We start from the raw sequence: 72,089 nt of genomic DNA, 5'->3' as shown, positions 1-72,089 counted from the left end.
TTACTGGTCTCTAAGGCCCCTTTTAGCTTTAAATTTCTATAAATCACTTTATATGTACCAAGCTAAAGACCTTACCAGTAAAAGGAGCTTGGGGAAAGACCTGGAGAACAAGATGAGTTCACTCTCAATTTAAAAGCAAGCTCTATTTAGCTAACTAGTTTTATATTGTCTACAGTTACTTTAAATGGAATTTCTCTTTCTATCTCCTGCTGCTGAGCTTTGTAGGTCATGTATGGAAATGCTGATGATTTATGTGGATTTACTTTATATCATGCAACTTTGCTGAAGTTGTTAATTGTTTTGAGTAGTTTTTTAGTTGATTCTCTAGGATTTTCTAAGTATACCATCATATCATCTGCAAAGAGTGATCATTTTATTTCCTCCTTGCCTACTCTAATTCCTTTAATTCTTTTTTCTTATCTTATTGCTAAAGCTAACATTTCTAGTACAATATTAAATAATAGAGCTGATAATGGACATCCCTGTTTCACCCCTGATCTTATTGGAAATGCCTCCAACTTATCCCCATTACATATAATGTTTGCTGATGGTTTTAGGTAGATACTGCTTATTATTTTAAGGAAAGCTCCACTTACTCCTATGCTCTCTAGTGTAGTTAACTAGTTTTAATTTCATGAAAATGAAACTTACATGCTAACGGAATCTTATCTTTCCATTCAGACAAGAACATTGATCAGACTGGGAAGATTGATTCAGGCCTGTCTTTAGTCTCCTTAAAAATATTCCTTGAAAATTACAAGTGTCTAAGGATATAAGTCATGGAGAAAATGAGATGCAGTTATGGAAAGCTTATATTTCATATTTATAGCAAGAAAAGTGCAGTTAAAACTATTTCTCCATGTTAATAGTGAGAGATGAGCGACAGATACAAAATTAGCAGGCACCCTAAAATAATTTTTGTTGGTCTTTGGAAGATTTCTATGAGAAAAAATTTGACTTCCTTAGATGTTGTTTACATTGAAGCTTTTCCACAGAAACCAAAATATGATGGTGAACCTGGATTCTTGAGGAAGGAAGAAAGCAAGGAAAGAGGGAGGGAGAAAGGAGAGAAGGAGGGAAGATGAATAGGAGGAAGAAAAAGAGGAAAAGAGGAAGCAAAGAAGAATTTAGTATATGCCAGGAACTGTATAAATGTTGTTTCATTTGGTCCTCACAACAACCCTGAGGAGTTGATGCTATTATTATCCCCATTTTATAGTTAATGAAACTGAGGCAGGCAGACAGACATTATGTGATTTTCCTAGAGTCACATAGCTAATAGGTGTCTGAGGTTGGATTTGAATTAAGATCCTCCTGATTCCAAGCCCTTCACTCTTGGACCTGGATCATGTTCATACTTTTGATTTCCCACAAGTCTTGGTTACAGAGTGGTCATTCAATGAATATTTGTGGTTATATTAATGTTCTAATAAAGAACTTTGTGGTTAGCCTTATCTACAATAAAACCTCCCAACACTTTTTGCCAAGTGACCATTGAGGAGAAGAGAAGAGGGGAGGGGAGAGGTGAAATGAAGCAGATGGAGGGTTCAGATTGGAACCAGTTTCAAGGATCATGACCCCTGGTAGCATAGAAGAGAAGCAGTCATAAACTGAAGAGAAAATTTTCCTTGGAAGGGAGGACTCAAGTTTTGGAAAGCATTAGGGCTACAGAGCTCAGTAGAGCTCCTTGAATGCTGCAAAGGTGTATGCTTTAAACAGAACAGATCAGGGTGTTGGAGCTTATTACTCCTATTACTTGTATATAGGCATCTGGAGCCATAGGTCTCATATATAGGCACTTGAGGCCATCACCTCTCGAGTAAAATATCAACTCTTCTTTTAGGTATTCAAAACCTTGTATAATCTGATCTGAAAATACCTTTCCATCCTTATTATATATCACTTCCCTGCAGGTACTTCAAAGTTCAGCCAAACGGGCCTTCCTATTTTTCATATAAAAACACATCATCTCCCACCTCTTTGCTTTTGCATTTATTGTTCCTCATGCCTGAAATTCTGTTTCTTTTCACTCTAGCCTCTTAGAATCTCTAGTTTCATTCAAGACTCAGTTCAGATACCATCTTTTTACTAACTTTTCCTGACCAGAGCTCTATAGCTGCCAATGTCTTCTACCACCCCCCCATTACTTTACACCTATTCTATATCTATTTTTATATGCCAATGGCTGTATGCTTGTCTTCCTGAATGGAATGTAAACTCCTTGAAAGTAGGAACTATTTTGCTTTATTTTTATATCTCCAGCACCTAGCAGAATCTGGTCCATAGTAGATGCTTGATAAATTCTTCACTGATTAGTGATAACTAATGATGGAAAGAAGACAGCTGTTCAACTCTTATTTTTCATCTGCTTTCTCTAACAAAGAGAATCATCTGTGGATTTTAAAGGACAGAAAAAATTGCAAATAGTAAATTGATACCCCAAATAAGGAAGATGGCATTTGATAAGTTCATCTCCTCATGTCCTGATGAGTTACCTCCTATTGGAATATTGTATTAACAACAAACTAACATTTATACAGGACTTTGAGGCATGTGAAGCACTTAACTCACGTTCTTTCATTTGAATATGATAATTCTATGAGGTATGTGCTATTATTCCATTTTGAAGATGAGGTAACTGAGAGTCAGAAATATTAAGTGACCTCTCCAAGGTCATACAGCTAATAAGAATCTGAGACAGTATTCTAAGCCAACTCTTCTTTATTGCTAGTCCATTATTTCAATGAAGAAAGATCATTGTAATGCTGTGTTAAGAGAAGTATAATTTCTAGGACTAGGGGATTAAACATCTTGCTGTGCTCTTCTCTGATAAGACCACATTTTAGGAAAGTCATTGATTGATAAGGCAGAAAGTTACAGAGGATGGCAATTAGAATAGTGAAGGGGCTTGGGTTTATGCCATATGAGGATTATTTGAAGGAAGTGGGGATGTTTAGGTTAAATAAGAGAAGATATATGAGAAAACACATAGATATCTTTTAAATATTTGAAAAAAAATTTTCCTGCTTAGTTCCAGAGGGCAGCAGTGGGTAAAATTACAAAGCAATACATTTAGGCTTGATGCAAGGGAAAACTTCCTTGTAACTAGTGCTATCCAAAAGTGGAAGGGGCTGCCTATGTAAGTAACGGGTTCTCATTCAATGAAGAGTTTTTTATTTTATTTATTTATTTATTTTAATGAGGCAATTGGGGTTAAGTGACTTGCCCAGGGTCACACAGCTAGTAAGTGTTAAGTGTCTGAGGCTGGATTTGAACCCAGGTACTCCTAACTCCAGGGCCGGTGCTCTATCCACTGCACCACTTAGCTGCCCCCTTCAATGAAGATTTTAAAGTCTGGATGACTATATGCTGGCCAGGGTATAGGCAGATTCTTATTTAGGTACAGATTGGACCAGTTGATTCTGTAGTTTTTTTTTTTTAATAACTTTGAGATTCTTTGATTCTCTCTTTTGCTCCTTATAAAACATTTTAAAAGTTCTTCTGGAATGACATTCTGAAGTTCCTTTTAAATGCCTCTGACCCACATTTTCCAACTAAAACTGAATTCTGAATAAGGACATTTTTTATTTTTTTAACTTCCAGAAATAAATATCAATTAGGTAGAAACTAGTTGTTATCTAGATTTTTTCATCTTTCAAAAGTGTTTTCTTTTAAAAACTGAATAGATTAAAATTACAGTAGTTGAATCACTAGAAAATGGCAGAGTCTGACAAAGAACAGTGGAAAGGATGAATTCACCATAGTAATATTTGCAATGCTGCTGCAGGATAGAGAAAGTACCTGGAAAAAATGGGTTTTGGAAAGTCTTTTCCAGCTTAATCAAAACTGTTAGGGAAATCTATTGAATGAAATCCTTAAAAAAAAAATAAACTGCCTACAATTTGTCAGAGAATATAATAAAAGCACTTGGCAGTTTTATTTTTGGCAAATGTAACCGAATTTCTAGGCTTCTTGAATTATAATGACTAGGTACTAAAAAGTATTGTTTAAGATTTCCAAGAAAGAGAAAGGAACAAAATACCAAAATGGCAAAATAACTAATCCAGTTTTGTAAAAAAAGAAGTATAAATATTTGCCAGACTGAACTTTAAAAAAAATTCTATATATGCCATGTATGCTGCTTAGGGAGCTTGTAATTGTATTTTATGGTACAATTCAAGAAACCTGTGCTAAGCTAGTTCTGTGTGTTCAGACCCATAAGACATGTTTTATTTCTGATAAAACACAATATTTAGATGGGTGATAAGGTACTGATACTATATGAGACAATATTATATAACTCTTACATAATAAATATACTAAAAAGGCATAGAATAAAGTGATATGTGAACTCTGATGGAGTAATGCTGTACATTTAATTTATTCCTGGAAAACTACTCTATCCAGCTGATAGTCTGCAAATGATAAGGACAATAAGAGACATAGATTTGAGAGTTATCAGCATAGAGGGGTTGATTGAAGTCATTTGACTTTGGGCAGTTTACTTAACTTCACTAGGCCTCAGTTACCTCATGTGTAAAGGGAAGATTTGTTGAAGAAGATGACTTTCCTGCTCTAGCTCTTTATATATATATATATGTATATATGGAGAGAGAGAGACAGAGAGAGACAGAGAGACAGAGACAGAGACAGAGAGACAGAGAGATTGAGAGACAGAGACAGAGACAGAGAAGAGAATCAAAAACAGAACCTTGGAGGGCACCTACAGAAAAACCCTGGAAGAGGATAAGAAGTCAACAAAAGAGACAGAAGGAGGACTAGGAGAATGTGGAATCTCTGAAGCCAGTGGAAGAAAGAGTATCCTATGGAAGGAGTAGTTAACTATTCCATGAACTATTTTGGCCAAGAACACCCCAAAATGAGGTCACAAAGAGTCAGACATTACTGAAAGGACTGAACAACAAAATTTAAGGGACTTCACTTAATAATTAAAAGATTCTGGATTTAGAACTGAAAGATACCTCAGATGTCATCATATCTAACCTCTTCTTTTTTACCAATGAGGAAAATGAGGCCTTAGAAAAGTTAAGTGACTTACTCAGGATCTCTGAGGTGGGATTCAAACCCAGGCAGGTCTTCCTACCTTCAAGTCCAACATTCTATCTGCTATATCATACAGCTTCTCTTTTGGGGTGGGTTGTTGATGAATTTGCTGTTTGATCATTTGTGTCTAAATGAAATTCTTAATTAAAAAAAGAAGTGAGATATTTAACACTAAAAGCTGCTAACCAGATTCAATGGCTGGACATCAAAGGTCTACCATCATGTTCTCAGAGTCACAAAAAGGTTTTGTTATTTTCATTGCACACAGCAATTCTCATCAGAGTATAGTCATTTCCTTTTTTTGCAAAAAAATTTATTTCTTTTACTTTTCATTTAAAAAATCTATGGGGCACCTAGGTGGCACAGTGAATAAAACACCGGCCCTGGATTCAGGAGGGCCTGAGTTCAAATCCGTCCTCAGACACTTGACACTTACTATCTGTGTGACCCTGGGCAAATCACTTAACCATCCATCATTGCCCTGCAAAAAAAAAATATGTACGGAAAAATCTATGAAAATACTTGCTTTTTAGAGAAGCCAAGATGGTGGCAGAAAGGCACTGACTAGCTTGAGCTCTTCCCCAAACCCCTCCATATGCCTTTAAATAATGACATAACACAATTCCTAGAGAAGCAGGACCCACAAAAGGACAGGGTAAAATAATTTTCCAGCCAAAGAAAACTAAGAAGGTTGGCAGAAAAGGTCTATAGTACCTGGGTGAGAGTGGAGCACAGTCCAATGTAGGCCACACCAGCCCAGCCCCAGCCCCAGAAAACCAAGAGCAGGCCTTGGGAGCTATTGAAGCATCAGTGGCAGTGACTGCTTCCAGAACTCTCAGCCCACAGACAGTAATAGGGCATAGCAATTGGTAAGAAGGAGATTACAAGGGGTCTTTTTGCTAGCACTGAGGCAGGACTCTGTTGCTTTGCCCATTCTTGGATCTAGTCCTTAATTGCAGTCCCAGCATAAGGAGGAGCTCTAGTACAACAGAGCTTGAACCCACAGTGGAAAAGGGACACTCATCACAGTTCCAGAGCAGAAAAGAATAGTTGTGCTCTTTCACAGACCAGAACACAGGCCAGGAGAATAGTAAGCACACCTCTCTTTAGGTCATACCACCTTGGAAGAAGTATCTCTGAATACAGATGCACAAAACCCCTAAAGATTGGGATAGGGTGCCCTCCACCCTGAAAGCAGAGCCCTACTTTAACTAAGAGTTAAAAGTCAAGAAATAGTCTGGGAAAATGAGCAAACAACAGGAAAAAAATTGATCATAGAAGTTACTATGGGGAAAATGAAGATCAAAATATACCCTCAGAAGATAACAAAGTCAAAGCTCCTACATCCAAAGCCTCCAAGCAAAATATGAATTGGTGTCAGGCCATGGAAGAGCTCAAAAAGAATTTTGAAAAATTGGGAAGATAAATGAGAGAGATGCAAGAAAATCATGAAAAAAGTCAATAGCTTGGTAAAGGAGACACACAAACAAAAATACTGAAGAAAAAAAATTTTATAAACAGACTAGGGCAAATAGTAAAAGAGGTTAAAAAAAAAGCCAGTGAGGAGAAGAATGCCTTGGAAAGCAGGATTAGCCAAATGGAAAAGTAGGTACAGAAGCTCACTGAAGAAAATAATTCCTTAAAAATTAGAATTGAGCAAATGGAAGTTAATGGCATTATAAGAAATAAAAAAACAATAAAACCAAAAGAATGAAAATAATAGAAGACAATGCAAAATATCTAACTGGAAAAACAACTGACCTGGAAAACAGATCCAGGAGAGATAATTTAAAAATTATTGTACACCTAAAAGCCATGATAAAAAAGAGCCTAGACATAATCTTTCAAGGAACTATTAAGGAAAATTGACCTGATATTGTAGAACTGGGGGATAAAATAGAAATTGAAAGAATCCATCAATAGCCTCCTGAAAGAGATCCCAAAATGAAAACTCCCAGGAATATTATAGCCAAATTCCAGAGTTCTCAAGACAAGGAAAAAATATTGCAAGCAGCCAGAAAGAAACAATTCAAGTTCCATGGATCCACAATAAAGATAACACAAGATTTAGCAGCTTCTACATTAAAGTATTGGAGGGCTTGGAATATGATATTCTGAAGGGCAAGGGAATTGGGATTACAACCAAGAATCACATACTCAGCAAAACTGAATATAATCTTTCAGGGAAAAAATGGCCATTCAATGAAAGAGAGGACTTTCAGGCATTCTTGATGAAAAGACCAGAACTGAATGGAAAATTGGACTTCCAAATATAAGACTCAAGAGAAGCATAAAAAGGTAAACAGGAAAAGGAAATCATAAGGGATTCAATAAGGTCAAACTGTTTACACTCTTACATGAGAAGATGATACTTGTAATTCATAACAACTTTCTCATTATTAGGGCAGTTGGAAGGAGTATATATAGATAGAAAGCACACGTCTGAGTTAAACATGAAGGGATTATAATTAAAAAAATAAATTAAATGGTGAGAGAGGAATGCACTTGGAGAAAGGGAAAGTGAAAGGTATAGTGGGGTAAATTATCTCAATAAAGGAAGCAAGAAAAAGCTTTTTTAGGGAGGGGAAGATGGAGGAGGTGAGGGTGAGTGAGTGAACCTTACTCTCACCAAAATTGGCTCAAAGAAAGAATAACATTCACACTCCAGTGGGTATAGAAATCTTACCCCGCAGGAAAGTAGGAGGAGAAGGGGATAAAGAGAAGGGGGTGTGATAGAAGGGAGGTCAAATTGTGGAAGAGGTAGTCAGAAGCAAAACACTTTTGAGGAGGGACAGGGTGAAAGGAGAGAGAGAATAGAATAAACTGTGGTGAAGGAATAGGATGGAGGAAGATACAGTTGACAATAGTAACTGTGAAAAAAAATTGAAGCAAGTTTCTCTGATGAAGGCCTTATTTCTCAAACATATAGAAAAATGAGTCAAATTTATAAAAAAAAGAGTCATTTCCTAATTGATAAATGATAAAAAAATGAACAGTTTTCAGATGAAGTAATCAAAGCTATCTATAGCTATATGAAAAAAGTGCTTCTAAGTCACTATTTATTGGAGAAATGCAAATCAGAGTTATCACTTCATACCTAGATATTATGGGTTCAGTTCCAGATAATAGATTGGATAATAGAACATCAGAGGAAAATGACAAATATTGTAGGGTGTATGGGGAAAATGAGACATTAATACACAGTTCATGGAGTTATAAAGTGATTCAACTATTCTGTAGAACAATTTGGAACTATGGCCAAAGGGATATAAAACATGCATATTCTCTGACCTAGTAATGCCACTAATAGGTCTGCAGAAAGAGATAAAATAAAAAGAAAAGAACCTATAGATACAAAAATATTTATAGCAGCTCTTTTCTGGTGGTGAAGAATTGGAAATTGAGGGGATGTGTGAACAAGTTGTAACACATAATTATGATGGAATACCATTGTGCTATAAGAAACGATGAGCAGGATGCTCTCAGAAAAACCTGGGAAGACTTAAATGAGCTGATGCAAAGTGAAATATATTGTGTACAAATTAATAACTGTGAATGACTTAGCTATTCCCAGAAATACAGTAATCCAAGATAACTCTGAAGGACTTGTGATGAAAAATGCTATCCAACCCCAGAGAAAGAACTGATGGTATCTGAATACAGATTGAAGCATAATTTTTTTTTTAATTAAAAAAAATTTTTTTTTACTAAGGCAATTGGGGCTAAATGACTTGCCCAGGGTCACACAGCTAGTAAGTGTTAAGTGTCTGAGGCCAGATTTGAACTCAGGTACTCCTGAATCCAGGGCCAGTGCTCTATCCACTGCGCCATCTACTGCCCCGAAGCATAATTTTTAACTTCATCTTTTGGGTATTTTTTTAGCTATGTTTTCTTTCACAACATGACTAATACAGAAAAATTTTGAATAACTATATTGAATTGCTTGCCTTCTCAATTGGGTGAGAGGGGAAGGAAGGAAAAGAATTTGGAACTCAAAAGTTTTAAAAATGAATTTTAAAAACTGTTTTTGCATGTAATTGGGGAAAAAATAAAAAACTAAATTGAAAGTACTTGTTTTAGTTTCCATGTTATACAAATAACTTGGTATAGTTATATAATAAATATAAATATACAATAAAATAATATATACAGATATTAATTAAATTGTTATATACTTACCACAGTGAGTATTTTATTTAAAAGAGATATCACTTTAAATTTATTTTATCTTCAAATTGGTTATTTATCTCTCATGAAGAACTATTACTTCATCTCTAGTATGATCAGGTAAGATAAAAATGTAAGGTAATTCAATTCAGTTATTGATATTATCAAATATAATCTAAAAACTTTCAGATTACATTGATTTATTAAAAGTTGCAGTCTCAGGGGGAACCAGCTTATTATATTTATCAAAATGAATAACAATGAAAAATCTAAAATATATTATAGTACTTTTAGTTTTTTAAAAAGGATTTTATAACTTTAAATTTACATGACCGTTTCAGACAAAGCAATCAGTTTGATCATGTAACTCATCCATATAATAAAGATAGTGACAATGGAAAGTCTCCCAGCTAAAAATTGACTTCATTTGCAGATATTATATCAAATAACTTACATACTGGATTCTCTTTTGTGAATTCACTGTATGAGGTTTGCTTTTGTTTACTGTGATTTGAACTTTGGTTTCATTGGGGAAAAATAGATGTATTTATGCAAGAGTGTACTAAGAAATATCAGAAAATTTGGCCATTGTTTTTCTCATTCCCATCCCAACCTCACCCCAGCCCTACAATGGAACATGACCCATTAGTTTGAAAAATTCTGGGGGGTAGTTAGGTGGTGCAGTGGATAAAGCACCAGCCCTAGATTCAAAAAGACCTGAGTTCAAATTCCACCTCAGACACTTGACACTTACTAGCTGTGTGACCCTGGGCAAGTCACTTAACTTTCATTGCCTCACCAACCAAACAAACAAGCAAATAAATGAATGAATGAATAAATAAATGAATGGATAAATAGATCAATGAATGAATAAATAAATAAAGTAGAAAAAGAAAAAAAGAAAAATTCTGTCATAGTGTCACCTTTAAAAATAAAGGGAGCAATATATAAATATATTTAATTAGAATCCATTATATAATACAAACCTGTTTTATATATGCCTTAGCTGTGATTATTTTGTGATGACTGTAAAATGGACTAAGATAATGAGAAGGGAAAATATTAAAATTCATAAATTCCAAGGGAATTAAGAGAAATGAAATTTGAATCAAGGGGCCATTGAATTTGTTGATTGTGAGTCATTGTTGTTTGTCCTTCATTCTTTCTTTTTTTTTTTTTTTTGCGGGGCAATAGGGGTTAAGTGACTTGCCCAGGGTCAGACAGTTAGTAAGTGTCAAGTGTCTGAGGCCGGATTTGAGCTCAGGTACTCCTGAATCTAGGGCCGGTGCTTTATCCACTGCGCCACCTAGCTGCCCCCCTGTCCTTCATTCTTGAAGAGGACCATGACATTGGGAGGTGATATCATGACTTGCAGTGAATTGGATTTAAGTGAGGCAAGGCTGTGTACCTTGTAAGGTCACCAAGCTCATTTCATCTGGGTCCAGTGGCAAGATACATGTCAGAACAACTGGAGATTGGTTCAGATGTTTAAGGCAATTGGGGTTAAGTGACTTGTCCAGGGTAACATAGCTAGTAATTGTCTGAGGTGAGATTTAAACTCAGATCCTCCCAACTTCAGGGCCAGTGCTCTATCTTTTGCACCACCTAGCTGTCCCTATTGTGAGTCATTAATAATATTAAAGAGAACAATTTTAATATCATGGTAGGAAAGGAAGCTTAATAGATATAAAAAGAGGGTAGAACAGATATAGCATCATTAGCTACAAATTATTAAAAATTAAATTGCTTGGGGGTGGCTAGGTGGTGCAGTGGATAAAGCACCGGCCCTGGATTCAGGAGTACCTGAGTTCAAATCCGGCCTCAGACACTTAACACTTACTAGCTGTGTGACCCTGGGCAAGTCACTTAACCCCAATTGCCTCACTTAAAAAAAATTGCTCATTAAAACAATAAAAATTAAATGAATTAAATTTGCTCAATAAGTATATATTAACTGATTTATTATTATTATTGTTACTGTTGTTGTTGTTATTATTGTTATTATTTGTTTTTTGCAGGGCAATGAGGGTTAAGTGACTCGCCCAGTGTCACACAGCTAGTGTCAAGTGTCTGAGACTGGATTTGAACTCAGGTCCTCCTGAATCCAGGGCTGGTGCTTTATCCACTGTACCACCTAGCTGCCCCCTATTAACTGATTTAAACACAAAATATCACTTTTCATCCATCAAGATCCTTTGGTCATTATTGTTCATTGCTTCTTTTTTTTTAATATGGTCTTAGTGTGTGCACAATTCTGGTTCTGCTATTTTCTACTTTTTGTTATTTCATAAAAGTCATCCAAGATTTTTTTGTATTCTTCATATGTACAAGTCATAATTGAATTTTGGTATTTTAAAAAGTATTTTATTATCTTCCAGTTACATATAAAGATAGTTTTCAACATTTGTTTTCACAGGATTTTTAGTTCCAATTTTTTTTCTCCCATTCTTCCTTCCTTCCCTCCTCCCCAAGATGGAAAGCACACTGATATACGTTCTATATGTACAATCATATTAAACATATTTCTACATTAGTCATCTTGTGAAAGCAGAATTAGAGCGCAAGGGAAAAACCTCAAAAAAGAAGGAAAAAAACCCAGTCCAAAAGTAGAAACAGTATGGTTCAATCTGCATTCATAATTCACAGTTCTTTTTTTCTGGATGTTGAGAACATTTTCTATAATGAGTTCTTTGAAACTGTTTTGGATCATTGCACTGCTGAGAAGAGCCAAGTCTATTGCCATTGTTCATCACACAACGTTGCTGTAACTGTGTACAATATTCTCCTGGTTCTGCTTCTCTCAGTCAGCATCAGTTCATATAAGTCCTCCTAGGTTTCTCCAAACTCCTCTTGCTCATTGTTTCTTACAGCACAGTGGTTGAATTTTGGTATTCTGTTACATTATCCTTTTGTTGGACATTTATATTACTTCTAGATTTTCTTTTGAAACAGCATGTAATATGGCTGTTATGAAAATATTTGAGCAGTAGGTCTTTCTTTTTTCTTCCTTTCTCCCTCCCTCCTTTCCTTCCTTCCTTTCTTCTTTCCTTCCTTCCTTTACTACTTTTTCTGATTTTGATAATACTTTAAAAGTATAATTCCAACAATGAGATTATTGGATCAAAGGCTATGATCTTTTTTTTGGTAACTTTTACTATTTTGTTAGACTAATCTCCAAAATACTCTATAGATTTTCAGTTCCTCCAGTAATGAATGTACTTGTTCTTTATAACTGCTACAGCTTTGAATTTTGTTTCTTTTTTCCAATTTAATGAATTGACATGGTACCACAAAGATGTTTTCCTTGTAACCCTTTAATTGACAATGAGCTTAAGCCTTTTTTCAAGTGTTTGTGTTTCCTTTTTTTTCAAAGGCTGTCTATTCTTATACTTTAAGTATATCTTTCATGGACTGGAAGTTAACCTTGTGCATTTTAACTGTTCCCTATATATTTTAGGTGTTAAATATTTGGTATAAACAACTTTGTAAGAATATTTATGAGTTGGATAAAAATATGATAATAGGTGGATAGGGAAGGCTTTAAATTTTTTTTATGTACAGGCATACCTCAGAGATATTATGGGTTCAGTTCCAGATTGCCAAAATAAAGCAAATATTGCAATAAAGCAAGTCACATGAATTTTTGGTTACCTGGTATATATAAAAGTTATATTTACACTTTAATATAGTCTATTAAGCGTACAACAGTACTGTATCTAAAAACCACAATCCACATAATTTTAAAAATAAAATTTATTGTTAAAAATGCTAGTTATCATCTGAGCCTTCAGCAAGTTGTAATCTTTTTTCTGGTGGAGGGTCTTGACCTGATGTTGATGGCTACTGATTGATCAGGGTGGCTGTGGCAATTTCTTAAAATAAGATGAAAATGTAGTTTGCTGCATCAATTGACTTCACTTGAACACTTAGAGACCAGTATCGGCTTATCAATTAGCCTATTAAAAATATTGTTGTGTCTCAGGAAATAAATAGGGAGCTCTGAGGAAAGGGAGAGAGACAGAGAATAGCCTTTCAGTGGAACAATCAGAATACACACAGAATTTATCAATTAAGTTCATCAACTCATATGGGCATGGTTTGTGGCACCCCAAAACAACTAGAATAATTATATCAAAGATCACTGAGCATATATCACTATAACATATAATAATAATAATAATGATAATGATAATATCTGAAATATTGCAAGACTTACCAAAATGTCACCGAGAGACATGATGTGAACATGTGCTGTTGAAAAATGATGCCAATAGACTTGTGTATGACAAAATAAGGTATGCCTGTATTAGGAATTCCTTCATATATTTCTATGAAGAAATTGGGGAGGACTTATGGAAAAGAGGAAGAGGAAGGATGCTATAACTCTAGCCAGATCCTGGAGGAAGCAAGAGGGAATGAGACCAAGAGGTTGGGTAATGAGAGATTAGATTTGGTGAAGAATAGAACTATCTTATCTGATGAGAAGGTTTGAACAATAGCAGAGGGAAGCTGAGACAGTTCATGGAAGATGATTGACATCTTTTCAGCGAAACAGGAAGCTAGTTGATTTCTAATTTTTAGTGGGTCAAGTTCTATTTGGTGGTGGAAAAAGAGAAGAAATATTTTGAAACAGTCATTGTGAGGAATTAAAAGTTTAAATGAGTAAATTAAATGGATAGTTATGATCAGGAAAGAACCACTTGAGGTTTTGTACTACAAATTTATATATATATATATATATATATATATATATATATATATATATATATATATATATATATATATATATAATAACATTAAACATATTTCTGCATTAGTCCTGTTATAAGAGAAGAATCAGAGCAATGAGGAAAAACCTCAAAACAGAAAAACAACAGCACCAAAAGCAAAAGAAATAGTATGGTTCAATCAGCATCTATACTCCACAGTTCTTTTTTTATTCTAGATTTGGAGATCCCCTTCCATCATGAGTCCCCTAGAACTCTTCTGTATCATTGCATTGGTGAGAAGAATCTAGTCCATCACAGTAGATCAACACACAATGTTGATGATACTGTGTACAATGTTCTTCTGGGTCTGCTCATCTCACTCATCATCAGTTCATGGAAGTCCTTCTAGGTTTCTCTGAACTCCTCCTGCTCATCATTTCTTACAGCACAATAGAATTCTATTACATTCATATACCACAACTTGTTCAGCCATTCCCCAATTGATGGGCAACCCCTCAGTTTCCAATTTCTTGCCACCACAAAAAGAGCAGCTATAAGTATTTTTGTACATGTGGGTCCTTCTCCCTTTTTTATGATCTCTCTGGGGAAAATACCCAAAAGTGGTATTGCTGGGTCAAAGGGTATGCACAGCTTTATAGCCCTTTGGGCATAATTCCAGATTGCTCTCCAGAATGGTTGGATCAGATCACAGCTCCACCAACAATGCATTAGTGTTCCAATTTTCCCACAGCTTCTCCAACATTCATTGTTTTCCTTTTTTGTCATATTAGCCAATCTGATAGGTGTCAGGTGGTATCTCAGATTTGTTTTAATTTGCATCTCTCTAATCAATAGTGATTTAGAGCATTTTTTCCTATAGGAATAGATAGCTTTGATTTCTTCATCAGAAAACTGCCTGTTCATATTATTTGACCATTTCTCAATTGGGGAATGACTTGGATTCTTATAACTTTGATTTAGTTCCCTATATATTTTAGAAATGAGGCCTTTATCAGAAGTACTGGCCATAAAAATTGTTTCCTAGCTTTCTGCATCCCTTCTAATTTTGGATGTATTGCTTCTGTTTGTACTAAAACTTTAATTTAATGTAATCAAAATCATCCATTTTCCATTTCATAATATTCTCTATCTCTTGTTTGTTCATAAACTGTTCTCCTTTCCAAAGATCTGAAAGGCAGACTATTCCTTCGTCTCCTAATTTACCTATGGTATCACCTCTTACGTCTAAATCATGTATCCATTTTGACCTTATTTTAGTATAAGGTGTAAGATGTTGGTCTATGCCTAATTTCTGCCATGCTATCTTCCAGTTTTCCCAGCAGTTTTTGTCAAATACTGAATTCCTATCCCAGAACCTGGAGTCTTTGGGTTTATCAAACACTGCATTACTAATGTCATTTACTACTATGTCTCCTATGCGTAGCCTATTGCATTGATCCTCCACTCTATTTCTTAGCCAGTACCAGATAGTTTTGATGACTGCTGCTTTATAGTAAAGCTACAGATTTGGTACAGCTAACCCACCTTCCTGTGTACTTTTTAAAATTATTTTCCTTGATCTTCTTGACTTTTTGTTTTTCCAGATGAATTTTGTTATTATTTTTTCTAGCTCTATAAAATAATTTTTAGGTAGTCTGATTGGTATGGTGCTGAATAGGTAAATTAATTTAGGTAGAATTATCATTTTTACTATATTAGCTCTGCCTATCCATGAGCAATTGATATCTTTCCAATTATTTAGATCTGATTTGATTTGTGTGAAAAGTGTTTGGTAATTGTGTACATAGGGTTCTTGGGTTTGTCTTGGCAAGTAGACTCCCAAGTATTTTATATTATCTACTGTTACTTTAAATGGAATTTCTCTTTCTATCTCTTGCTGCTGGATTTTGTTGGTCATGTATAGAAATGCTGATGATTTATGTGGATTTATTTTATATCTTGCTACTTTGCTAAAGTTGTTAATTGTTTCAAGTAATTTTTGAGTTGATTCTCTAGGATTCTCTAAGTATACCATCATATCATCTGCAAATAATGAAAGTTTTGTTTACTCCTTGCCTATTCTAATTCCTTTACTTCCTTTTTCTTCTCTGATTGCTAATGCTAACATTTCTAGTACAATATTGAATAATAGAGGTGATAATGGATATCCCTGTTTCACCCCTGATCTTATTGGGAAGGCCTCTAACTTATCTCCATCACATATAATGCTTGCTGATGGTTTTAGGTAGATACTGCTTACTATTTTAAGGAAAGCTTCACCTATTCCTAAGCTCTTTAGTGTTTTTATTAGGAATGGGTGCTGTATTTTGTCAAAAGCTTTCTCTGCATCTATTGAGATAATCATGTGATTTTGGTTAGTTTTCTTATTGATGTGGTTGATTATGTTGATAGCTTTCCTAATGTTGAACCAGCCCTGCATTCCTGGTATAAATCCCACCTGGTCATAGTGTATTATCCTGGTGATCACTTGCTGTAATCTCCTTGCTAATATCTTATTTAAGATTTTAGCATCAATATTCATTAGGGAAATTGGTCTATAATTTTCTTTCTCTGGTTTTGCTCTGCCTGGTTTTGGTATCACCACGATATTTGTGTCATAAAACGAATTTGGTAGAACTCTTTCTTCACCTATTTTTCCAAATAATTTTTATAATGTTGGAATTAATTGTTCTTTAAATGTTTGGTAGAATGCACCTGCAAACCCATCTGGCCCTGGGATTTTTTCTTAGGGACTTTATTAATGGCTTGTTCAATTTCTTTTTCTAATATGGGCTTATTTAAGGATTTTATTTCCTCTTCAGTTAACCTGGGCTGTTTGTATTTTTGTAAATACTTATCCATTTCATTTAGATTGTAAAATTTATTGGCATACAGTTGGGCAAAATAATTCCTAATTATTGATTTAGTTTCTACTTCATTGGTGGTAACAGCTCCCCTTTCATTTTTGATACTGGTAATTTGGTTTTCTTCTTTCTTTTTTAATCAAATTAACCAATATTTTATCTATTTTATTGTTTTTTCATAAAACCAGATCTTAGTTTTATTAATTCTATAGTTTTCTTGCTTTCAATTTTATTAATTTCTCCTTTAATTTTCAGCATTCCTAGTTTAGTAACTAATTGGGGATTTCTAATTTGTTCTTTTTCTAGCTTTTTAAGTTGCATGCCCAATTAATTGGTTCATTATCACCTTTTCTTACCAATCTCAGAAAATTTGAATTTATATTTGTTTTTCTATAGTAAGTGTATTTAAAAAATTTAACCCTTGGTTTTATTCTTAGAACTACCAGCATTAATCAAAAAGGAGTAATTACGTGAATTTGCTCATATTTGAGATGTTAGAATCCCACTCAAGACATTTGAAAGTTTTTCTCCTTTAGGAAAAAAGGACATAGAACATATGATTAGGAAAATTTATCATTAAGCATACATTAACAAATAGGCTTGGGGCAGCTAGATGGCGCAGTGGATAAAGCACTGGCCGTGCATTGAGGGGGACCTGAGTTCAAATCCGGCCTCAGACACTTGACACTTACTAGTTGTATGACCCTGGGCAAGTCACTTAACCCCAATTGCCTCACCAAAAAAAGAAAAACAAAAAACAGACAAACAAAAAAGACAAATAGGCTTTAATAGTTTTAGTTATAGGCAGTCCCTGCCATTGATGAATTTATATCGAATCATATTTGTTTAGCCTTTATTTAACAGTAGTTCACATTTCTATAGCAATTTTAAGACCTACAAAGCATATTCCTCACAACAACCCTCTAAGGCAAAGTAAGTGTAATTGTTCCTATTTTAAGATGAGGAATTGGCTCTGAGAGATTGAAAGATTTACATACAATCAAACAGCTACAGGCAACTAGGTAACTCACTGGATAGAGAACTGGGCCTGGAGTCAAGAAGACCTGAGTTCAAATGTAGCCTCAAACATTTATTAGCTGTGTTACCCTGGGCAAGTCATTTAACCTTTGTTTGATTAATCTACTGGAGAAGGAGATGGCAACCTACTCCAGTATCATTGCCAAGAAAACCCCACAGACAGTATGGTCCACGGGACCATGAAGAAGAATTGGACAAAACTGAAAAACACATTGATCAATTTTAGGGCAGCTATATGCTGTCTAGATAGAATTCTGGTCTGAAATCAGGAAGACTCATTTTCCTGAGTTCAAATGTGGCTTCAAACACTTAATAGCTATGTGACACTGGAGAAGTCACTTAACCCTGTTTTCCTCATTTGTAAAATGAGCTGGAGAAGGAAATGGCAAATCACTTCAGTATTTCCTCCATGAAAACCCCAAAATGGGATCATGAAGAGTTAGACATGACTGAAAATGACTGAACAACAACAAATTGTATTGTGTCAAATCCAACTAGGACCCAACTTATTTCTTTTCCACCACACAATCTAGTGCCCTTTTCTCTACAGCATGAGATAACTGACAGGATAGTCAAAAAAAATGTAAACTAAACAAAATAACAGTTTTAGACAGCTGAATATACAAATACATTTTTTGTTTATTTTCTAAATTTGTTTTGGGTTTTGGATGTGATCAGAGTTTATAATATCCCCCCCCCCATTTTTTGGACATATGAAAATTGTATTGTTTTAGGTAGCTTGCACCTGTCAATGAACATTTCAATAAGTGTATTGCCTACTAACTTAGTTTTTGTTTCCAAGGTCACTGTAACCAGCTGTCTCCAACTAGCAAAAGATGAATTTACCAGTCAGGTAAAGATGAGGGTAGGTATTAAGTTTATTAATATGCAAGATATAATTATTTTTTTGCTGATAAATTTGTTTGAAAATCTAGAGATTTGCAGTGCCCTGACTTGTTTTGGTTTTCAGGAAAACAAAGTAAAAATAGATTAAAATGCTTGCATTTATGAAGTCAAAGTGAGCCACTAGGGATTTAAGGTAAAGAGTATTTCATCTTAGATGAGGCTATGAACAGTTTGTGAAACTCATAAATATATCATATAATACCACCTCAAAGTAACATTGCAACAATTTTCTTCTTGTGTCTTGATTACTATATATTTGGTTTAATACATTCTCCAGTTAGAGGATAACCAACCTTTAAAACGTTTTAAAAGAAGATGGATTATTACTACCTTGGAAATCAAAGAGGAGGACCCAGGACCATTCCCCAAGCTTGCAGGAGAGGTAAGCCACATGTCTATCTGCTTTTATCCCTAGGGGCCATTTAAAAATCTAGCAACTGGAAACAGAAAAAAATCCTGAAAGGTTTCTTAATAATGATTCCTTATTCAATTTAATGCCACAGAATTTTTAAAGTACCTACTATGTATAAAGTACCTACTATGTGTAAAGCACTGTGTTAGATGCCAGGATTCAAAGATCAAAACAAAACAAAACAAAAAACAAAACAAAACAAAACTATTACCTTTTCTTGGGGAGCTTGCATTCTGTGTTGTGTGAATATAAGTCAGAGTTGTGCTGGTAAATGTTTAACAACCTTCTCTCCAAAAACACTTTTAAGTTCAATCTTCATTCTTAACACTTTTTAAAATCTAGACAACCCACAAAACAATAAATCCAGCCTGCTTTGTATTTTTTTTGCCAATTTCTGAATTGTAAATGTTCATACTGAAAAATATAATGTTCTATTCTCTAAGCCAGTTCACCTGGGCTTCAGTACTCCCCTGTTAACAGGTACCCAAATAGGTAAATGCAATACACACACACACACACACACACACACAGTAATTTTACGGTGTACCAACTACAAAGAGGTATCAGGAAGGGCTTTGAAGGAAGGTAAGAATTCTAGAATAGAGACAAAAGTGAGGAAGGAGTCTCCTTGGATGGAGGATGGCTTGTGAAAAAGGATAGAGGCAAGCAATGGAATCTTGTGTCCTGGGAAAGGCTCATAAGCCTATTTGACTGGGACAGAGAGTAAACAAAGGGAGTAATGGTAAGGGACTAGAAAGGTAAGTGAGAGACAGATTGTGGGGGGCTTTAGGGCTAAAGCTTTTAAATTTTTTAAATTTTATATTTGAAGCACTGGGGAGCCACTGAAGATTTTTGATTAGCGGAGTACCATGGTCAGCTCTGTTTTAGGAATATCAAATCAATTTGGGAGCTGTGTAAAGGATGGATTGGAGAGAGGAGATAATGGAAGTAGAGAGACCAATTAAAGTCTTTTATTTAGGTCTGTTTATTTAAATTGCCTAGGTGAGAGGTGGTAGGAGTTTATGAGGAAGTGTAAGTGGATGTAAGGGGGCATTGTGGCAGTAGTAGATTCACCAAGACTTGAAAACTGGTTATAGGACTTGAAGAAGAGGAAATAGCCTGCTTCAGTGGTTGGGAACACTTTATCTGAAGAATGATTTAAAACAAGAGCATTTTTTTTCTGTGTTTTTACTTACAGATATTCAATGTCAGGGACTACAATGAATCCATAATATATTTAATCAGTGGACCTGGTGTGGATGAGTATCCAATTGGTCTGTTTTCTATAGAAGATAACCATAATGGGAAAGTCTATGTTCACCATCCAATTGATCGAGAGGAAATAAAATTTTTTGTGGTATCTATAAAGTTTATCCCTCTAATCTTCTTTCTTCTCCCCTAACCCCCAGAAAAGTATTTGGAGTAGCATAGCAAGACAATAAAAAAAAATTTAACCTACCAGAAATTTTGAGCTGAGGTTTATCAGTCAGACAATAAATACTAAATAAGCACCTATTATGTGTCAGGCACTGATCTAAGTACTGGGGGAAACAAAAAAGAGTCAAAAGATAGTCCCTGCCCTCAAGGAGCTTATAAACAAATGAAGGAGACAATGTGCAAACAAATTTGTACAAACTATATACAGAATAAATAGGAAGTAAATAAGAGAGGGAAGGCATTAGAATTAAGAGGGGTTGGGAAAGGCTTCCTGTAGAAATGGGATTTTAGTTGGGATTTAAAAGAAGCCAGGGAGGTCAGTAATTGGAGCAGAGAAGGGAAAGCATTCCAAGCATGAGGAACTGCCAGAGAAAAAGCCTAAAGCTGAGAGATGGAGTATCTTGTTCATGATTCAGTCAGGAGTCAAGTGTCATGTGATCAGAGCATATGGTCCAGAGTAAGGTATTCGAAGACTGGAAAAGTAGGAGGGGTCTAGCTTACAAAGGGCTTTGAATGCCAAACAGAGGATTTTGTATTTGGTCCTAGTGTCAAAGGCTGCAGAAAGCTCAAGGAGATTAAGGATTGAGAAAAGGACACTGGATTTGATAATTAAGAGATCAATGGTAACTTGAGAGAGATAAGTTTCAGTGGAATGATGAGGTCAGAATCTAGATTCTAAGGAATTAAGAAGAGAATGATAAGAGAGAAAGCTTAAGCACTTCTTATAGGTCACTTTTTCAAGTAGTTTATTTACAAAGGGCAAAAGAAATATAGAGTGATAGCAGTGATGGAAGGATCAAAGAAGAGTTTATGAAGAGACATGTGTATGATTGTAAGCAATTGGAATGCAGTCAGTAGGCCAAGAGAGAATGAACATAAGTGATAGAATGGGTATGACAGAAGGGCAACCTATTGGAGAAGATGGAATAGAATGGGATTGCTTGAGAGGTTATCCTTGGTAAGGAGTAAGCCACCTCATCATGTGTTACAGGGGCAAAGGAGAAGATTGTGACAGAAGGCATATGGGTGATATGAGATGAGGAAGTGGGAAGGAAAGGGAGTTTGTAGCAATTCATCTCTTTTTTTCTCTAAAATATGAAGCAAGGTTCTCAGCTGAAAGGATAGAAAGGGATCCATGGAAGGTTTGAGGAGGCTTAAAAACATTTAGAAGAGCCCTTGTGGTGAGTGGGATGGTGAGTTGATAAATCAGGTACATAAAGATTGCCTAACAGTGATGAGGACCCAATTGAGGTTGTGTAACATAAATTTGTAGTGAACGTAGTCAAAACAGTCACATGATTTTCTTCACCTTCATTCAGCAGCATGTATAGCAACATGTAAAAGCAACAAGATAGTAGGAGTAATCCAAAGCTAAGACTTGGCAAGGTGCAATTGAAAGAAATGATGAAGTAGTTTACAGACTCAAGAGAAGGGACAGGATAGAATTGATTTTCCAAGGGGGTTAAGATGGACAAAAGAAGAGAGAGTGGCTAGTGCTAGGGAGATGACTTGAATTGAGGGGTTAGGGGATTGGAGGTCATAGTGCAGTGGAAGAGTTGGTTTAGGTAAGGGAAGGCAGATAAAGAGGTAGAAAGCCAATAGATTGTGACTGGACCAGGGAATTAAGGAATTCTTGAACAATCCTTAACCTCATATTTGAAGGACTCTTCTGTGATGTTTTTTCCCAGTAATTTATGCTAATTTCTTCCTCATTTTCTTTTTATAATTTGACATGGGATTCTATGTATCCTAGTTATGGTGACGTGTCCCAGGTTGACCAGGAAGTTTGAAGGTTTCTAAGTTTACCTTTACAAGGTTTATTGACTTTATATTGTATTAGCAAATGAGTCACTACTGAAATATCTATAAACTCCACTGATGCAACTCTGGGGATCCAGAAAAGAGTTTGCTTTTGTAAACTCAACAAACAAGGACCATGTTGGCTTTTATTTTTCATTTCTGCGGAACAGCACCTTACCTTTCAGGTTTTTACAGGGTCTAGGGCCTGATTCTCCTTTATGCTGAAAGTATATTGTCCACTTTGAAAGGATATTAACCTTTTCATAACCCCAACCATATATTTTAATGCTTCGGAATAATAATTTCCCATGTATCACTTAAAGAGTTAGTGTAGTTTTCCAAAGTGGGAAATATCCTCCTTATGCATTGATGGGATCTGGCTCTATTATTTCCAAATGTGCAGAAACTCTCCTAAAACCCTTATATAGACAAAAATTTATTTCTCTTAAGGCATTGTATCTTTCCGTTCTATTCTTAAACACTTACCAGCTGTGAGACCCTGGGCAACATCTCTGGGCCTCAGTTTCCTTAACTTCAAAATGAACCAGTTGGACTCCATATCTAAGGTCCCTTCTAGTTCTAAATCTTTCATCTTATAATCCTTTCCAGACAAAATACCTGATAAAACATGAGGAAACTTTAAGTGGCCATAAAAGTGACTCCCAGATAAGAATAGAGGGATATTTGTAACATAAGGGTTGACATTCCATTTTCCACCCTGTGATTTTCCATAGTATTCCATGCATGGAGTGCACCTCTTTCTCATCTCTGCTTCTTAGGCCACCTTTCCTCTTTAAAGCCTCAGCTCATGGGGCGGCTAGGTGGCGCAGTGGATAAAGCACCGGCCCTGGATTCAGGAGTTCCTGAGTTCAAATCCGGCCTCAGACACTTAACACTTACTAGCTGTGTGACCCTGGGTAAGTCACTTAACCCCATTGTCCGTAAAAAAAAAAAAAAAACAGCCTCAGCTCAGTTGACCATTATTTCTTTGATTTTCCCAGTTGTTACTGCTTTCTCCCTTCTCAAATTATCCTGTATCTAATGTAAAATTATCTCATATCTAAATCATCTATGTAGATGTTCTTTCTCACTTGTATAATATCAGTTCCTTAAGGTCAGAGATTGGGTTGTTTTTGTACTTGTAAGCCCAATGCCTTAGACATCATAGTAGATGTTTAATAAATGTTTATTGAATTAATCTTTGTGGATTCACAGGTCCATAGGGGATACACAGATCAATATAAAACACAGAATATGACATAGGCCTGGCTCTTAGTGAGGTTATAGTAGAGTAAAGGAGATTAAGATGCATGGGATAGTCAAGAGAAGTAATGTTCTACAATAGAAAAATTCTAGCCTGGGTGTCAGGAGACCCTGGTTTTAGGCCTGGCTTTGTCCCTTGCTCATCATTGCTCATCACCTGTTAGAGCCTCTGTCTCCTCCCTTTTAAAATAAGAAGGTTGAATTAGAGGCAATGTGATACAGTGGACATTGTGCTCAGAGTCAGATCATTGAAAATGACAAAAAGTGGAAAATGAAATGTCAAGTTCAAGGAAGAGCTAGTAGGACAATACCTTGCATAGAGTAAATGTTCAGTAAAAGATTTTTGGGGGTTTTGTTTTCATTTAACCCAACTGAGATAGAAAATTTTGCTAGTGCTGAGTTATGTGACCATAGACTAGTCATTTACATGCCCTAAGTTTCAGTTTCCTCATCAGTAGAATTGGGTTAAGAATATCTTTAGTATCTGAGGGCAGCTAGGTGGTACAGTGGAAAAAGCACTGGCCCTGGATTCAGGAGGACCTGAGTTCAAATCTGGCCTCAGACACTTGACACTTACTAGCTGTGTGACCCTTGGCAAGTCACTTAACCCTCCTTGCCCTGAAAAAAAAGAAGAATGTCTTTAGTATCTTACTTCTCAAAGTAGTTTTGAGGCTCGAATGTGAGAATCTATGTGAAATGCATTTCAAACCTTAACTATTATAATTATGGGATCATGGGCTCAGATCTAGAAGGGATCTCAGAAGTCATCTAGTCCAAATTGCTCATTTTACAGATAAGGAGACTGAATCCTAAGGAGATTGTAACTTACCCAAGGTCACACAGGTAGGAAATGTCAAAAGTACAAAACAGGTGTTCAAAGTCAGCCCTCTTTTCTCTGTGCCATATAAGTTCTACTTAATATTAAGTTCTCTCTTGGTCCCCCTTTTACTCTGTAATATAAAACCTTTTGCTTTCAGAAGATAACAAAGTGCCAACAGTAAGTGCTATGTTTTAAAAAAATTAGCTCACTGAGGAGAGACTCAGGAGAAAATTGAACATTTCAGTTTAGATTTGTACAGTCAGAATACTTTTTAAACAACCTACCCTATCGTTGGTGGTTGGTCACAAGAGTAGAGAAAACATTCTACCCTTGATGGCTTTTGAAGGGTAATGGAATGAGAGTGTGAGATCTGGTCTAGCATCCTGTTCCTTCAGTCCCCTAGGAAAGAGCCAGCCAAACTTGAAAACTGTTGAAGGCTTTAAGAAGTAATGGCAGGCAGAGATATATAATTTCTATTTCTACTCAGAGACAAAACCATCCTTTTAAGAAATAAATTTTTCAACCATAGCAAACACATCCACACAGAAAGAACAGCTTTCCAAGTGTAGAACATATACGTGATTGTTCCTACATTTGCTCTGACTTTCAAGGCCCTGGTGGAAATTCTACAAATTTTCCCAGCACTGGCTTAGAGTGTAGGTATGTCCCTTTCTAGGGAAAATAACAAAATATGAAATCATAAGAGAGGCAGCATAGCATAGTGGGTAAAGAGTCAGCCTCAGAACCAAGAAGAATTGTTTTCAAGTCTTGCCTCTGACACATACTGACTCTGTGACCCTGAGTGAGTCACTTAACCTCTTATTGCCCTAGACTACTGACTATCAATTACAAAGAAGGTGCCTAAATGAATCAATGAGTTTCCCCATCTGAGAGTCTCCCCACCCACCTCACCACATTCTCCAACAGTCTCTGACCCAAGTTTGTCCTTCTAAGCATCTCTTCTCCTACTCATTGTGAAAAATTACATATTAAAATAATTTTTTTGAGTGGAAGGGCACAGTATAGTTTTAGATGCAGAAATTCAATGCTATTGAGGGAATATTCATAAGTTATGAAAGTGAGTATGCATATGGTTGTATTTTAAAGGAAATTTGGTTATAAGAAAACTTTAAAAAATTTTATAGGGAATATTTGTATTCCCTGTAACAAGTTAGTTATTAGCACTACTGTGACCTTTAGACTTTAAACAAGCAAAATCTGTCTATGGATAGGTATAGCATATATATCTCTTTTAATATTTAACCGATCTCTTCTAAAGATTCCAAAGTCAATTGCCTCTCATGCATGGGTTTATGTGATGCATAGAATAATAATAATTTATATCAGTGGTATCAAACTCAAATAGAAATGGATTCCTGATTGCCATAGATTGACTGAGAAAACCCAAATTAGCATTATCTATATTTTATTGTATTTTTATTTATTTTGTTAAATATTTCCCAAATATTCTTTTAATCTGGTTCAGCTCACTATATCTTTTTTTCCCTCCAGGGCAATGAGGGTTAAGTGACTTGCCCAGGGTCACACAGCTAGTAAGTGTCAAGTGTCCAAGGCCAGATTTGAACTCAGGTCCTCTTGAATCCAAGGCTGGTGCTTTATCCACTGCGCCATGTAGCTGCCCTCACTATATCCTTTCAGTATTTATAAAGTACTTTCCTCACAAAAAGCCTGTGAGGTGGGCAGTGATGGCAATGATAGTAATATTGTTCCCATTTTACAGATGTTAAAACTAAAAGTCAGGGGGCAGCTAGGTGGTAAAGTGGATAAAGCACCAGCCTTGGATTCAAGAGGACTTGAGTTCAAATTCGGCCTCGGACACTTGGCACTTACTTGCTGTGTGACCCTGGGCAAGTCACTTAATCCCCATTGCCCCACAAAAAACCAAACAAAAACAAAAGTGAAGGTCAGAGAGGTTAAGTAATTTGTCCACAATTAATAAATGTTGGAGCCATTTGTAAATTCCTAAATTTGGAACATGGCTGATCACATTGTGTGCAGGTAGGTGGCACAGTGGATAGAGTACTGGGCTTGGAATCATGAAGACTTATCTTCCTGAATTCAAATCTGGCCTCAGATACTCACTGGCTGTGTGACCCTGGGCAAGTCACTTACTCAGTAGGACAAAGGGAACTGAAAACTTTTGCAAATTCACTAATCCACTAAATGGCCTCTAGGGTTTGGGGTATGTATTCTCTACCTCCATTAGGGGGACATTTTCCTCCCTTGTCAGCAACCAGTAATTAGTGCCATAGTTCCATTAAAGCAATTAATATCAGTTTTTTAAAATGGATATTTACTTTAAAATGTGAAGATAAACTAAGAACAGAAATGCAAATGTTCCCCCACCCTTAACAACTTGAGGGTATTTTCTCCCCTATGTCACCTTAGTCTCTGGGCTGGGGGCGGGGCTCAAACATAATGCAATGTCTATAAAGCACTGGTCCCACCAAGTTCACTCTCAAGTGTGGCATTGCAGCCGGTTGAGTAATACTGCTATGCATGGTCCCAAGATCACTCCTTGCTCCTTGGGACATTGATGCTCAGCTGCCTACAAAGCCCAGCTTAGATTTGCCTCCTAGACCCCAGGTGGCTTATTCTTCTAACTTTTTGAAACTCACAAAGTTGGCATCTCCAACAGCCTTCATCTAAAATGAAAGAACAAATGCTGAGGGAAAGAACCAAAGCCCATATTCATGGGTCACATGTTGATCTCAGAGAGAAAGAGCCCCAAATCTCTCCATTTGAAGCATTGTTTTTCACTAGACATTGCAGAAATTGTACTTTGTTCATTTAAGTCTGTGTGGGCCTGTATCAATTACATAACATGGAGAAGCATCCTTAAGTTGAATTTTAGGGAGATCTCTGCATCAATTCATTTGTTATCAGGATAAGTTCCAAGTGCATGACACTATGGGGTATTTATGAGGATGATCCATTTGAGATACCAGTGGAGGAGATATAACAATGATAAAGAATTTTTAAACAGAATAGTAAACCATAAAAGATAATATATTAATGTTCCCCCTCCCCAAAATAATTGGTCTTGGCATTAATGTTGACCACTGTTTTCCAGATCCGCTTTGATATTGCTGACAGATCAACTGGGGAGTTTGTGGATAGATCTTTATTTTTCACTGTCAAAGTTGGTGACATCAATGATAATGCACCACAGTTTACTAAGGAAGAATTTAACATCACTGTCAAAGATAACCACAATCTGGGTGAGACCTGTTCACCTGTTGGGTGAGATTTATATTCTGCTTTTTTTTAAATCAGTGGAAATGACATTTATTACATCGTTAATATTTTATTCCCCCCCTCAACTACATGTAAAAACATAGCCTGGTATTCTTTAACTTCTTTCATGGAGGCTTCTTTGCTTTGTATAGTGAAACAGGATAGATGAAGAATGGAGAAGGAATATGCTACTGAATAGTACATACATATATATATTTTTTCTTGTTCAGTTCTTAATTATTATAGGCCTGAAGCTTCCTATTCTGACTCTTTTTGGTCCTTAAGCTAAATTTTGTACTAACAATAAGATGACCTGGAACATAGTTCATTATCATTTAGAACTGTTGATGGACTACTAACAATCACATTAAAACAAATCCAAACTACACCATGGAACTTTAATCTGGTGTAACAACTGATTTTTTTCTTTCCTTCTAGATCACCCCATCTTTCAAGTAGTGGCAGTAGATTTGGATGAAGAGCAAACTCCCAACTCTGAAGTCTCCTATTCCCTTGTTTCACAAGTGCCATTGATAAAAGGAAATGGGTTTTACATTGATCGCAGTAGTGGCGAAATCCATGTTTCAGGATGCTTAGATTATGAGGTCATAAATGTTTTTTATTCTTCCTAAAAGCTTGAATTCTGTCTCCTACATGTGATCATTATACATGACTTCTCAGTATGTAGGCATATCTTTTTCTTTTACTAAATGACTGCTATGTTCAGAGCACTATGCCAGGTTCCTTGTCCTCAAATGGTTGACAATCTAGTAGGTAATTAACACTCAAATGTAGATAATTATAATGGTGTCTTTCTTAAACTACTTATATCTGCACTATATATTTGATACAGACATAAACAATGCATGATTTTATACACACACACACGCACACACACACACACACACAGTGGAAGGATTATGATCTTTATGGGTGGAGCAAGCATCCACTCCAATGAAAACTTAGATATTTTAAAATATTTTTTGTAGGATTATAGGATTCAGCAGTAGAAATGACCTTTGTTTTTTGTTTTGTTTTTGTTTTTGCTTTTTGAAAGTTGCAATCTACTTAATTTTTTTCCATATAAATATTTGGTTATTTCCAGTTACATTTAGAAATAGTTTTCAAATTTGTTTTTATAAGATTTCAAGTTTCAAATTTTTCTCCATCCCTCTCCTCCCTCCCTCCTCCCCAAGACAGCAAGTAATTTGATGTAGGTTATATATCTACAATCACATTAAACACATTTCTGCATTAGTCATGTTATGAAAGAAGAATCAGAGCAAAAAGGAAAAACCTCAAAAAAGAAAAACAACAACAAAAACAATAGAAATAGTATGGTTCAAACCGCATCCAGATTCAACAGTTCTTTTTTTCTGGATTTGGAGAGCATTTTCCATCATGAGTCCTTTGGACCTATCTTGGACCATTGTATTTCTGAGAAGAATCCAGTCTATCACAGTTGATCAACACACAATGTTGTAGATACTGTGTATAATGTTCTCCTGGTTCTGTTCATCTCACTTATCATCACTTCATGCAAATCCTTCCAGATTTCTCTGAAATCCACCTGCTCATCGTTTCTTACAGCACAAGAGTATTCCATTACATTCATATTATATTCACAACTTGTTCAGCTATTCCCCGATTAATGGGCAATCCCTCAATTTCCAATTCCTTGCCACCACAAAAAGAGCAGCTATAAGTATTTTTGTACATGTGGGTCCTTCTCCCTTTTTTATGATCTCTCTGGGGAAAAGACCTAATAGTGGTATTGCTGGGTCAAAGGGTATACAAAGCTTTATAGCTCTTTGGGCATAGTTCCAAACTGCTCTCCAGAATGGTTGGATCAGTTCACAGCTCTACCAACAATGCATTAGTGTTCCAATTTTTCTACAGCTTCTCCAACATTCATTATTTTCCTTTTTTGTCACATTAGCCAATCTGATAGGTGTCAGGTGGTACCTCAGAATTGCTTTAATTTTCATCCCTCTAATCAATAGTGATTTAGAGCATTTTTTCCTATAGGAATAGATAGCTTTGATTTCCTCATCAGAAAACTGCCTGTTCATATCATTTGACCATTTCTCAATTGGGGAATGACTTGGATTCTTATAAATTTGATTTAGTTTCCTATATATTTTAGAAATGAGGCCTTTATCAGAAGTACTGACTATAAAAGTTGTTTCCCAGTTTTCTGTCTCCCTTCTAATTTTGGATGCATTGCTTCTGTTTGTACAAAACCTTTTTAATTTAATGTAATCAGAATCATCCACTTTGCATTTCATAATATTCTCTATCTCTTGTTTGTTCAATAAACTGTTCTCCTTTCCAAAGATCTAAGAGGTAAACTATTCCTTCATCTCTTAATTTACCTATGGTATCACCTTTTATGTCTAAGTCATGTACCCTCATCTTTAAAATGAAAGTGGCTAGAAAGGTGATCTCTAAGGTCTTTCCCACTGATGAATCCTACAATCTTACAAAAATATTTCAAAAGATCTAGGGTTTCATTGGATTGGATGCTTGCCTCACTCAGGAAGATCATAGCCTTTCCACAGTTAAGTAAACATTAAAGAATTACAGTGGCCCCCAATAAATTTCATTACCTGCCAGCCAAAGGTTGATGAACCTCTTTGAACTTGGCTAGACTGATTCTTGGATATTTGAATCAGAGTCTGTTGCTGGACTTGGCCCAAAACTTTTTCCAGTTTGATAGGACCTGCCAGAGCTTGCTTTCTGTTGGCATAACCTACAAAATCCCACGTTCATGTCACAGCGAAATGTTGAAAGAACTACTATAAAACAACTGGAAATGAAAGTTAAGCAACAAAGTCAGTTAATTTGTTTTTATGTTCTTTGTTGGGGAAGCTAACTTTCTCCCCCTCTCCTTGCCACACACCCCCTCCCCCTCCATGAATAGGCTGACAGGTTGTTCAAATTACTGATTGGAGCAAATGACCATGGAGAGCCACCATTGTCATCCACTGCTACTATTAACATAGCAGTTGAAGATGGAAACAACCACATGCCTACATTTACTAAAGGAGATGTAAGTCCAACAGCTAACTTCTATTTTTAATCATCATAAAAACCAGTGAGATCTGGTCTCCAGTTTGTAGGGTGTCTCCACTTCTCTTGATGGGGTGGGAGGTGTCATGAAATTTGCAAAATCAGATTGGTTTTAATTTACTATCATAATAATATGGAGATGGGGTTAATGAAGGAGAAATATGATGTGGATGTCAGAAAATATCCAAAATGGTTGCATGTCACAATGAAAAAAGATTGGGAATCATTCTTGACCAACATGAGTGTATTATTTTGAGTGTGTATGACTTACTTTCAGATGACTTAAGGGAATAAGCAAACATTTAACCTCTATTTCCAACTTTTTCGTGTGTAGGAATCTATGTAGTCATTATAAATAACATTTATATGGTACCAAAAACACTATTAGGTAATTATTACAAGAAAAATTTTATAGATGAAGAAACTGAGACATAAAGAGACACATGACTTGTCCAAAGTCACATGACATATAAGTATTAGAGCCAGAATTAGGACTCAGATTTCCTGACTCTCTAATACTCTTTCCATTATTCTAGAGTGCCTCTCCTTTAGTCTTTTGGGATATTACCAGAATTTTATAGGATAGCATAGTCTTTACATTACAGCACATTAAAAAAAATTAAAGGAATATTTTGAAATATTGAGAAAATAACATGTTTAAGAAATTTTTTTTTAAAGAAATGATTCTGCTTTTATGGTCCAAGTAGCAGGCAGAGAACATGTCTCATTATCTTCGGTTATCCTGCTAACAAATAATTAGGATTTCAAATTCTTTTAGAGATTTCAGTGAAGACATGTGTCCAGGCTTCTGAGTTAGCTAACTTTGGGGAAAAAAATGATGAAAGTTTTCGTGGTCTCAATGTCACCAAAGTGATGATTGCTTCTTTCAGTATAAAATACAGATTTCTGAAGGCCAAATAAAACAGGATGTGCTAAGGCTCCTAGTACAAGATCATGATTCTCCATTCACACCTGCCTGGAGAGTAAAATACAAAATACTACATGGTAATGAAGAAGAACACTTCAACATTGTGACAGATCCTGAGACCAATCAAGGAATTTTAAGTGTCATCAAGGTAAAGTCAGGGCTAAACTGCTCTTGCCAGACATATCCTAGTAGATTCTCTGATTATCTCAAGCTTTTCTGGATTCTTCACAATTGCCTTTGCTTATGGTGAAATAAATCCCATTACAGTCATGTTTTGTTATAATCAATTGTAATTTGTTCAGCTATCCTTCATTTGTTTCCAGGTTGTTGTTACTAAGAGATGGCTATGAAAACTTTTCCTATTGAATTTTACTTCCTTAGAAGTATATCCCTAATGGTAGTATAATTAAGTCAAAGGGAATATACATTTTACTGACTTTTCTATATAATTCAATTTTTCTACAAGTTTTTTTTTTTACCAATTTGCAGACCCACCAGTAACACATTAGTATGTTGGTCTTTCCGGATTCTCCTCTAACAATAGCCACTTATATTATGTATAATTTTAAATAGTTTGATAGGTATAAAATTGTAAAGTCTTAGATCTAGATCTGAAAGAGACCTTTGAGGCCATCTAATTCAACCCCATCATTTTATATGCCCACAGTCCTTCAGGTAGTGACATAGGAAGAATTTGAACACAGGTCCTTTGATGCCATATTCAGTGCTTTGTACCACAGTGAAAACTCAGTTGGTTTAATTTGTGTCTACTTTATCATTTGTGATTTGGAGCAACCTTTCATAAGACTGTTGATAATTTTCACTTATCTAGTCTCTTTCCAAAGTTGAATTAGTAAACTGTGTGCTATAGTGCTAAGCCACTATTTTCTCTGTCTGGTAATATGTACACAACCAGGATTTCTGTACATCACCAAGGATAACCAAGAAGGTTTGAAGCCTTGGAAATAAAATTCTCAGGCTTGGCACATTCCTCCTGTCTTCATTGCTTCATGCATTCTTATCAGTTAAGATATTTGTTTCCTATGTTTCTTTTCCCCCTACCACATTAAATCCCTTTGTATACTGAGCAACTGTTATAAATATACATTTTCCCCAAATTCCCCTGATTTTGCAGCCTGGGTTTTCACATTAATTTTTCATTCAGGTTTGATTTTGGTTGCATTTTTCTATTTTGATTGGTGGTGATTTTATTTAGCCATGAAAAGACAAAAAACAATCCATAAATGATTTGAGAATGAGCTGAAGACTTTCTTGTAAAATAAAATGTAAGTGTACCATATGGGGATTGGTTAAAGAAACTGAAGATGTTTAGCTTGGAGAAGACTTGTGGGGATAGGAGAGAATATGATAATCTTCTTTAAGGAATTGAAGGGCTGACACATTAGAAGAAAAATTAAATTTATTCTATTTGCCTCCAAAAGATGGGACTTAAGACCAAGGCAGTGAAATGCAGAGAGGCAGATTTGTGTTCAGTTCTAGGGGAAAATTTTTCTAATGATTAGAGATACCTTCAGAACTCTAATCAATGCAAGAACCAATCATGACTCCTGAGGACTGACCAAAGTATCATGGATTGTGCTGAAAGGGACCTTAAAGGTAATTGAGTTTAACTGCTTCATTTTATAGATGAGCAAACTGGACCATAGAGAGTTTAAGTGACTTACCTGAGGTCATACTTCTAATAAATGTCTGAGGCAGAGATTCAACTTAGGTCTTCTTGTTTCCCAGTCTAGCATGCTATCCACTAGGCAACCCTATCTCTCATTGATGACCAAAGCCTGTTTCCTACCACTTGACAGAGATGTGATACACTAGGGGTACGGAATGAGGCATATATTTTTGGACATAACCAGGATGTGGATTTCTTTTTCTCAACTATGATAACTTATAATAAGGGAAGGGTTTTTTTTTTTTCAGGGGGAAGGGGAGGGAAGGAGGTGGACACCATGAGAATTGGTAAAGAGAGGGGTGGCTATTGATATTAATGCCAAAAAAGAAAGAGTAGTGTGTCCATCAAACATGGAAAGAAAATGTCCAAAAGAACACAGAAGAAAGTCTAGAGGGAAATGGAGAAGTGAGGCAGCTTTGGAACATCTTGAATTGAGTATATACCTTTGAAAAAACTATCTATAATTTGAGCCACAGTTTCAAATGCAACCCTTTCCCCTGTTCTTTTCATATAGAAAGAGATTCATGTTTGTTGGTATTTGTCATATTTAGAATAGTATAACTAAATAAATAGATGAATGAATAAATAAATAAATGGAGAAATGAATGAATAAATACATACATAAATAAAAGGGTTCCATCATAAGATAATGAATTTCCTATCACTAGAAAGATACATTTGAACTGAATTTAGATAGGTACGTGTTGGGAATATTGTAGAAGGGGATCTTTTTCAAATATTAGTTGACTTAGTTGATCTCTGGGAGTCTATCAATCCCTGAGATTCTTTGATTCTATAATAGAGAGAAAACAAAGGCCATAAGGTCCCCATTTCATGTCACTTATAAGAAATATTTGCTAATGGAGTCTTCTGTTTGGGGTTGACAGCCTTTGGATTATGAAAACCTTCCAGAGAGAAAACTTGTTGTTGTAGTTGAAAATGAAGAACCATTTTCTTCATGTGAAAAAGAGCAGCTTGGTAATGGAACCATGATGCCCAGCACTGTGATTGTGAGTGTGGAAGTTATTGATACCAATGACCCTCCTCAATTCCATCCTCCTAATTTTATTGTTCAAGAAATAGATGATGCCAAACCTGGAGCCCAATTGGGACAATTTCATGCCACAGACCCAGATGGAAAGACCAAGAACATAAGGTAAAGATATAATAGAGGAAATAAGGACAGTTTTCCATTTGGAATGAATGAAGTACCATCACTTGATGCCATTGTTATTGCTGAAAATCTTCACTTTTTCCATATTTGTATTTCAGAAGACTTATGATTTCATTGGCATGGGTGCTCCTGCTTTAGGTATAGATTACAATCCCTCTATATATTAGGGGATAGTCTAATGAACTAGTCCTGTTAAAAAGGTAATCAATCAGGGCAGCTAGGTGGTGCACTAGATAGAGCACTGGCCCTAGAGTCAGGAGAACCTGAGTTCAAATCCAGCCTCAGACATTTAAGACTTACTAGGTCACTTAACCCCAATTGCCTCACACACACACACACAAAGGTAATCAATTACCTGGTAGAGTTTGTGCTCTAGTGATGAAACTTTCCAAGCTTAACTACACTGATTCTCAGATGACAGATTCACAGACTGTTGTTGCCAGAGCTATACTAGAAGCTTTTCCAACTTGATTAGACCTAACTGAGACCATGCTCTATTTGAGGATCTGGGAATCCAGGGTTACTGTCACAGTAATATGAGATATTGGAATAGTGTTAGTAGAGTTTTTACTTGGTTAACTAATTTCTCCTATGGCTCAATTCTGAGTCCATGATATTATGGACTGGCCACAATGGTGAAACACTTATAGTTGCAAAAAAAAAAAGAAAGAAAAAGAAAAGAAAAGGACTTTTAAAATTTAGCCTTGAGAACTCTGTAGTATCTGACACCCTTGTATCACCTTTAAGGGATCTTTACAGCTACCTTGTGACCTTAAAATCATACAGTTAGTGCTGGAGGGGATCTAAAAGGTTCTCTGGTCCAATGTCCTCATTTTGTAGATTTACATTTGCACAACAAGGGCTTAGAGAGATTGAGTGACTCGACCATCCAAGACCACACAGTTTCAGGGCCAGGATTTGAATCTAGTTCCTCTGACTCCAAATCCTATTCTCTTTCTGCTGTAGCAGGCTGTTGACTCACAGTGAAACATGATCTTTCCTCTCCACTCCATTTGCATCTAATTGGAATGAGGTCTCAGATCCAAGGTTACTAGAGAATTGCTTTCTTAATGCTTCAGATACTACAAGGATGAATGATTTGCCACTTATAGTGCCTCTGGTTTGTAAACACTGATGCCATTTATGTTTGCAGAGAGTTTTAGTTGCCTGATGATGTGAAACTGTAGATGGGAAGGTGGCAGGTTCTTTGAAAATTTTAGCTCATCCAAGTTTTAAAATGGAATGATAAAAAGCCCTGGCTTTTAAGGAGGGAAGGAGAAAGAAATAGCACTTTCTCTTATTCTTACCCTTCTAAGGGCTTGAAACATTCTGGTTGGTTGTTTACTTAGGTGAGAGAGGAGAGGGGAAGCTTTATCTATGTCTCTGTTGTTAGTCACTTGACCAAGACTTCAAGTGATGAAATTAGATAGACTTTATATACCCTGCTGTTTAATAAGGATACATATTCTTAAGTCACACATTGGAAGAACTAGATAAGGGATCTGGGGATGATCTAGTTCAACTCTCTTGTTTTAAAAATAAGGAAAGTGAGAAGTTTGTGGAGGAATGACTTGCCCAAAACTATACACTTAGTAAGAGAACTGGGATTAGAACCTTGCTCTTCTACGTATACTATACAGGAAGATGAAATGCAAGGAGCTATATCACCTTAAGTACTTGTCTTTTGGTTAGAACCCTCTGTTCATATAACAGAACAAATCTATTCGTAGAACATAAATAAGGCCAAAGATACCAGAGACAAGAGACTCATAAAACCTTAGATCTGAGTGAAACTTGAAGAGAGTGGGTTAGATGGGGCAGCTAGGTGGTGCAGTAGAAAAAGCATTGGCCCTGAATTCAGGAGGACCTGAGTTCAAATCCAGCCTCAGACACGTGACACTTACTAGCTGTGTGACCTTGCATAAGTCAATTAACTCTCATTGCCCCGCCGCCCCCACCCCCCCAAAAGAGAGAGTGGATTAGAGCTGGAAGGGCCCTTAGAACCTAAAATTTTCTATGGTTGTTTCTGTTGAGTTGTTTCAGTCATGCCTGACTCTCTGTGACCCCCATTTGGAGTTTTCTTAGGTAAAGATATTGGAGTGGTTTGCCATTTCCTTCTCTAGCTCATTTTATAGTTGAAGAAACTGAGGCCAGCAGGGTTAAGTGACTTGCCCAGGGCCACATAGCTAGTAATTGAGGCCAGATTTGAATTCAGGAGAGGAGTCTTCCTGACACCAGGCCTGGTACTCTATCTACTGTGCCACCTACCTGCCCAGAACCTTCTATGGTAGAAACCTGCAGAATTCGTAATTATAGAATGCTGTGAATATAAGGAATATAGAATTACAGGGATGGGAGGACACATCCTCTCATTTTACAGCAGACAAAATTGAGATTTCATGTTTCTCTGAATCATTTTGCTAGTGTGGAATTTCACCATTAAACAAGTATTCAAATGAAGAGTTTGATTCTGCAAACATAACATTTCCCCCAAATTGATATAGTTATTATTAATATAAAATGGGGAGCAAGGGAAAACAAGGACTGGGGGTTATAAATTTTCATTGATACTTCTATATCACATATTATTGTACACCTCAGTTTCCAGAGCTGCCAACCCTTGTGTCTTTCACCCCATTTATGAACTATAACATAATTCTAAATTCGTTTTCATAGGCATTGTGGTTTCCTTAAAACATTTTTAAAATTTTAATATCTTTTGTTTTTATATCATATTTATTTCCTAACATATTCCTTCCCTGACTTCCCCCAGAAAGTCAAAGAATTTTTTTTTAAATGGAGAAGAAAAGTTAAAAGTAATTCATCAAAACTATCCAACACATAAACCAAGGTTGACAGTATATTCATTATTCCATACTCAGTCTCTTACTACTGCTAAGAAGGAGGGAGGTGCTTTTTTCTGTATTCTTCCTGGTCAATCATTTTAATAGCACAGCATTTAGTTTTATTTTGTGGTTGTTATTGTCCTTTCATTTACATGGATGTAGTCATTATAAATATTGTTTTCTTGGTTCCTCTCTTATTGTGAATTTTAAATTAGTTTTTTTTTTCCCCTCCTTCTACAAGATTTAAGCTGGTTCATGATCCTGCTAATTGGGTCACTGTAGATGAACTCTCCGGTGTGGTTACCACAGTGAAGCATGTGGATCGGGAATCCCCTTATGTGAATAACAGTTTTTATACAGTTATTGTCAGTGCCATAGATGATGGTAAGTACATTCTCACACATGAATAACCCAATGTCCCTGCCTGAGGAGGAAACTCATAAGAATCTTGGAGCAGCACAACTCCAAAAGAGTAAAATAATTATTCTTGCCTTTCCTTCTTGCCTTGCCTTTCACAGTGGAACCTGTGAGAGCAGTGTTCTAGGAGAAAAAAAAGCAATTGTAGTTCAGATGGAAGCTATTAGTTCCTTATGGAAGTTGTGGTCAAACCTAATATCTCTTATCATCTTTAGATAAGTGTAATTTCAGCTGCCTTTTTTCAAGCAAATGATCTCTGATAAATATTTAGCATAGTTTCTCCTTATTTTGACTCCTTGGGAGAAAAGGGAAAAGAATAAACATTTAGATAGCCCTTATGTGCCAGGCTCTATGTGAAACATTTTTTGCAAGTTTTTTCCTCATTTGTTTCTCACAATCATTTTATGAAGCATGATTATTATCCTCATTTTACCATTGAAGAAACCGAGGTAAACAAAAGTTAAGTAATTTGTACAGGGTCACACAGCTAATAAGTGTCTAAGGTTGAATCTGAAATTAGATTTTCCTCACTCTAGGTCCAATTCTCTCTACATCACACCACCAGCTACCTCTAAGAAGGGCAGATTTCTTTAAAGTGGAGAGGTTATATGCCTATATTGCAATCCTTCAAATCTAAATTTATAAGCTGATCAAAGTACAAACAAATCAAGTTTAGTAAGTGAAAGTTAGTTAATATTTAAACTATTTGGATAATTTTAAGGTTTTTTTCTTTTTTTGGGGGGGGGCAGGGCAATGACGGTTAAGTGACTTTCCCAGGGTCATACAGCTAGTAAGTGTCAAGTGTCTGAGGCCGGATTTGAACTCAGATCCTCCTGAATCCAGGGCTGGTGTTTTATCAATTGTGCCTCCTAGCTGCCCCCTAAGTTTTTTTTTTTTTCAAGTTTGTGAACTAAAATTTGGGCTATTGTAAGTAGTGTCTGTAGCATTATATCTTATAAGTTGACTTTAATTCCTATGATATTAAACCCACTTTTTTTTTTTTTTAGTGAGGCAATTGGGGTTAAGTGACTTGCCCAGGGTCACACAGCTAGTAAGTGTTAAGTGTCTGAGGCCAGATTTGAACTCAGGTCCTCCTGACTCCAGAGCCAGTACTCTATCCATTGAGCCACCTAGCTGCCCCTAAACCCACTTTCTTAATAAGTATTAATTAACAAAATTTAGACCCTTGAAATCTGGATTTATGTTTTACATATTTGTCATTGATTTGATTATTTAAAAATAATAAAAATTCTCATTTTTGTAGTACTTTAAGATTTTTAATTTGCTTTCTTCCCAACAGCCCTGTGAGGTGGGTAATCAATACTATCATCCTCATTTTGTGGAGGAGGAATTTGAAAACCAGAGAGATTGGGACTTGCCCAGGGTCACATGGATAGTAAAGATTAGACCTAGGATTTGAGAGCTCAGTTCTTTTAAATATAAGTCCAGTGCTCTTTCCATTTACCAAGCTGCATTCAACCTTAACATATTATTTGTTTGTTTGTTTCTAACTGGACCTATGATTTCATTGATAGGAAACCATGAAGAAACTGCTCACAAATACAGATCAACATCTGTTCTGCATACTGGTCTTAGAGAGTTGTGTGAGACCCTAGGAGGTTTTGACTTGCCCAGGGTGACATATCTAGAATGTGTCAGCTATGTGACTTGGAGCTTACCTCTCTTTCCCCATTTCCACACTGCTTCACTAACATGCCATGTCCACCATTTATGAAACAATCATTTTTTAGAGAACGACACTTTTTAGAGACATTCTAAATTTTTCATTACATAGGAAAATAGATTCAAGCTGTTTCCTAAATGATTTGTGATTTCAGCATGAAATATGGGCCTATGGTTAATTCGAAGTCATTTTCTAGAAACACTTTCATTGTCACTAATTTTATTCCTCTTTATATTCTTTTTGGTGTGGATGAAGAATATACACCTTAAATTGAGAGGAGAAAATGAATGTTAATCCTTTCATTGTCTGTTCTCTTTCTATTCTGAGGTGTCCCACCCCAGACAGGTACAGGAACCATGATGATTTTTCTTTCTGACAAGAATGACAACACACCTACTCTTGTTAAACCTTTCATGGAAGTTTGTAAGACAGAGGAGAAGATACCTATTATTGTGGAAGCTGAGGATAAAGACTTAGATCCATTCTCAGGTCCTTTTACATTTGAGTTAGATGATACCTCTGGAAATATAAAAGATACTTGGGAGCTAGGAAAAAATTTTGGTAAGTTTTCTTCCCTTGTGCTTTTTATAGATTGGCTATATGTTGCCTTGCCCATAGAAGGAAGGCACTTAATAAATATTGAAAAAATATGCATTTGTGGCTTTTAGTTAACATAATTTTAGGAACTGTTTACCCTTTGTCTATAATAAGATTTATAATTTTCTGATCTATAGCTGGTTCTTTTCTCCCTTATAGGTTATTCTGTGGAACTTTTAATGTTAAAAAGTCTCCAGAATGGTAATTATTCAGTGCCTTTCATTATCTCAGATAAGCAAGGATTTTTCAAAAAACAGATCCTGTATGTGAATCTGTGTTCCTGTCTCGATGGAATTACTTGTCTAAGACTTTCAGCGCCCTTTGTAGGACTTGGTGGGGTTGCCATTATCCCAATATGTGCAGCTTTCATATCATTGGCAGGTCAGTAGCCAGCTGCTAACATTCTCAGGCGATGTCCTTTCTCTCAGTAATACCCTATAACCTGGGGCATTGAATCACAGGCTCTCAGAGTCACAATAAAAAATTAATGATGGGAGGATTCTATCACCCTTAAAGAATTTTTATTGGGATACCACTCAACTACTATTGCCTAGTTCTTCTGTCTGGCTAATAAGAACAACATTACAACCCAATAGCCCATTGCTTAAAGTCATGGGCCAGGAATAGGAAGGAATGGGGAGGAAGTGTGACCCTGGGCTGCTACAAGGATTTTTATGAAGCAGTGATTCAAATGCTTGGGCAGGAGCTAGATGATAGGGGGTAAGGGGAGGATCTTATCTTGGAATATGGGGCAATGGCCTCACTTCTTTAAAAAATACATTTTTATTGATATATTTTGTTTTTACATCACTAAATGTCCCCCTTGATCCTCCTCCTCCATCCCAGAGAACCATCCCATATAAGGGCCCACTTTTAGAAACTAGTTTTTAAGGAGGGTAAAAAAACCACAAACTGCTAAGTACCTAATATGTATTTAATAAACTGACAAAATGAATTTGAATTTTCTTTCATCATAGTAGCCCTGCTTTTCCTGCTGTGGTTTTCTTTTGGATCTGCATACAAGAGGCAGCCAATGTCCATTCCTTATGACCCGGGCAATCAGACTTTAATCAAGTATAATGAAGAAAGTGAAAACACCTTGACACTGGTAATAAAACGTATTTTTAATGTATTTATTTCAGGCATCATCTCTTGATGCCTGTGCTATATCATAGGCACATATTGGGTGATTCACATGTTGTTCACTCCAATTCCTATCATCTATTACCTCTTATCTTTCCTCTTTCACTCAACTGTTAAATTGATCTTCTTAACATGCAGGGCTGACTATGCCATTCCTCTTATTCAATAAGCTCCACTGGCTCCCTATCATTTCCAAGATTAAATTTAAAATCCTCTGTTTGGCATTCAAAGACCCTCACAATCTTGCTTCCTCCTACCTTTCTAGTCTTCTTACAGCTCACTCTCTGTGATCCAGTGACACTGATCTCCTTGCTTTTTCTTAAACAATATATTCCATCTCCTGACTTGGAAGATTTTCACTGGTCATCCCATAGGGGTAGAATTCTTTATCTTTTCATCTTCACCTCCAGGCTTCCCTAGTTTCCCTAACTAAAATCCCACCTTCTATAAGAAGCCTTTACCAATCCCTCTTAATTCTGTCTTTTCTCTGTTGGTTTTCTCCAATTTATCTTGTGTATAATTGTTTGCATAGTATCCCTTCCATTAGACTGTGAGTTCCTTTAGAGAAGAGATTTTTTTTGTCTTTCTTTTTATCTTTATAGCTTAGTGCAGTGCTTGACAGATGGTAGGTGCTTAATATGTGCTTGTTGCCTGACACATAGTTTAAGCATAAAAATCAAGAAAACATTTTCCCTGGGAGGATCCTTAAGAGCAAGGAACACTGTTTTTGTCTTCATATTCCCCAGAATTTATTACTGTACCTTAGATATAGTAACCCCCTAATAAATGTTTGTTGGATTAAATTTCTTGCATTATTCTATACCCCAACTATTTTTATTTTACATATTTTGAAAAAGAAAAAGAAAAACTCAGTTCCCAGAAGAGGCTTCTCAAAATGGAAGGCTTGAGTACAAGCCCCCTGCAAGAAATGTCAGGGTAATGGAGAAATGTATGCCAGACTATAATTCAAGCAGGAAGTCAGGACTAGGGAGCCCAGCCAAAAATATGTCATACTTGTATGCCATAACACCACCTGCTTGGAACCCGCTATTAGCATGACTCATATGCTATGCTTAACTCTGGCAACAACACTCCATCAACTGTGCCCTAGAAATGCACCATCTACATTAACATGACCTATTTATGAGTAAAAGGGCAGTTAGGTGGTGCAGTGGATAGAGCACTGGGCTTGGAATTGGGAAGTCTCATTTTCCTGAGTTCAAATCTGGTCTCAGATACTTACTAGCTACATGACCCTGGGCAAGTCACTTAACCCTCTTGGCCTCAGTTTCCTCATCTGTAAAATGAGCTGGAGAAGGAAATGGCAAACCACTTCAGTATCTTTGTCAAGAAAACCCCAAATGGGGTCATGAAGAGTCAGATATAACTGAAATGACTGAACAACAGTATCACCTATAAATAAAATCATATTTATCCATATTTATCATGTGACAACATTGATATTGGCAGTCCTTCCATTGATGTAGGTAACAACTCTTCCATACTTTAGTAGAACAATTTTTATGAGTTGCTGTATAATTCTTTACCTGGTGTCCAGTTATCAAGTGATGAACCCCTTTAAACTTAGCAAGGCTGTTTTTCAATTGAAAGTCATGTAGCCTGTCTTGTACTTGGCATGCACTTAGAGCTTTCCCTTATAGATGTATAGGATCTACTGGAATAACCTTTGAAAACCAGGTGTTACCTTCACTCCATGATGACTAATCAGTCAATAGCCATAAGAGCAAGTCATCTATGGTGAAAATTAAATTATACATAAGAGCAAAATAACAAAATAACCATGAAGGTTTTTTTTTAATAAAGCCAAAACTTAATAAATCCAAAATACTGTTGTTACTTGATCTTCCCATATCTTAATGAAATGTTTATGAAGCATGTCTATAATCCCCTTAGCCAACTTGCATGAGGTAATCCATGGTGAGGCACTTACAAAGTTAAATAAACATTAATAGATGTTGTCCTTGACCTTGATAAGAAGCTTACATCTTCTCAAAGATTTGGTAAACACCTTCTTAATTAAAATCACTCCATAGTTGCCATCAGTCATAATCCCTAGCATAAAAAAATGCTAACTAGCCTCCTTTCTAAAATCACTCAAGATACATTTTTTTGTTGGTTTTTTTTTTTTTTTTGGTGAAGTAAATGGGGTTAAGTGATCTGCCCAGGGCCACACAGCTAGTAATTGTTAAGTGTCTGAAGCCATATTTGAACTCAGGTTCTCCTGAATCCAGGGCTGGTGCTCTCTCCACTGCGCCACCTAACTGCCCCTCAAGATATATTTATTACATGGCTACTACCTGCAAGATACTATAATAGGTACTCACGATACGAAGAGAAAAAGGAAACGGTCTCTGCCCCTCAAGGAAATGGCAGAAGACCTGGCATGTTAGTAGGCAGTGGGAAAGAAGTCTATTAAGTGAAGAAAGATTTAAGATGAGAGAGAAAGATAAAAAGGGCAAATTTACAAAGAGATTGTCCTTGGCAAAGAGAGGGACACTCCCTTTCCAGAGATTGAAGAAAAATAGGAGACAATGGAGAATAAAATAGTTTTTAGTTGTAGAATAAGAGGATAGGGAATTTAGTGTAGGTGAACTCAATTTCCTCAATAAAGTATGAAGTGTCAGCCCTTACTGAGGGGGCAGAAGAGGTGATGAGGGGTTGGAGGTAAGAAGAAAAATTGTAGAGTATCCTTTGCACAGAAATGTGATAAAGAGTCCAGGGTAGAGGAAAATGTATAATAGAAGTGGTCTGATATTGTAAGATCGTTAAAGAAGCAAAGTGAGGAGAGAGTAGCGGTGATGAACTTAGGTGAATAGAGAAATGAAGATGCTGAAAGTTACAACAAGGACAAGGAATAGGGTTATGAGAAGTGAGGCAGAGAGAAAGATAGAAGATGTAAGAAATTGTGATCAGAAAGGAGAATTTCAGAGTTCATAGTCATAGATATAGACATAGTGGAATCATTGACATAGACCCCCCTTACTTGAGCCCCTATGACCATGCTGATGTGGTATTTTCTCACATATTTTGATGACACAAGGTAGGATATATGATTCCTTCACTGTAACCTGAACCCTTACTGATAATGGAAGGCCAAGACATTGTTTATTCACATAGATCTAATGACAGGAAAGAAGAAAAGATAGAAGGGATTTATGAAGCACCAATATGTTCTTGGCATTATGCTAAGCTCTTTATAAATGTTTTCTCATTTAATCACAATAACCTTGAGTAGGTGCTATTATTGTCCCCATTTTACAATTAAGGAAATTGTGGAAGATAGAAGTTGAGTGACTTTCCCAGGGTCACACAAATAGTGTCTGTGATTGGATTTGAAATTAGGTCTTTCTGATTTCAAGCCCAGTACTTTATCCATTTTGACACCTAGCTGTGATAGAAGAAAATAGGTAGTTCCTCTATACCACTTGAGATACTCAAGGCCTTTTTTGAACACTTGAAATAAAAACCATTTCAGTAATTTAAAAAAATCCAAATCTGCTAATAAAACCCCTCTTTTCAGTAAACTGGGTTTCAAGGAGTTAGATTTTCCTGTGACATATAGATACCATTGGGGACAGGATACAGAGTGGGAAATATTCATATTCTGGGCTTTTACCATTAATGTGATAAAATTGGTTCATGTTTACTTCCAACCCCACCCCATTTTTAGGTGAAGTTAAACGACATGGGTCATATTTCACAACGCTATGTAATCAAAGGGAATGAAAAGGTAAGTAATAAAGTAGTGTTTATTGCTTTTCTTGAGAAGTGAGTAATTGTTAATTTGAACAGAACAACAGGAAAGGTTAAGTACTGACTTCTGGGTCTTTGCCAATTATGTTACCTGGAAAATTTTTCCTGTAACTTCTGATTCTCAAAATCCTACCCCCAAATCCTTCAAGGCCTAGGTCAAGCTTCCTCTCTTCTCAAAAGTCCTCCATAGCCCTTTAGGATGGCAGGTTTTATAGCTGAAAAGGACATTAAAATCCATATAATCCAACTTCCTTAATTTTCATTTGAAGCCTCTATGGTCCAGAGGGAGGAAATAATTTGCCAGAGATCATACAGGTAAGAAGTAGCAGTGCCAAGACTTGAAACAATGGTCCTCTGACTCCAGATCCAGTATTATTGCTTTGGTTGCCACTTCAGCCTACAGTAAGCCATCCTGTATCCTTTTTCAACTTGGCCTCAACGGACAGAGACAGGAACAACAGAAGTTTCAGAAGGGCAGATTTCAGGTCAACATGAGGAAAATTTTTGCTAACTAAATATGCCCCAAAGTGAATGGACTTCTCTTGAAGTAGTGATTTCTTCTTCACTTGAGCTTTTCAAGCTGAGTACTGCATAGCCCTTGTTGAAGATATTGTAGAATAGATCCTTGTTCAGGTATGAAGTAGACTAGACACCCTCTGAGGTTCCTTCCAACTCTAAGATTCTGTGACTAGCTGACATCTTAGATATTATTCTTTACACCATTCATTTAGCATTTAGCATAAAGTAGCTGTTAGGGTGATCTTTTGTGTGTATATGTCTCTTTTTTCACTAGCTAAGTAACAAATTCTTTGAAGGTAAAAAATTGTTTTGTACACCCATACAATGAAAGGCCTCATAGCCTCCACATAGGATCTCAACAAATACCTGTTGGATGGATTAAAATCATTACCCTGAAATCTCGGTGATAAAGGAAAAACTAACTCTGTACCTAAGACAGGTATGGGTTATCCATTACTTTTGCCAACAATCTCTGGGTAGTCTACTATCTCTGTCTCTCCTAGGCCAGAAAATACCATATAGAATACCCATTTTAAGGTTCATTGTGGACTTTGTCTACATTAGCATTTTATCACAATTTCTGTATCAAGTCAAGTATACTTTGAATTTAATAATTTAGTAAGAGAAATATATATGCATCTCAATCCTTACATACATGAGCGATTTGGTGCTTAAATTAGTATTTACTATAAAACTCACCACTTCATTTGTCATGATTTATTTATGCATTGGTAAAGTAAAATGTTATTGGACTAAAATTTTGTGTTCCGTACTTAACCATGCTATATCTGTCCTAGGGTAGCTAAGTGGCAAAGTAGATAGAGTGATGGACCTGGAGTCAGGAAGGTCTGAATTAGAATGTGGCCTCAGATGCTTACTAGGCAAGTTATTTAACTCTTCTTTGCCTGAGTTTCCTTATCTGTAAAATGAACCAGAGAAGGAAATGGCAAACCTCTCCAGTATTTTTGTCAAGAAAACCCTAAATGGGGTCATGAAGTATCTGAAATGTCTAAAACAACTGAACAACATTACTTGTCCATTTGTTATTGCTACTTTTTACATAGTTTAAAAAAGATAAAATGCTTTGCTGTTATGGAAAGAGTGTAAGTAGAATTCATGACAATATTATTCTATAATTTCTAATATTTAAGACAAAATATGAAGAACTCAGAACACAAGTATTTATGTAGTTTTATGTTACTCTTATGCAGAGATGTTGTTGTTACCATCAATAGGACATATGTTTCAAGGTTTCTTTTTCCACTTGTGGTAATAGATTTTAGTATAACACAATGATAGCTCATTCATATTGTATTTAAGTCTTTTTTATAAATAAAGAAACTGAGACTTAGAAAGGTTAAAATAATTTGCCCATAGTCATACATAGCTAGTATTTGAATTGGGATTTGAACCAGGTCTCCTGATTCCATGTCTGTCAGCTAATAGTGGATCATAAATCTATACTCTCTTGCTAGATTCACCATTGTTTCTTCCCCGACATATGAGTTAGAAGTATAATTTGTGTCTGACTTAGGAATTAACCTGTAGCTGTGTCCTCATTAGCAATATGCTCCAACCAACTGAACTAATTGACCACAGACTTGAAATAAATATAGAAAAAAAAACAATTCTAAAAGATGCCTATGGATTTTTGTAATGCATATATATATATGGTATCAGAGCTGAGACTGGAACCTAAGTCTTAATACCTAGTCCATTGTTCTTTCATGTTTATCATACTTACCATTGTGGTATGCTGTCTACTTCTGCTCTTAATCAATTATGTCTAAATCTCTGGTAGGCCACCAAGCGTTCTTTACTAAATATAACAGATGTAGCAATTAGAGATTCTGGGTAGTTTTCCCTTCCAGCCTGTGTTCTTCACAATTTATTTCTTATTCATTTTGTTATTAAAGGTCTCTTGCATTCAGAGTGTTTTACTTGGCTCAGAGAGAAATACAAAATTTAGATAATACATGGCTTCTGACCAAATGAAATTTAAAGTCTTGGAGGGAGATAACTCTAATAGTAAACAATATTGAATGATAATTTTTTTTTAGGAAAGTGCAAATTAAAGTCTCATATGAGCTCCCAAGGGGGAATTTGCTATCAATTAGGATTCAGAGAATACTATATAGAGTAGAACTTTTAAGAGCTTTTTGGGTTAGACTTTAAAGGTTGGAGGAGAGAGTGAAGAAAGTTGTTCTAGGTAAAGGGAACACTGAACAAAGACACTGGCTAAAGAGTACAACAGATGTCCAGGCTGTTTGGATCATATGATATATGGTGGGAGACACTACAAATCAGAATCAGAGTAATATCTACAAGCTAGATTTGAAGAGTCTTTTAGCTCAGTGGTGAATGGTGACAAACATATCTAACTCAGAGCTGGTGTGATTTTCTGCATGGGGTGCTTGTATGGTGGCTCTAAAGCAGAAATGGCAGGTATAAGCATAGTTTATACTGATATGGTAACATCTATTAGTGTTTCTACATCTTGGACTTCTTTATGTTACAGAACTATCCAAATGACGCAAGCAGTCTGTATACTAAAAGCCAACTGAAAAGGATGGAAGGAATAATAGCAGAGATACTAACTCAAGTAAGAAGAGGGTTTTTTTTGTTTGTTTTTAATTTCTTTTAAGTTTTCTCTTTTTATACTACAGTCATTTCCCAGTATACTTCTCCCCATTTGACCTCTTCTTTATAACAATTAAGTATGACAAGTGGTCCTATCTAACAGTATAAACAATAATCCACACTATAGCACTCCTCAAGCTCTCTCCAAAAAAGGACATACTGTTTCATCATATGTTCTTTGCATCCAAGACTGGTCATTGCACTCAATCTAAATTTTAATGATATTAATTTTAGAACCTTTTTAAAAAACTTTTTATTATTTTTGACATTCATTTAAAAATGTTGAGTTCCTAATTCTCTTCCTTTCTGTAGCTCCTCCTCTACTTGCCTTGAGAACTCAAGCAATGTCATGCAAAATATATTTCCATATTAGCCAAGTTCCAAAAAAGAAATCAAGAAAAATAAAGTGCAAAAAACACACTCCTTAAATCTTCACTCAGAGTTCATTAGTTCTCTCTATGGAGGTGGATAATATATTTTATTTTAAGTCCTTTGAAATTTTTGTGGATCATTATATTGATCAGAGTGGCCAAGTTTTACACTGTTGATTTTCCTTATGATATTGCTTGTTATTGTGTACAATGTTCTTCTGGTTCTGCTCACTTCACTTTGAATCAGTTCATGTGTCTTCCCAGGTATTTTTCTGAAACTACCCTGCTTATCATTTCTTACAGAACGATAGTATTCCATCACAATTATACACCACCACTTGTTCAGCTATTCCCCAACTGATGGATATCCCCTGAGTTTCCAATTCTTTGCCACAACAAAAAAAGTTCCTATAAATATTTTTATATATAAATCTTTCCCTTCTTTCTTTGATATCTTTGGGATATAGATCTAGTAGTGGTATCAAATGAAATGTACAATTTTATAATCCTTTGAGCATAGTTCCAATTGTTATCTAGGATAGTTTGACCAGTTTACAACACCACCATTAGTGTACCTGTTTTTCCAAAGTACTCTGGGATTTGATTTTAATATTCTTGGGAGCTTTCATTTTGGGATCTCTCTCAGGAGGTGATCAGTGGATTCTTTCCATTTCTATTTTGCCCTCTGGTTCTAACATATCTGGGCAGTCTTTGTTGATGATTTCTTGAAATATGTATAGGATATTTTTTTTTAAATCATGGCTTTCAGGTAGTCCAATAGTTCTTATATATTCTCTCCTAGGTCTATTTTTTCAGGTCATTTTTTACAATGAGATATTTTACATTTTCTTTTCTTTTTAAAAAAATTGTTTTATTATTTCTTGGTGCCTCATGGATTGATTTACTTCCACTTGCTCAATTCTGATTTTTAAAAAATTAGTTTCTTAATGAGCTTGCTATTAAAGTGATGCACTCAATATGCCAGCAAATTTGGAAAACTCAACAGTGGTTACTGGATGGAAAAGATCAGTTTACACCCCAATCCTAAAGAAGGGCAGTGCCAAAGAATGTTCAAATTACTGAACAATTGTGTGAATTTCACATGCTGGCAAGGTATGCTTAAGATTCTGCAAGGTAGGCTTCAGCAATATGTGAACTTCAAATACCAGAAGAGTAAGATGGTTTTTGAAGAGGCAGAGGAATTAGAGATGAAATTGCCAACATTTGTTGGATTAAGGAGAAAGCAAAGGAGTTCCTGAAAAAATATCTCCTTCTGCTTCATTGACTACATGAAAGACTTTGGACTGTGTGGATCATGATAAAAAGTGGCAAGCCCACAAAGAGATGGGAGTATCTCCTGAGTAGTATTTCCCAAGGAACCCGTAATGTGGGTCAAAAAACAAGTTAGAAACTGAACATAGAACAACTGAATGGTTTAAGATTGGGAAAGGAATACAATAAGGTTTATATATTCTCACCTTATTTATTTAATTTATATGAAGAGGAAACCAAGCTCAATGCCAGGATGTATGAGTCAAAAGCCAGAATTAACTTTGCCAGGATAAATATCAGCAATCTCAGATATGCAGATGATAGCACTCTGATGGCAGAAAGGTGAAGAATTTAAGAAGCCTTTTGGCGAGGTTGAAAGAGAAGAGTGTAAAAGCTAGCTTGAAGCTTAACATTAAAAAAAAAGCTAAGATCTTGGCAACTTGTCCCGTCACTTCCTGGCAAATAGAAGGAGAAAAAATGGAAGCAGTATCAGATTTTATATTCTTTGGCTTAAAGATCACTGTAGATGGTGACTTTAGCCATGAAATTAAAAGATGCTTGCTCTTTGCAAAGAAAGTTATATCAAATCTGGAGAGCATACTTTAGTAGCAGAGATATCACCTTGCTGACAAAGGTCCATATAATGAAAGCTATGGTTTTTCTAGTAGCAATGCATGGCTGTGTGAGTTGGACTATAAGGAAAGCAGAGTGCCAAAGAATTGTTATTTTTGAATTGTGGTACTGGAGAAGACATTTGAGAGTCCCTTGGACAACAAGGGGATCAAATCAGTCAATGCTTAAAGAAATTGATTCACCTTGTTCATCAAAAGTCAAATACTGAAGCTTAAATACTTTGGCCACTTAATAAGAAGAAAGGACTCATTTGAAAAGATCCTGATATTGGGAAATATTGAAGGCAAAAGGAAAAAAGGATGGCAGAGGATGAGATGTACAGTTTCATGGAAACAATGAACATGAACTTGGACAGACTTTGAGAGGTAGTGGAGGACAGAAGGGCCTGGTGTGTTATGTTCCATCGAGTCATGAAGAGTTGGACACAACTAAATTACTGAACAACAACCTTTTATTACATTTGGTCAATTCTTCTTTTTAAGGATTTATTTTCAGCATTTTTCATTCCTTTTTTACTAAGCTGTTAATTCTCTTTCCATAATTTTCTTTCATTGCTCTCATTTCTTTTCCCAGCTTCCCTCTAATGCTCTTATTTAATTTTTTAAAACTTTTTTTTTGGTCTTTTTTTAAAGATAGCTTTCTTTAGGCTTCTAGGCATTCTTATTGTGCTAATTTCCATCCTGAATTGTTCTTTTAGGCTGTTGAATTTAGATGTTTTTCACATTATTGTTTTCTTCTGAATTTATTCCTTGAGTTTCCCTGTCAACCAGGTTCTTTTGTTGTTGTTGTTGTTTGCTGATTTCCCAAGTCTATTTCTTGACTTTGAACTTTATGTTAGAATTGGTCTCTGCTCACCTGGAAGGTGGTAAAAGAGTAGGAGGAGGGTCGCTGTCCCAAGCTTCAGGATTTTTTAATCCCAGCTGTTTTTGTAGCTATTTCTGAGGGTCAATAAGTGTGCTTTCAAGGTGGTATGATCCAGAGGGGAGGTGTGGTTATTGCTTTTCTAGATGATTTTTCTTGTCCCTTACTCAATAAAGGTGTCTGCTCTCTTGCTACCACAAATGCTAGCACTCCTCTCTCCTGCTATGGAAACTACTACCAAGAACTATGTCCTCTGCTGTCTCTCCACCCTAGAACTGCAACTTGGAACTGAATAATTTGTGTTGGCATTGCCAAGCAGCATCTGGTCTTATGCCCAGTACCTGCCAGGGGTCCTATGTAACCTTTTTCTGATCATTTGTTCAATCCTCTTGCTGTCTCTGAGTTAATAGATCTCCAACCTGCTGCCACTTCTGCTGTGAAGCAGCCCTTCTCCAAGGTTGGTGCTGCTGTTGCCTGTGCTTTGAACCAGCCCCCACAGCAGTGGCACAGACCTCTTTTTCTGACCTCCTAAGTTGCCTTTAGGCTGGGAAAAGTCTCACTTTGACCTTTTTTTTGAATATTCTACTCCAGAACTTTATTTTTAGTGCTATTTTAAAGTTGTTTGGAGGAAAATGTCAAAGTTTGGCAGTAAGGCCCTCTCTATGCCTCCATCTTGACTCCACCTCCAGATCATATCTAGAATCTTTTTTTGTTTAATTCTTTCAACTTTAGGTTTTCAATTTTTTCATGTACTTGGCTCATAGCTATAGTTCAGTATGTACTTATTAAATATGAACTATTTAAAGAAAAAACAGAAAAACAGGCTTATCTGATTAAATCTTAGCCAACATTCTTGATTTTGTATTATAAAATTTAAACAAAGATAAATGGAAAATTCTGATTAGAAAGAAATATATTCTAGGGAAGAAAATAGAGAAATTACATGAAATAGATTTGCTCTCTTAATTGTGTGCTTCCTCAAATAATGGCCATTAAAGCTTCATTCTGAAAGAGATATAATATATTGCAAAGTGTGCAATATTTGAAACTTGAGTTTCAATTCCAATTATCTTATTTACTACTTGTGTGACCTTGAGTATGTAACTTAATATTTTATACGTGAGTTGCTTTATCTAAAAACAAAATAAGGGGGCAGCTAGGTGGCTCAGTGGATAAAGCATTGGCCCTGGATTCAGGAGGACCTGAGTTCAAATTCGGCCTCAGATACTTGACACTAGCTTTGTGACCCTGGCCAAGTCGCTTAACCCCCATTGCCCCACAAAAAAAACAAAAACAAAAACAAAATGAGGATTAAGCTGTATATTCTCTAGTGTCCCTTTTAAATCTTAATTATATCATCCTATGCACCATCCCCCCCTACCTCAGCTAGACAATGTACTGAGAGACAGAGTTTCTTCTTTGGTCCATGTGTCCTTGTTCTTTCAGGGTTTGGGAAAAGAAACTATTTGGCACACTTACTACAAGTGTTCAATCCTTTAACAGAGATAATATCACAAGGATATACAGATACCCAAACCCTATCATCCATGTAATTACATCCTGGATCCCAGGATTTGGGAACCTATGGTACATAGCAGGCTTGTCCAGCTGTCAAATCTAGCACCCCCTAAGCCAAAGGCAAAGATGAGGACAGCATTTTTCCTACTTTGTTCAGAACTTCTTTTATTTTAAAAATTAAATTACATTTTAAATGGACAGAAATTTATTTTTTTTCTCTCTCTCCTGCTTCCTCACCCCATTAAAAAGGGAAAAAAGCAACTTCCTTATAACAAATACACAGTCAGGCAAAACAAATTTCCTCACTGGCTGTGTTCCAAACAATGTGTGTCTCATTCTGAACCCTGAATTCATCACCACTTTCACAGGTGATGAATTACATGCTTCATTAGCCTTCTAGAATCTTGGATGGTCATTGTGTTGATCAATCTTTGTAGAGTGTTGTTTTTAGAGTATTGTTATTGTATAAATTATTCTCCTGGTTCTGTTCATTTCATTCTCCTTCAGTTTATACAAGTCTTCATACTTATTGATGTTATAATATTTATTATTCTGGTTCTTCCCACTTCATTCTGCATCAGTTCATACATTCAAGTTTTTCTGTGTCTCTTTGAAATCACCTATTTCCTAATTTCTTCTAGAATAATACTATTCCATTACATTAATATGCCATAATTTGTTTAGCCATGTTTTAATTAATAAACATCTCCTTAGCTTCCAATTTTTTGCTGTCACACAAAGAACTGCTATAAATATTGTTTTACATATAGAGCCATTCTCTCTTTGTCTGAGCATGCTTTTTTTTTTTTTTTTAGTGAGGCAATTGGGATTAAATGACTTGCCCAGGGTCGCACAGCTAGTAAGTGTTAAGTGTCTGAGGCCGGATTTGAACTCAGGTACTCCTGAATCCAGGGCCAGTGCTTTATCCACTGTGCCATCTAGCTGCCCACTAATAGTCTTTTTAAAAATTAATTAATTAATCAATCAATTAATTATTATTCTGTTACATGTAAAGATAGTTCTCAACTTTTGTTTATACAAGCTTTCCAATTTCAGATTGTTCTCCCTCCCTCCCCTCCCTCCCCTCCCTCCCCTGGACAACAGGTAATCTGATATAGGTTATATATATATGTACACATAATAACATTTATCCTATTTCTCCATTATTCATGTTATAAGAGAAAAATCAGAGCAATGATGAAAAACCTCAAAATATAAAAAACAACAGCACCAAAACCAAAAGAAATAGTATGGTTCATTCAGCATCTATACTCCACAGTTCTTTTTTTTTTTCCCCTTGGATTCTATCATGAGTTCCCAGGAACTCTTCTGTGCCATTGCATTGGTGAGAAGAATATAGTCCATCACAGTAGATCAACACTCAATGTTGATGATACTGTATACAATGTTCTTCTGGTTCTGCTCATCTCACTCATCATCAGCCCACGCAAGACCCTTCAGGTTTCTCTGAACTCCTCCTGCTCATCGTTTCTTACAGCACAATAGTATCCCATTGTATTCATATACCACAACTTGTCCAGCCATTCCCCAATTGATGGGCATCCCCTCAATTTCCAATTCCTTGCCACCACATAAAGAGCAGCTATAAATATTTTTGTACATGTGGGTCCCTTTCCCCTTTCCATGATTTCTTTGGGAAAAAGACCCAAAGCCCACTAATAGTCTTTTAAGAGGCAGAAGCATCCTATGGGCAGCCTCAAATAGTCCATTTGTTTTAGTGGCAATTGGTTCATATCCAAGAGTTTTGTAATTCTGAGTTGCATACCCTTATATTGATACCAAACAACCTATATCCAGCATATGCATAGATCCCTAAACCAATAGAAAAGATGAATTTCAACTCTATTTTAAGTGGATAGCTATGTGGGTATATAAATCATATTATTGTACTAGCACAACATAACAGATATCTAATAAGAATACACTAGAATATGGAAATTACATACATGATATATAATGCTATGTACTCAGATGTGTGTATGTTTTACATTTATATATATACATATATATATATAATAGATGAGATTATTGAAATCAACTATTACTAGAAGAGAAAATTTAAGAGAAAACATATATATGCCATCCAGCATTCCCATAAAAGACTCCTTCATAACTTCTTGAACAGGCACAGATACTAATAATATCCTAAAGTGTCCTATGATAGTATTCAAATTATAATATGCCATAATGACTATCACAGTAGTCTTGACATCCATAACAGGTCGACTTGGCAGCATAAGATTGGCCACTGAGGTTGATTTTAAACATTACATTGTTTCTTATATAAGCCTCTCACTGGCACAAACAATATGCATAAAACCATAAGAACCAGTAACACAATCTGTCATTCAATACTTCATCTATACGTCACCCCCTCACCTGTGTGTATACAAAGGGGCCTAGCTTCCAGAGTCTGCACACCAAGGTGATCATCTAACCTTACCAACGTCAGGCTTCCTCTAAATATTGGAGGAGGAAGATATGGAACCTGTGGTTCATCAAGTCTTTTGGGACTTAATCCCATTTTCCAGTGGAGGAAAATGAGGCAAACAGAGGTTAAGTGACTTGCCCAGGGGTGACACAGCTAGTAAGTTGTTGGGGTGGGATTTGAACTCGGATCTTCCTAACTACAGGCCCTGTACTCTGTGAACTGTGTCATCAACTGCCTCATAAGGAGATTGAAGCTCAGTTCCACCTCCAGGACTGAGGCTGGAACAGTATGACTGAGTGTTCCAGCCACAGGCTATTGCTGAATAGCAAAGGAGGGCAAATTCTAAGAGGTTGAGCACTGTATAGTCCCATTCCTCTAGTGGGAGGCATTTTTCAAGCTCTTTAGGACAATCTATTAGGCTCTATATGGTTATCAACTTTACCAATGACCTTTACAAGTATAACAAAACTACCCTAACCTCCCCTACCTGAAAATCAACTGTGCTGTATTTTAACCTTCCCCCTCATGCACCCCTAGGCTTTCCTAGTACCCTTAAGGGTTTTGGGTGTGTCTAGAATATCTGCAAATGGATTTAGCCTCTACTGATAATGTTTCCTCAGTAAGATTCCTGTACCTCAGATCCCTTTAGCCACTAACAGTCAGATGAGCTTTTACAAAGAGGTATAATTACCAATCTACAAATTTATTTCCCTAGCAGATGAGACATAATCCCTCTGTTCTCCCCCATCCCTTGCCCCCCCACAACCTCAGTCTCTGAAGAGGGTTCATAGTTTAGCTCAGTTTCCATTGAGAGTAATCCCAGTTCCGAGTTTAAGATCCCCCTTTGAGCTCAAGTCCCAGGTATCCTGGCTTCTCAGTGGCTGTACCACTTTGCTCGCAACCCTAACTTCAAGGTTACCATGGCTCAAACTCCCAGTCCTGTGGGGATCTCCTCTAGCCCCTGAAACTGAAGACAAACAATATAGAAAAAAAATGAACATCCCCAAGTCTAATTTTGGTATGTCATTAGCTAACAACTAAAATAATTAAAAGGTTGTTGACCTGATAGCTTGCTTTAGTGGAGCAAGTGCTCCATTCTGCTTCCTATAGTCCTTCTTTTGCAAAGAGGACCAAGACAGATGTCATGACTTACACTGAATTGGATTTAAGTGAGGGGAGGGGCTGTGCAAGGTCACCAACCTTCACTGTCTCCTATAGAGCCATCTGGGTCCAGTGGCAAGATATATGTCATCACAACTGGACATGGTCCTGGATGTTTGAGGCAATTGGGGTTAAGTGACTTGCCCAGGGTCACATATCTAGTAAGTATTTGAGGTGAGATTTGAACTCAGGTCCTCCTAACTCCAGGTTTGTATCTACTGTACCACCTAGTTGCCCCTCCATTCTGCTTAGAGAGGCATAAAACCACAGGCAGTGGTAAGGTCTGCTTTAATATAGTCATGCTCTTAACTACTCATTCAACCAAACAACAAGCATTTATTAAATGCCCACTGTGTGCCAGGCCTTGTTCTAGGTGATGAAAATACAAATATAAAAAGTAGAACAAGCTTGTTACCCCCAATGAAAGAGGATAGTTCCTTTGGGAATATATTCATAAGTAATGCCCAGGTAATAGGTCATATCTTGCCTTACTTGAGCTGAGAAAAGGGTACCATAAACAGAAGTGATCCATCATGGTACCTAATGGTGCCATCATCATCAATCATCAATCATCATCACTACCGCCACCATCATCATTCACATACCACTTTACATTTTGCAAAGTGCTTTACATATAGTATTTTATTTGATGTTGATCTTCACAATGACCCTATGAGGTAGATGCTATTATTATCCCCATTTTATAGCTGAGGGAATTAAGACACAGGTTAAGTGACTTGCTCAGGGTCACATAACTAGTCCATCTCAGGTCTTCCTTACTCCAAGACCAACTTTCTATCGTGTCATCTATATGCCTTAGTTAAAGAAAGCCAATTTCAGTTCAAGATCCTAATTGCTGGAAACTATGTCAGGCAGTTAGCATAGTGTAAATATCAAGTCATCTGAGCACCAATCTAATAGGAAGCATTTCTATAGTCAACTTCCCACGAACTGGCAGGGGAGGCATCCTCACACACACACTGAAGATCTGAGTGGGAGCTATGGTGCCCTGGGATTTCATCCTTTTGTCAGTAGCATCTCTTCCTTATTTTTGGGTCCTATGACTTAAGGTCACTTGATACATTCATCCAGGCAGCTGAACTTAAATACATAGCTCTTTTACACAATGGCCATTATAAAAGTAATTCTTCAAGCAAGGGGAAAAAAACAGTGTCTAAAACAACAGCATCAGATAAGCAAGGTTTATGAGGTACACATTTTATTTTATTCAATCCCTCCAACAACCCTGTGAAGAAGGGAATATTATCTTAGCTTTACAGCTGAGGGGAATGGGGAAGGGAAAGGAATAAGCATTTTTAGTGCCAAGTATGTGCCTGCATTGTGCTAAGTGATTTTTCTTACAAATATTTTTCATTTGGTCCTTACAATAACCCTAGGAGGTAGGTGCTATTATTATTCCCATTTTCCAGTGGAGAAAAATGAGGCAAACAGAGGTTAAGTGACTTGCCCAGGGGTTACACAGCTAGTAAGTTGTTGGGGTGGGATTTGAACTCAGGTCTTCCTAACTACAGGCCCTGTACTCTGTGAACTGTGTCATCAACTGCTTCATAAGGAGACTGAAGCTCAGTTCCACCTCCAGGACTGAGGCTGGAACAGTATGACTGAGTGTTCCAGACACAGGCTATTGCTGAATAGCAAAGGCAGGGAACTCAAGCTGAGGTCTTGTGGCCTAGAATCCATTACTTCTACAGTGAATTATGGCTGTCTTCATTTTTATATCCTCAGATTCTGCATAGTCCCTTTCACTTAATAGGCACCAAAGTAAAAGTTGGCAGCATTGAGCTGTAAGTGTGCCATCAAAATTCTATGGTACAACCATCTCTTCCTTTGTCTCTGATGGGATTACTATTTTTATCCACACAACAGCTGTTCTCAATATTTCCATTTTTCAAAGCCTTTGTATATCCTAGCCTTAGAGGGTGAGATGGTGCTTCTCAATTGCTCATGCTGTCAATATTATCAACCATCTTCCCTTCCCTCTTTTACTTCTTGGTCTACTACATATCACTGCCTCATTAGTTTCTACAGCCTATTTCCTTTGTTTTTATTTTTCTTTACACAATAAGCATCAAAGCTAGTGTAACAAGACTCCAAGATTAGATTGTCAGTGATAAGAGAGGCTTCTTCTAAATCCTCAAGGCTTAAACTGCCATCATAAAGACTAGAATTACGTTAGTAAGCTCTGGCTCCACTCTTTAAAAACTCCTTTCTTCACTAAAAGATCAGTTCTAAGAACTGTTCACTTTACAGTTTCAAGATTTATAACTTAAGTATTGTTAACTTAGCATTCAGAATTCTTTCCTAGTTTACACGGACAAATTCAGCATCAGGGACCTGACAAAAAGAAAGCTATGTCAAACCTGTCCAGGACTACAACTGTAGTATCTTGTCAGTGGAATCATCAGACTTACACTTGTCTGTATTATCTTTACTTGTATTCTTTTCTCTTACTCCCCAACTCCCATTCAGAGAAACTCCTGTACAAATACTTCCTTTATACATATTACAAGAGTCTTGTAAACCTAGAATTTGGGTTATTGTTGTTGTTGTTGTTGTTGTTGTTGTTGTTATTGTTGTTATTGTTCTTTTTATCAGTTTGATGTCTTGGCAGATTGTACCCAACCATTTACATTCTCCTAAGTCTTTCTTTGAAAACAGGGGTATGAATTTACTAAGCATACAGAAACAAAACATGTAATGATTACATTGGAGAAATGTTGGCTCAAAGACAAATAGAAAAGGCAGTCAGGAAGCATTTATTAAACACTTACTATGGGCCAAGTACTGTCTTAAATATCTTAGACAGAGAGAAAGGCAAAAACAACCCCAAGGAGACATTTTAATGGAGACAACATACAGATTACTATATACATACAAGAGAGACACAATACAGAAGGAAGGTGATCATAGTGGGGAGACACTTGATGTAGATGTGGAAACCAAAGCCCAGAGAAATTTAAATGACTTGTTTCCTCAAACACAAAGTTAGTAGGTACCTGAGGCATGATTCAAGTGTGTGACTTCCTGATACTTTGTAAACTATACTTTCCCTCATTGCCAGGGAGAAGGACCTTAATGTATCTTTTCACTGACTCTACATGAATGACTAGCCTTGGCCTTCCATTACTTCCCTTTCCTGGTTTTCCTCAAATAGTCAGTTCAAACCCTTTGCAGCACCTTTTCTTCTAGGTTTATCTCCAGAAATAAAAATAGAAATTGTCCTGGAACCTGGACATTTGATCCCTTATCAATGATAGTTTTGATGATTTCAATTAAAATGAATAAAAAATTGAAGCTTTAGTGGAAACTTTGTGTCTGACCTATGTCTTCTTTCCTTCTTCTAGAAGCTCTATGATGTTAACACCCTGGAAGATAATACTACTTACCAGGCTCACATTTACATGGATGAGGGAGAATTTGAAGAAACTAACTCCCTTAGCTCACTCGCCTTGCCAGAAAGTGACCTGCCTGAAGATTTTCTGGATGATTTGGGATCAAAAGCAATTGCCCTTGAAAAAATATATTCCAAGTCAATCTTTCTGAAATAATGCACATATTGGAAAATTGGTAGTGATGCCTGAAGAGGCCTTGTTATAAATTAAGGACAATTTTATTTTTTTTATTCATTCTTGCTAGGGCTTATGTGAAAGTTAATGATGTGGATAAAAAGCTGTGGCATTCTTAGAACAGAAATAGTAGTCAAGAGAGAAGAATGAAAGTTGTATTTTTCCCCTGGGTCATGAGAACCTGTTTTCTACAGATATGAATTTTATTGATTTGCATATAACTCTTTGTTCCATTTTGTTTGTTTTATAGCTATAAATATGAATAGAAAGATCAATAGGACTCTATGAAGTTTTGAACAGAATTGGTTAAAATTGGGGACAAATAAAGGAAACAAAATGTTTTCTCTTACTTCTCTTTTCCAATATTTAAAAAATATTATTTATTTATTGACATTCTTTTCTTTTTAAATTTTGAGTTCTGATTTTTCTCCCTTCCTTTCACCCCTCCCCCACCTACTGAGAAGGTAAGCCATATATCAATCCACATAGTGAAACCATGCAAAACATATTTCCATATTAGCCATATTTTTTAAAACTCAAGAAAAACAAAATGAGAAAATTATACTTCAATTTAAACTCAGAGTTCATCGGTTCTCTCTACTAAGGTATGTAGCATTTCTTTTCATCCCAAGTCCTTTGGAATTGTCTTAGATCATTGTATTGGAGCAAGTAGGTGGTACAGTAGTTAGAACACTGGCTCTGGAGTCAAGAGGACCTGAGTTCAAATCTGACCTCAGACACTTACTAGCTATGTGACCCTGGGCAAGTCATTTTAAACCAATTGTTGAGGAACTTCCAGGGCAGAGCCAAGATGGTGAGGAAAGGCAGTGAGTTCTCAAACTCATGACATGATCGCTCCAAAAAACATCCAAATAATGCCATAAGACAATTCCTGAAGCAGCAAAACCCACTGAAGAATGTACTGAAATCATTTTTCAACCAAGGACAGCTTGTAAGATCAGAAGGAGGGAGCTGCTGTGCTGAGACAGGAGTGGAACCCAACCCCACAGTCACCCTGACAGAGATCCAGTCCCAGGAAGGCCTCACCAGAAAAAGAGACCCCCCCACCCCAGAGCTTCTGAATCAGCTGCAGTGCCAGTGTCATCTAGAACTAAGCTCACAGTCTGGTTAGAGGGCTGACCCCCTGGCAGGGGGGAGAGTACAGGGGTCTCTGTTGGTGCTGAGGCAGAACTTGGGTTTTTACCCCTGCTTGGAACTAGGAGGTAGGCTTGAGTAGCAGTGGCCCGGGTGGGGGAGGGACACAGGCTCGTCAGAGCTGACAACCACAACACACAAGTTGATTAGCAAGTTGGTCTGGGGTCATCTATGGACCAGGAAACAGGCCAGGTGAGTAAAGAAGCTGATCCTCCTTAAATCATACCACCTGGAATCTCCTAAAGCTTGGGATACTGAAGCTTGGAAATAGTGCCCCACTTTAAGGAGCTAAAAGGCAAGTATAAAGAAAGGCAAGATGAGCAGACAGAGAAAGGTGAGGACCATAGAAAATTTCTTCAGTAACAAGGAAGACCAAGGTGCACCCTCAGAGGAAGATGTCAATGTCAGGGCCCCTATATCTAAACCTTCTGAGAAAAATATGAATTGGTCTCAGGCCATAGAGGCACTCAAAAAGGACTTTGAAGATAAAGTTAGAGAGGTATAGGAAAAAATGGAAAGAGAAATGAGGGTGATGCAGGAAAGACATTAGAAAAAAGTCAACAGCTTGAATAGCCAAATTGACCAAATTGAAAAGGAGGTACAAAAGCTCTCTGATGAAAATAATTGCCTAAGAATTAGGATTGAACAAATGGAAGCTAGTGACTTTATGAGAAACCAAGACATAATAAAGAAAATCCAAATGAATAAAAAAAATAGAGGGCACTGTGAAATATCTTCTGGGAAAAACTGCTGACCTGGAAAATAGGTCCAGGAGAGATCATTTGAAAATTATCGGTCTACCTGAAAACCATGATCAAGGAAAGAGCTTATTCATCATCTTCCAAGAAATTGTCAGGAAAAATTGCCCTGATATTCTAGAAGCAGAAGGTAAAATAGAAATTAACCCAATTGCTTTAAATATTTGGGGCCATTTCTAGTTGTCCTGATGTATATCTTGCCACTGGACCCAGATGGTTCTGGAGCAGGAATTGAGGTTGGTGACCTTGCAGAGCCCTCCCTCATTTATTTGTTTATATTGTTTTGTTTTTAGGCAGGGACAATGAGGGTTAACGTGACTTACCCAGGGTTATACAGCTAGTAAGTGTCAAGTGTCTGAGGCTGGATTTGAACTCAGGTCCTCCCGAATCCAGGGCTGGTGCTTTATCCACTGTGCCACCTAGCTGCCCCCAGCTCTCCTTCATTTAAATCCAATTCAGTGCAAATCATGACATCACTCTAATCAAACAACAATCTGGATCATTATATTAATGGAAGTTTTTCACAGCTGATCATCATTACACCATTGCTGTTACTGTACACATTGATCTCCCAATTCTTCTCACTTCACTTTGCATTAGTTCCTATAGATCTTGAAATATTTTTACTTTTCTGAAACTACCCTCTGCCTTGTCATTTCATATAGCATAATAGTACTCCATCACAATCATATGCCACAACTTGTTCAGCTATTGCCTGATTGATGAGTATCCTCTCTATTCCCAATTCCTTGCTACCACAAAATGAGCTGCTACAAATTACACTGCACATGTAGGCCCCTTTCCTTTTTCTTTGGTCTTGTTTGGATAGAGACCTAGTAGTGATATTGCTGGGTCAAAGGGTATGCACAGGGGGTAGAGCCAAGATGGTGGAAGAAAGGCTGTAACTTTTGGAGTTCCCTACAAGATCCACCCACATATCTCAAATAATGCCATAAGAAAATTCTTGGAGTAGCAGAACCCACAAAAGAACAGAGTGTGATCATTTTCTAGCCAAAGATGGCTCAGAAATGAAGCAGGGAAAGTTTTGCTATACCAGGGTGAGAGGGGAGCACAGCCATGCTGTGCAGATCCAGCTAGGTAGGCCATGCCTCCATAGCCTCAAAATCATCTGCATCAGTGGCTACTTCTGGAACTCAGCTCATGGACCAGTGAGGGGGTCCAGTGGTCGGCTTGGGGGAGATAGCAGGGGTCTCTGCTAGAGCTGAGGCAGAGCACTGTTGTGTTGCCCATGTTCAGATCCAGGAAGTAGACTTGAGTGGCAGCAGCCCCATGTGGGAGGGGCACAGGCACATCATACTTGCAACTACAGTGAACCAGACCTCTGCTTCCTGGTTAAATAGCAAGCAGGCCCGTTGTTACATAGAGACCAGAGCACAGGCCAGGTGAACTGAGAATATCTCTCCTTAAATGATACCACCTGGGGCCCCCTGAAGCTTGGGACAATGCATCTTGGAAGAAGCACTCCACTTTAAGAGGGAGTTAAAAGCCAAGGAATAGGCAAGGATAATGAGCAGGCAGAAAAAGATGTGAACCATAGAAAGTTTCTTTGGTGATAAGGTAGATCAAAATACACCCTCAGAAGAAGATAATAGAGTCAAAACTCCTACATCAAAAGCTTCCAAGAAAAATATGAATTGGTCTCAGGCCATAGAAGTGTTCAAAAAAGACTTTGAAGATAAAGTCAGAGAGGTAGAGGAAAAAAATGGAAAGATAAATGTGGGTGATGCAGGAAGGTCATGGAAAAAAAGTCAACAGCTTGAAAAGCCAAATTGGCCAAATGGAAAAGGAGGCATAAAAGCTTTCTGAAGAAAATCATTGCTTAAAAATGAGAATTGAGCAAATAGAAGCTAATGACTTTATGTGAAATCAAGACACAATAAAGCAAATCCAAATGAATAAAAAATAGAGGGCAATACAAAATATCTCCTTAGAAAAACAGCTGACTTGGAAAATAGAGATAATTTGAAAATTATCAGACTAACTGAAAACTATGATCAAAAAGAAGAGTTTAGATATCATCTTTCAAGAAATTGTCAGGGAAAATTATCCTGATATTGTAGAAGCAGAAGGTAAAATAAAAATTGAAAGAATTCACCAATCACCTCCTGAAAGAGATCTGAAAATGAAAACTTATAGGAATATTATAGCCAAATTCTAGAGCTCCCAGGTCAAGGAGAAATTATTGCAAGCAGCTAGAAAAAAGGAATTCAAATACTGTGGAGACACAGTCAGGATAACACAAGATCTAGCAGCTTCTACATTCAAGAATCAGAGAGCATGGAATATGATATTCCAGAGGGTAAAGGAAGTGGGACTACAACAAAGAATCACCTACCAAGCAAAAACTGTGTATAATCTTTCAGGGGAAAAAATGGGACTTCAATGAAAAAGACAACTTTCAGGCATTTGTGATGAAAAGACCTGAACTGAATAGAAAATTTGACTTTCAAATACAAGACCCTAGAGAAGCATAAAAAGGTAAACAGGAAAAAGAAATCATGAGGGATGTTAAAAGGTTAAACTGTTTACATTCCTACATGGGAAGATGATACTTCTAAGTTATAAGAACTTTCTCAGTATTAGGGCAGCTGAAAGGAATATACTTGGACAGAGGGCACAGGTGTGAAATGAATATGAAGGAATGATATCTGTAAAGCATTTATTTTTTGTTTATCTTTTTCTTCTTTGGGTCAGGTAGGGTGAGGTGGCTTATTTCTGGGGCCAGATTTGGGCTCTGGGCCTTGTGGGTCCAGGGCTGGTTCTTTGTCCACTGTGTCACCTACCTGACCCATGAAGACATCTTTAAAATAAAATTAAGGGGTGAGATAAATGCACTGGAAGAAAGGGAAAGGGAGAGGTGGAATGGGGTAAAGTAGCTCACATAAAAGAAATTTTAAAAAGCCTATGAAGTGGAGAAGAAGATGGGGAAGGAGTGAGGCAGTGAGTGAACCTTACTTTCATCAGAACTGGCTCAAAGAGGGAATAACATACACACTCAAGTGGGTATAGTAATATATCTTGCAAAGTGGGAGGGGAAGGGGATAAGGGGAGAGAGGTGAAGGAAGGGAGGGCAGATTGGGGGAGGGGGCAGTAGAAAGCAAAACACTTTTGAAGAGGGATAGGGTGAAAGAAGATAGAAAATAAAGGCAAGGGAATAAGATGGAGGGTAATACATTTAGCAATAGTAACTGTGAAAGAAATGATGAGCAGGATGCTCTCAGAAGGACTTATGAAAAATGCAAACCATCTACAGAGAAAGAACTGATGGTGTCTGAATACAGGTTGAAGTATAATTTTTTTGTTAGTTCCTCTTTCTAAGTTATCTTGTCTGTTTTCTTTCACATCCTGACTAATGTGGAGATGTTTTGCATGACTGCACATGTATAACTTATATTTAATTGCTTGATTTCTGAGGGAGGGCTGGGGAGGGAAGGAGGAAGAGAATTTGGAACACAAAGTTTTAAAAAATCAATGTGAAAATGTGGTTTTTACATGTAACTTGGGGAAAATTCTAAATAAATAAATTTATTATTTAAAAAAAAGAAAATTGCCTGTTCAAAGAATTGAAAATTGGAGGGATGCTCATCAATTAGAGAATGGCTGAAAAAGTTGTGTTATATGATTGTGATGGAATGTAAATGTGCCATAAGAAATGTTATTGTGTTATAAGTAGGCTGGTTTCTTAAAAAAACATGGGAAGATTTATATGCAGTGATACAAACTGAGGTGGGCAGAAGAAAGAGAATATGGTAAACAGTAACAGTAATATTGTAATGTTGATCAATTTTGAAAGTCTTACAACACTTTAATCAAGACGTCAAAGGACCCATGATGAAAAATACTCTCTATCTCCAGAGAGAGAGAGAACTGATGAACACTGAGTGTAAATCAAAGCTTACCTTTTTCTCTTTTATTTTGTTCCTTTACTTTTAGCCTTTTTTGGTAACATGGCTAATATGGTACTTTGTTTTGCATGACTTCACATGTATAATTGATATCATATTACTTGCCTTCTAAATGGGTGGGAGAGTGGGAAGGAGTCAAAGAATTTGGAATTGAAAATATTTTACACATGAACATTAAAGATAAATAAATCAAATCAAAACAAAAACAAACAGAAAAGGCTATGCACAATTTTATAGCCCTTTGGTCCTAGTTCCAGATTGTTCTCCAGAAGGGTCGAACCAGTTCATTACTCCACCAACAATTCATGAATGTACCAGTTTTTCCCTTATCCCCTCCAGCTTTTGTAATTTCTGATGGGTATAAGGTGGTACCTCAGAGTTATTTCAATTTGCCTTCCTCTAATCAATAGTGATCTAGAACATTTTTTCATATGTCAATATATAGCTTCAATTTCTTCTTCTGAAAACTTCCTATTTATATCGTTTGACCATTTATCAATTGGGGAATGCCCCTTATTTTTACAAATTTGATTCAGTCCTATACTCAGTATGTTTGAAGTCTTTATCAGAAAAACTTGCCATTTTTGATATTACTTCATTATCTATGGTACCTTTTAGCAAAATATAGTTTTCCTGATTATCCCTTTTAATTAGGTTTATTTTTGCTTTTGTTTTGTCTGAGATCATGATTACTACTCCTGCTTTTTTTTTTTAACTTTAGCTGAAGCATATTGGATTCTACTAGGCTATCCTTTGCCTCATTTCTTACCTAGCCTTAAATCATTGAATAGGTATTTCTTAATAAAAACTAAGTTCTAGGAAAGACCTTAGCTTAAAAAGGCCAAGGTCTCCCACTGCATCTGGGGTCATCTCTAGTTGTCCTTTCCTATGTTTTGCCATTGGACTAAGATAACCCTGAAGGAGAGAGTGAGGCTGATGACTTTGAAAAGCCCTTCCTCACTTAAATCCAATTCACTTGCAAGTCAAAACATCATTTGTCTGATATCATTTGTTCTCTTCTAGAACAAAGGACAAACAACAACAATGTTTCAGTTGAAGCTGATTAGATTTTATTCCAGCCATTTCTGTTTCAAGTATGTCTCTTATAAATGCAATATTGTTGGATTCTGGTTTCTAATCCATTCTGCTATCTGCTTCTGTTTTTTGGGAGAACTCATCCCATTCACATTCACAGTTATGATTACTATGTATTTCCCTCCATCCTATTTTCTTCTTCTTCTTCTTCTTCTCCTTCTCCTTCTTCTTCTTCTTCTTCTTCTTCTTCTTCTTCTTCTTCTTCTTCTTCTTCTTCTTCTTCTTCTTCTTCTTCTTCTTCTTCTTCTTCTTCTTCTTCTTCTTCTTCTTCTTCCCCTTTTCCTTCTCAAAATTCTGTTTGGCTTCTAACTATAGCTTCCCTTAATCTGTCCTCTCTTTTATCATCCCTCTTTCTCTGATCCTCCTTTCCTCCTATTTCCCTATTGGGTAAATTATATTTCTATACATAACCGAGTATGTGTGTGCGCTTATGTTTTTCCCTCTTTGAATCAATTCGAGAGTAAGGTTCAACCATTGCCTGCTAACTTCCTCCCACCAATTTCCCCTGCACTGTAAAAAATCTTTCTTGTGCACCTCTTTTATGTGAGAAAAATTTCCCCATTCTTTACCTCTCCCTTCTCTCAGTGCATTCCTTTTTCTCACTCCTTCATTTTTCTTGGAGATTATTTCAACATAATCAATTCATACCCATGTCACTCATCAATGTAAATTCCTTTTAACTGCCCTAATAATAATAAAGTTCTTAGTAGTTATATGTATCATCTTTTCAAATAAGAATGTAAACAGTTTAATTTTATTAAACTTATGCTTACTTTTTCATGTTTACCTTTTAATTATTTTATAGTCTTGTGTTTGAATATTAAATTTTCTATTCATCTCTAGTCTTTTCATCAGGAATGCTTGAAAGCCCTCTATTTCATTAAAAATAAGTTTTTCCCCTCTGAAGGATTATGCTCAGTTTTGCTGTGTAGGTTCTTCTTTTTAAAAAATTTTTTTAGGTTATTCTTGATTGTAATCTTAGCTCCTTTGCTCTCTGTAATATCATATCCCAAGCCCTCTGATCCTTTAAGATGGAAACTACTAAATCTTGTATGATCCTGACTGTGGCTCACAATATTTGAATTGTTTCCTTCTGCCTGCTTGAAATATTTCTCTTTGAATTGAGAGGTCTGGAATTTGGCTATAATATTCCTTGTTTTCATTTTGGGATCTCTTTCAGGAAGTGATTGGTGGAGTCTTTCCATTTCTATTTCCCCTTCTAGATCTAAGATATTAGGACGGGTTTCCTTGATAATTTCTTGAAATTTTATGTCTAGACTATTTTTTTTTTATCATGGCTTTCAGGTAGTTCAATAAATCTTCGATTATCTCTCCTCATTCTATTCCCCAGGTCAGTTGTTTTTCTAATAAGATAGTTCACATTTTGTTCTATATTTCATTGTTATGACTTTGTTTTATTGTTTCTTGATATCTCATGGAGTCGTTAGCTGCTATTTACCCAATTCTAATTTTTTTAAGAAATTATTTTCTTCAGTGAATTTTTGTATCTTTTTTCATTTGATGTATTTTGCTTTTTAAGGAGGTCTTTTTTTCAGTGAATTTTTGTGCCTCTTTTGCCATCAGGTAAATTCTGGCTTTTAAGGTGTTATTTTCTTCAGTATGTTTGTGCCTCTTTTAATAACCTGTTAATTCTCTTTGCATAATTTTCTTACATCACTCCCATTTCTTTTCCCATTTTCTTCTACCACTTTTATCTTTTTCTTTAACTCTTCCATGAATTCTTGTTGGGCTTGGGTATAATCAGCATTTTTGAGGCTTTGTAGCTGTTTTCACATTGTTGTCCTCTTCTGAGTTTGTTTTGGTCTTCCCTGACACTGCAGTAGCTTTTTATGGTAAGATTCATTTATTGTTGTTTGGTCATTTTCCCAGCCTATTTCTTAACTTTGACCTTTATGTTAAAGTTGAGTTCTATTCACTTGGGGACAGGGAGGCACTTTCTCAAGCTTCAGCCTTTTTTATATTACTGTTTTCAGAGCTAGTTCTGGGGGTATGCAAGTTTTTGATGCTTTCAAAGTGGTGGGATCCTGGGAGAGGGAGGTACAATGGTCTCCTGGCCTGCACTCCAGTGTTTACCCAAGAAGGGCCCCTATTCCCCTGCAGCCACAAGCCCTAGTGCTCCTCTTGTCCCAGGAACTATGATCTGATCCCCTGCTGCTTTCATCGGTGCTCCTCTCCACCTTTGAACTATGACCTAAAACTGTACATGGGCAATAGAGTACCAATCAGTGATAGCTGTGCCCAGTGCCAGCAAAGGGTCCCCTGTAATCTCTTTCTGACCAGTTGTCTGAACCCCTTACCATCTCTGGGCTGAGAGCTCTTAAAGCTGTTGCTATTGCTTTGGCTGCTGTTGCTGCCACCACATGTGTAGGGTCCAGACAGGACCCCACCCAGGTATTACAACAGAAAAATGTCTCACCTAACTGTTTTGTTTTGTTTTGTGGGGCAATGAGGGTTAAGTGACTTGCCTAGGGTTATACAGCTAATGTCAAGTGTCAGAGGCCGAATTTGAACTCAGGTCCTCCTGAATCCAGGGATCGTGCTTTATCTACTGTGCCACCTAGCTGCCCCTCAACTAACTTTTTGTTGGCTCTTGTGTTAGTTTTTTGTTTCTTTGTTTGTTTTTGCAGGGCAATGAGGGTTAAGTTACTTGCCCAGGGTCACACAGCTAGTAAGTGTCAAGTGTCTGAAGCCGGATTTGAACTCAGGTACTCCCGAATCCAGGGCCAGTGCTTTACCACTGCACCATCTAGCTGCCCCATCTTGCATTAGTTTTGTTGCAAGTTGAGGAATGGAAAGATAAAGGCCTAAAAAGTACCTTTTAATGCAAGTTTCAGAAAATAAACCCATGTTTATGTATATGTGTATCTATGTAACACATATACATACCTATGTGTATGTATATACACATACATATATAAAATGTGGATTTATTTTCTCAAACATGTATATATGTACATACGTACATGGGAAGCCAATTAAGTGGCTCAGTAGATATTGCACCAACCTGGAGTCAGGAAGACCTGAGTTCAAATCAGGCCTCAGACACTTAGTAGCTATGTTACTTAGGGCAAATCACTTAACTCCTTTACCTCAGTTTCCTGATCTGTAAAATGAATTGGAGAAGGAAATGGCAAACCCCAACAGTATCTTTGCCAAGAAAACCCCAAATAGGATCATGAAGAGTCAGACATGATAAAAAATGATGAAAAACAAATGTCATAATACACACATACTTATACATATATATTGTGTATCTATATGTAATATGTGTGTATACATACACATACATATGGATGTATGTTGGCTATAGAACTGATGGCTTTTTTTTTCAGCTACAGCTCACACACAGACTTTTCAGCAAAAACCAAAGTGGTTGTAATCCATCTTGGTGCTGGGAATATTCACACTGAAGAAATCATGTATCTTTGAAATTTCAAGGAAAATTTTTACAAATATAGATTTTGTTTTTCTCTCTGGTTGGTTAAGAGGGCAATGAACACTATGATATTCCAGACAAGTAAAATGAAGATTTCAATTACTCTTAAAACTTTAGGGGGCAGCTAGGTGGCAAAGTGGATAAAGCACCAGCCCTGGATTCAGGAGGACCTGGGTTCAAATGTGGCCTTAGACACTTGACACTTACTAGCTGTGTGACCCATTCCCCCACAAAAACAAAACAAAACAAAACAAAACCTTTAACTAAAACTACACAACAAAAGCAATACTATTCTCACTATACAAAACACTGACAGAGGGTCAACCTTTTCATTTTATGCCATAAAATGAATTTAGCCAGCTATCCAAAGCCAGGAAGGATTGAGGAAGAGGTTAATAATGCCATCTTTATCCAAACTACAAAGCTTAATTATTTTTTTCTATTTAAATGTAAGATGTATATGTTTGTTCATATGGCTTGTCAAAAAGTACTGATATGGTTTGAAGGTTGCATGAATATATATGTCTGTAATCTGCCCCACTCTTCTTCAAGGGAGACAGTGATTTCTGCCTTGTAGGTATGGGTAGAGGAGCAGGAGAAGTGCTGTGCTATTTCCAAGAGGCTTATTGGACTAGAATTATATTTATCTACTCCCATCCAATACTACTATGGCTATAATTTCAAAGGCTTTAAAACAAAGCCACTTCTCTAATTGCTCTTAAGGGAAAGGGTAGCCCCAAGGCCTGCCATCCCATGTCATTCCCACCAAACACTGGTTACATAAAAGATTTTTACAAATATCTAATAGCAAGTAAACACATTTATCCAAACATAAAGTAAATAGAAATTATATCTGTTAGCATATATACCAGAAAATACACGAGGGAATGAGCTCATCTGGGAGAGAGATCTCAGCTCAAAGCAAGAGAGAGGCCCCCCAATCCCAAGAGAAAGTCTACAAAGTCTCTAGGGAGACAAACTGAAAATCAGGGACATGTTGAAGAGCTGGTATCCCCAACATGTGTATAGCTTCCAAAGTCTTTTTATATGACTCTTCCCTAGTGTGTCTGCAGTTATACAGGTTTCTCCCCCAAAGAGATCTGCTACCAACTTTATCCCTTACTCATGTCTGCAGCATCAAATCAACATTCCACTATTTAGAAGTCAAGGCTCTTTGTATATACATAGTAACATTTAAAATACCCCAGACTAGGTGGTGCAGTGGATAAAGCATTGACCCTGAATTCAGGAGGACCTGAGTTCAAATTTGGCCTCAGACACTTGACAATTACTAGCTGTATGACCTGGGGCAAGTCACTTAATCCTCATTGCCCTGCCAAAAAAAAAAAAAAAAACCTCAGGCTTGGTTGGAAATATAACATATTTGTTTCCTGAGGACTCACCTAACCTTTAATTTAAAGTTGAAAACAAAATATATTTAGTTTTTTTCTTATAAGTTGTAAAGAAAAAAACATAAATACTGGTAGAGTTGTCACATGAATCAATAATTTTCATGTTTGCAGGATATATGAAAAAGCAACTAGGACAACTGCGATCCATAATCTGAACAGAATACCAAAAAGGGCATCTGATTGGCTAAGGTTAAAGCCATTATAATTTA

General features: G+C 36.6%; 1 protein-coding gene across 1 annotated transcript; it reads left to right on the top strand.

The window, feature by feature from the left end:
- The first annotated feature begins 18,593 nt into the window (after nt 1–18,593).
- CDH26 (cadherin 26) lies at nt 18,594–60,241 on the top strand. Its single transcript, XM_043980950.1, has 15 exons — nt 18,594–18,711; nt 19,030–19,130; nt 20,359–20,517; nt 27,575–27,722; nt 28,177–28,343; nt 30,662–30,790; nt 31,701–31,886; nt 34,316–34,584; nt 37,690–37,832; nt 39,877–40,110; nt 40,306–40,527; nt 41,124–41,254; nt 44,981–45,040; nt 48,101–48,184; nt 59,856–60,241. Exons 1-15 carry the CDS (start codon nt 18,594–18,596, stop codon nt 60,057–60,059), a joined length of 2,355 nt encoding a protein of 784 aa, XP_043836885.1. The 3' UTR covers nt 60,060–60,241.
- Nucleotides 60,242–72,089: the final 11,848 nt, after the last annotated feature.

This window comes from Dromiciops gliroides, chromosome 2 (assembly GCF_019393635.1).
Source record: "Dromiciops gliroides isolate mDroGli1 chromosome 2, mDroGli1.pri, whole genome shotgun sequence".
Lineage (NCBI taxonomy): Eukaryota > Metazoa > Chordata > Mammalia > Microbiotheria > Microbiotheriidae > Dromiciops > Dromiciops gliroides.
Note: the sequence above shows the minus strand (reverse complement) of the source record. Positions and strands in the feature narration are given on the sequence as shown.

Coding starts and splice junctions, on each gene's coding strand:
- CDH26 (XM_043980950.1), top strand. CDS start 18,594: ATGAACATTTCAATAAGTGTATTGCCTACTAACTTAGTTTTTGTTTCC. Junction 28,344..30,661: donor CAGGATGCTTAGATTATGAG/GTCATAAATGTT, acceptor CTCCATGAATAG/GCTGACAGGTTGTTCAAATT. Junction 37,833..39,876: donor TGTCAGTGCCATAGATGATG/GTAAGTACATTC, acceptor TTCTATTCTGAG/GTGTCCCACCCCAGACAGGT.